This window comes from Oxyura jamaicensis, chromosome 8 (assembly GCF_011077185.1).
Source record: "Oxyura jamaicensis isolate SHBP4307 breed ruddy duck chromosome 8, BPBGC_Ojam_1.0, whole genome shotgun sequence".
Lineage (NCBI taxonomy): Eukaryota > Metazoa > Chordata > Aves > Anseriformes > Anatidae > Oxyura > Oxyura jamaicensis.
The window spans coordinates 25,961,530-26,031,873 of NC_048900.1; the positions used below are offsets into that span (position 1 = coordinate 25,961,530).

Here is a 70,344-nt window from a genome sequence, read left to right on the forward strand (position 1 = left end):
ATTTGGCTAGCATAATTTTCCTATGTGTATCTGGTTATATAGTGTTTTCTTGATTCAGAAAGAAATGAAATTGATTGTAATTTGAATTATGAAGGTGGTTTAAAACATGAAAAAATGCCCTGAAAGCTTTTATCCACCACCTGTCTGAGGTGTCTGCTATGGGGCTTCTGCCGTAACAGTTGCATTGTATGACATGGCCCAGGCAGCACTGGTGTTAATGGAACGCGTATAAATCAGTTGGCACCACGAGAATTTAAAATAAACATGACAGCTCTTCTTTCCAACACTGTTCTTTTCTAATAACAGGAGAACTTGGTAAGGATCTTAACTAAAACGCCACTGCTATGTGCTGACAAAACGAATGGGATGCTGGCACCGGTCCAGATGGTGAAGATGTTGCTTCATGAAATTCCGCAACCAGAAAGACTGTAGATGATTTTCCATACCCTTGTTTTGTTCTCACATGCTTCAGGCAAACAGTGAGCAGAACTCTTTTAAGCAGAAAAATATTAATGGCAACAAGGTGTAAATCTACTTAACTAACAATTTACTTGTGTGCCACTTACAGAAAGGTCTCTTCACATTGCTGGGCAGCTTCAGCAGTTCCTGCTAAGGTGGAATAATTCTGGAAGCAACTTCAGAACTCTTGTATTTCACCAGTGGCATTTGTCAACCTTTTGTTAAGGCTGAAGATAATGACTCTGCTTTACCTTTGCAGACCTTTACATAGGAAACTTGTACATGTGTGATCTGATAAGGCTACTTCATGCACAGGATTAAGGTTTCAGCAATAGTGCAGTTGTGGTTTGCTTCAAGGCCATCGTGTTACAAAGTGGTGCCCGTTCCTGATACGGTAAGCTGCGTTTTGCAAATATATATTGATAACCTCTAATGTATTTGCTACATTTCTCTATTAATTCACTCTTGCTTGAAGGCTGCAGTCCAGGAAAGTTGGAAGCTGTAGAGCTAAATTTTGTGGCATCTGAGTGCTGGAGAGCCTCTAAGAACAGGGAGAAGGCAGCTTCAACTTCCAGTTGGGCAATAGAGGGGAAAAAAGTGATGGGAGAGATGACATGCCTGAGATATTTGGCATAGACTAGCTGGTGGCCACGTGTATGTGCACATTCAGGCCTTGCTTGCTGATGTTTCATGTGTTCTCAAGCACTGATACCAAACAGGTTCAGCTGAGTGGAGTAATAGCAGTGTTTTGCACTGCTCAAGATGGACTGGGATTAAACACCATGCTTCTGTGGTAATCCTGCTTGCTCTGTCTGATTACTTTGAAGAGCGTCGCTGTGTGGAGGTTTTACATTATTCTATTGATGTTTAGATGTAGCATGTTTGTGGGCATCTGAGGCCAGTTTCTTTCCTGTACACAAAGTACCAACAGAAAACTGCAGTATAATTTGAAAAGTAGGCTTTTAGCTGCATGGTGAGTCCATGACTGCCTTATAGTCTCTTTCTGTTCAGTCTTCTGTGAGCTGTTCTAAGAGTTTTTTTTCTGAATTCAGAGAAACAGGACCTTCTATATTTTTATCAGGCCCCGTAGATGAGACTTCCACAATGACAGTTGAACTAGAATGGCTACTGCATTCATCTTTGCTTTCTTAAGCTTTTGCTGCCACAGCAGACTTAATTTTATGTTTCAACAGAGATGCTGAATGATGGAACTGAAGGAAGGAAGGTAATGTGCAGAGATAATAAAACCCGAGGTCAGAAAAGGCCAATCAAAAGTGGTTGGGAATTCCCTAAAATAAACTTCTCCAATTTTTCACTTCAGCTGCTAGGTAATGTAATATTAACCAAGGAAGGTGAATTGCAGCATTTACATAATACAAGAGAAAGACCAGAGAGCTGCTGATGGCGAGAGAACCCCTGCTGATCTACTAGTTTAGATTCATATACCTTGTGCTGTGGAGACTTAAACTTGCCACGAGACAAATTAAATGGATAGCTGCAGGTATAAATACATGGATGGTTGTTATAGCCATTCACAAACTTGCGGAAATGCTGGGTTGCTTTCAGGGTCTCATCTTAAAGGCCAGTGGTTCTAGTCCTGAGGAAAGCACAGCTTGTGAGTCCTCTACAAAGAGAACTTGAACCCTTATTTTCTGGGAAGGAAGCTAGAATCAGATGTTTAGATTTTAAATGCCTCTCTGTACTGTTAAGAACAAACCTTAGAAATAGTTTTTATACCTTTTCAGTTGCAGTAAACACCAGATTACTGTTTGTAACTCAGCATTCCTCAGAGCTGGCTGGCTGAAAAGAATACATCAAAAGTTACATTGATCAGGCTGTGCAAATATGCTGCCTCCAAAAACAGCAGCTCTGCTCCCCACCCTAGCCCACACACATTATTCTGCAGTCATCAACTCAGCCACAAAAGGGGAACTGAGCAGCATGCATGAGAATTAGGTTAGAAGCTAGATCCGTGAATTCAACCTATAAATCAGAGGCTCCTAGGGGCAGTCTATCCTGACATTAATACTCAGTTAACGAGCTGAGACCCTGTACTGCTTTAGCGCCAGCTTGTTTCACATTCAGAACAAGGAAAGGGAAGATACATGTTCTTAAAGAAGATCAGATGTACAAAGTTAAATCTTTATTTGAGAAGAGCAAATGATCCAGTGGCGTATTCAAAAATGCAGTCCATGGCAAGGAGCCAACTATGCAGAGTGCAGTCATCAAAAATAATCCCAAGAAATTAGCAGGTCCCTCTTCATGCCTACTTGCCTACTTTTTTATTTTTTATTTAAAAAAAAAAGGGGGGGGGGGAGGTAGGAAGGGAGAAGCTAGGAAGCATTATTTGCCAATAAACCGAGGTGGTCGTTTCTCCTTGAAGGCAGCCATCCCTTCCTGACGGTCTCTTGTGGGAATATTCTGCGTTTAAAAAAAAAGTTATTTGACAAATTTAGTATCATTAAGTACCAATTAATTTGGTGGTAGGGGTCTCAGACCCTTTGCAGATTGCAAGATGTACCACTGAAAGAAAAGTAGTTAGGTAAATAAAGAGACTGGGTTGTAGTAAAAATCTCAAGCATAGTGACCAAGACAGTGACCAGAAATCAAGAGAATTACACAGCAAAAGTTTTCCATTCATTTAGTAGTCCTGAGGCACAGCAGTTAAATGGTTAACTGAGAAAGGTACCTGCTCTCAAAACCTGTCAGAAAGAATGACTATGGGAGGAATCTCATTTTAAGATGAAGACTGTTAGTAAAACTCACACTGTAATTAATGTATTGCTGAAACTGCAGGATTATACAGTAACTTCCCACTGAAGGGTATTTTATTTCAGGATGGACTTTGGTCTCAGGCAGGCTGAGAGAGGCGGCTGTGCATGAACAGTTAACACTATAATACATCTGGAACTGCACTTGAGCTATGTTCTCAAAACTTCAGATTTAGCTGTTTAGCTGTCTTCCTTTATAGAGGAAAAAATACAATAATAGGATGCTGGAAATATCTGTCTTTAGAAAATGTGCAGTAATTACTCTTTTTGGGAACATAGTCTGAAGGTAACCTACCTGGGCATAACACATCCCTTCAATGGCCATCCCTGATGCAATATCAACCTGCAGACAAGAGGGAAGGAAAGAGATACACCTTCAAAACAAACATTCATTTTGAGTGACTGGCATGAAACTTCACTGCTGTAAAACTGGAGTGCTACAATCTGTAGAACAAAATCCTGTGTTAGTTTTTGTCTTTAAAGCAAATCTTTAAAAAACTCTGAAAAGGGTCTAAATGCCTTGTTTAAAAAAGGATTACAGTTCATCTGTTCTAAACGTTTTTACTGTAGTAATTTCAAAGAGCTGCTTATCTGCCTCCTTTACCTCAATATTAATATATATATATATATATTTACCTCTATTCCTCTGTTTATTGCCAGTTTTCCCATTTTCACAGCAATTGGAGCCTTTAATAAAAACAAAAACAAAAAAAAAAACAACACAACAAACTTTAAAATAATTGAAGCCACATTGGTTCACAATACAGCAGTCTAGTAGTAGCACTACCCTACCTCCAATTGAGTTTTTAATCTATATCAATTTGCAGTTAGTTAAGTACTTCTAAAATACATTTTTGCATTATCTACAGTTAATAGATGTACACAGTGCAAGCTGTCAATGCCTCCTGCAGGTCTGGGAGGTAAAGCTGTCCTATGGGTTAAGCAACTGGATGCTAAGTTCCTACAGATGCTGCATTCACAAGGAAGGACAGGATTAGACTTTTTCAGGTACCAAAACTTTAATATTTCACAAAATGGAAGTTCAGTTGTTTGTTCTTTCTTAAGGGAAGCAGAAATTACTTCTTTGCATTGACAACACGAATAATACACTGACCTGAGGAAGGATTTCTTTAGCCAATGTCAATGCTCTCTGGTAAGCTGCATCTCCCTCCTCATTCTGGGGCACTGCGTGATTTACTAATCCCATTGATAAGGCTTCTTGTCCATCAATTTGTCTACCCGTGAAAATGAGTTCCTTTGCAAGACCCACTCCCACACATCTGGGCAGGCGCTGGGTTCCACCTTATGAAAAGAGCAAAAACACCGTTTTCAATTTCTAGAAATGCCCAAAGAAGCAACAGAATTTTGTCTCTTTATGTAAAAATGAGTCTAAAAAATAAAGGGATCATCATGTATTTCTTTTTAACAACTACTTGCTGAATATGTCAACATACTCATCTCTGGGGTCACTAGATGTTGTTTAAACTCAAAACCAAAACAGAACGCACTTCAGGTACACTAATGGTGAAATATTGGCTGTACAGCTGAGTAAGTAAGAGATTGAATATGTAACAAAGGTACCTGCTCCTGGAAGAAGCCCTCTTGTGGTCTCAATAAGGCCCATTTTAGCTGATGAAGCTATTAATAACAACAAAAAAGAAAGTATGGAGTTACTTTTTTCCAGGTTGCAAGAAATTGCTTAATCAATGTCCATCTCAAGTCAGATGAGGGATGTATAATAAGGCTGCTTACCCCTAATGGAGCATTTTTATATAGAGAAATGAACCTTGGGCCCACAGTAGATGAAATGTAACAGATGGAAGAATGGAAATAGAAGAAGCAAGGCTTTTGCTCCAAGCTGATTTAAATAGGAAAAGTTAGATCTAATCAGAGTGCAGATCCAATACTACATAAGAACTATTGAATCCCATTAATAGTTTTCTGGAGGAATTGTAATATTGTCAAAAAATAGGATTTTTTATGCAAGGCAATTACTTCCCCAATAGAAACCAAACGTCACCATATCTGGCCAAATGCCTACTCATTTCCTGAACTGTGTAAGTTCCTCTCTCAGCCTACTGGCTTCTAGTAAGTCAGCTATCACAAGGATATGCTCTCTTTAAAATACAGTCACCGATTCCATGAAGAACCCTATGTTAAGCAACACACAAACCTGCTACTCGAAGGTCACAAGCTAACGCCATTTCTAGTCCACCACCCAACGCGTAGCCATCTATTGCAGCAATTGTGGGTACAGGCAGGGCAGCTAGAGAAGACAATACAGATTATGAAGTTTTGTTCCCATAATTCTGTTGCGCTCACTTCTGGAAATTTTAGATGTCTAAATTCTAAAGCACTTAGTAGTTCTCCATTCTGACTGTCCTGCTCTACTGACCGGTATCTCAGTCAGATTTGACTTTCTCTAGTGAGACCCAAAAAAAAGAGTGGTGGGAAATAGCAGGTATAAAAAACCCTGACATTCAGCAAATACATTCAGAGGTCCAAGTCTCTTGTTCTTGGGTCAGCACCATGTCAGGAGCACTTTTGAGTATATATTAAAAGCAGGACAGCCAACATCACTCATTTGCTCTAGTGTTGTTTCCCAAGGATTGCATTAAATTTTATAGAGAATGCTTTGTTAAAAGCAGGTCATTATATGTATGTCTGGGCACTGCTCTTCATCTTACAGAAGTCAGTACTGAAATGTAATCTTGTCCTTGGAGCGGCGGCAGTATAGTTGGTATTTAGTTCTAATCATATCTTTGTATCAGGCCTAAGCTGGAGCCACCTGGGGAGACAGTCAGAGACATATTTTCCAATTATAATTTACCTATTTCATCCATGAGATTTCTCAGCCTTTTAACAAAATGTCCAACTTCTGCATCATCCATCTGTGCACGCTCCTTTAAGTCCGCACCTAAATTGCATGAGACAAAAAGGTAAAGAATTGAGGAACAGGGAAAGAGACGTCTCAACCGTACTCCCTTCTGCCACGCCTCAGGACAGACCATTTCAGAAGTCTTGAAATGCAGTATTCTGGTTAAGTAAAGTCATGGGAAGCTCTGGAATGTAGACATTTGGGTTGGAGCAATGGCTAGAGTATGCCCTGTGAAAAGATTTCAGAGGAACACCAATCTAATCCATAAAACTGGAAACCAAGGACTCCAAAACCAGAGGCACCTGGGCTTGAAGATGGTTATAAACGGAAAACAAAGGGTACCACAGAGAGGAAGGGGTGTAAGCCACAGAGCTTGTGTGGCTCACTGTCACACATCTTCATCACTAAAGCAGAGAGACAGGCAAAAGAGAGAACAGGTTATTTGCTACTCAAAAGCCAACCTGTTTCACTTTTAGCACGTATTTCCAACTGGTTTTCTGCACAATCTGATCAGCACACAACCCTAGCAGTCATCGATTTTTTTAATAGTAGTTTGCAGAGCCTGTTACCTACCAGCACAAAATACACCCTTCACTTCGCTCTTGAACACCACCACACGAACTTTCTCATCAAAGCGGAGCTGTTCCAGAGCACTAAAAAGCTACAGGAGTACAAACAGAAGAAAACTTTAAGCATACAGATGCATATACCAAAACTATAGCAAGCTCCTAATCTATGCCTTTTTAATTCCCCCCCACTCCCCCTCCCCCCCTTTTTATTCCTCTGCAGGTGCCAGGAATTTCCTGGAAATCACATATGTGGAACCAGCAGGATCCTTCCATTACAGCCTCAGAACAACAGGTATCCACATCTCTTTTTCACTGCCAGTCCAAGATGAACCCTTGCTGTTCCTTAAAACCTCCTGCCTGACAAGGAACAAGCCAGACTCTCGCTGGAAAGTATCAACCTTGAGCAGTGTCAAAGCTCTGCTATGGTCTGACAATGAGTACGATTTTCTTGTAATTACTCAAGTGATTATATTAACTTGAATCTGAGTTAGCTGCCTTAAATAATGGCAGTATGTGTCTGCTCCCCCCTCTGAAGCTACTGCAATATGGACATATGACAATCTGCTTCTTCCAAATGCAGTCTCCGCTGACTTTCAGCAAGAGATTAAGCCTTTGTTTCTGATTTCCCACAATTATTCTTATCACATTTAGTTATCGATCATGATCCCAAACACATTTACAGGCCAGGGCCATACTCACTTCATTTACAAATACTTTTCCCAATGAATTTCTCGCATGGGGTCGGTTCATTAGGATTTCAGCAATACCTTAGTAACAGGAGACAATTTCAGTTATACTTCATTTAATATGCTGACACAGTAATTCAACTGGGAACAATATCTGCAAATGCTACATCTTATCTTCCTTGAAAATGCACGTAAGTATAGTCTGAAGCCATCCATTATTTTAAAAGTAAAGGTGCCACGAAATCCAGGAAAATTAGTGACAAGAAACTGCCTATGAAATCCAGTGTTGCAGGATGACTACAAAACTGAGTAGCATTACAGATAATACAAATAAGCAGATGTTTAAGAACTGAACCTAACATCCATGAACATGTCTTAGAAACACTGCAGGAATGGGGAAAAAAATCTGTGTTAGGTTTCTGGTTTAAGTGCTACTTATCTCAGGTTTTAATGCACAGTGTTACTGTGTTTAATTATATCCCTTAATGAAAAAAAAGAAAACACCTTTAATTGCTGTTTGCACGTGGGTAGCACAAACTCGCAGTTCATGCTCCAGAACTGCTTGGGAATTGCAGCCCCATTTCGCTGACAGCTAACGAGCCCCTCAGCGGGCAGGACTTTACCCAAAGCTGCCAGGTCCAGGCGGCAACACGCGACCACATCTACCTCTGCCCCCTGCACTTGTACTCTGTAAATTGGGATCTGGGCGCTCCGGGGCGGGTTTCCAGGGCTGCGACCATTTTGTGAAGGCGGCCGCCTCCTTCCTCACCTCACGGCCGCTGCCGCCCGCCGACTGCGCGGGTCACGGCCACCCCCCGGGGCACGGGGGGACCCCGGAGGGGACCCCGCTGCCGGCCGGGCGGCGGCCGCTGGCCCAGCCCCGTTTCCCCCCGCACTCACCGCCGCCCTCCCCGCCGACCAGCACCTCCGCGCCCCGCCGCGGGGCGGCTGCGGGGGACCCTCCGCGAGCCCAGCTCAGCAGCAGCCGCCCCCCAGCCCGCCCCGGCCCCAGCCGTAACATGGCGCCGCTCGGCCCCGACCGGAGGCGGGGACGGGGACGGGGCAGTGAGGGGACGAGCCCTCGGCGCTGCACCGTGAGGAGGAAGGGGTGGGAAAGGGGCGGTGGCGGTGTCACGCCTCTTCGCTAGGCTCAGCTGCGGCTGCTGCCAGGGGATCTGTGAGGGAAGCCGGGGCCTGTCCTGCCGCCGGGATGCAGCGCCGGGTGTTCGTGGTCGGCGTTGGCATGACCAAGGTACGGCGCTGCCCGCCCGGCACCGGCCCCAGCACCGGCACCGCACCGCGGGGCCTGGCTCGGCGGCGGCTCCTTCCCGCCTCAAGTTCCCCCCCGGAGAGTGTCTGAGAGGAGCCCGGAGCGGTTCCCGTGGCGCCCTTCAAAGCCGAGCAGCTGCTTGAGGGGCTTTCCTAAAACCTAGCTCGGCGGGTGGAGCTGGACCGCTGGTATTTGCCGCGGTAGTCAGCCAAATTGACAGCTTTGAGAGCTTTGTTTCGTTGCTGTGTGGGTAGGAGTGATAGCGTGGAAGAGGAGGGTAAAACTTGTCAGACTATATTACCCCTGAAGCATTTTATTATGAAGGCTTTTAGGATTGTAGCCTTTCTCTAGTGATGTGCTAAGAGTGATGTGCTAAAAATGAGCATACCTCACAAAACAACGTGGTTCCTGCCTGTGCAGCTGTCAGGCACCAGGCCGTGCCCTTCATTTTTGGAAAGTTGTCAGTGCTCTGTTTTACCTCTTTGTTAGCTCCAGTAACATCATTAAAACAGGTCTCGTACAGACTTTACAACTCACTGACTGACTTTTCTCACGCCTTTCGGCATGAAGGTTCTCAGCCTGAGTTAAGGAAAGGCGACACGGCAGAAAGTACGCCTAAGTGTTGCCAAGGGCTGGGGAGGTAAGTGTAAGGAGACAGCGTATTTTTATATAATGACTGAACCTCAAATTATTCATAGAGCTGTAAGTAGAGATTTTTTTTTTTTTTTTTTTTTTTTTTTTTTTGAGCAGTGACACTTTTGTAAATGGCATAGAAAAGAAAACAAATGTGTTGGTGGACTCCAGCCGTGAGGGGCAAAGTCCGATGTTCCAATTCGTAGCGAAGTGGAATAAGCCTTTGAAGGGAAGCTTATGAGGAATTAAGTTCAGTGTAAAGAACAAGTCTTGTGAATAGGAGTAGAGCAAAATAAAGTAGAATGGAAGTATTTATCAACGCTTTTGAGAAGATAAAGTCATGGATTGTAATGCTTCAGTGAAGATGGCAGTTGTCCTCTGTCCCATCCACAGGCTTTGGCCAGCATTATTGTCCATTGACGTACAAGTCTGAATCTTCTTTAAGACTGAGCAAAAATGGTCTTCTGCTTCCATAAACTTGGACTATGATACTTTTTTTAAGTCATGGCAGGGTCCTGGCAGTCACACCTGGGGATTGTGCAGATTTTGTGGATGCACTTTTGGGTCAGTTAAGTTGTTTGCATTTTTTTTTTAACTGTTTTTTCACAAACCTATTCCTGAGTTACCTATATAGCTTTTAAACATACCAACTTGAGCAAAGGATGTATTAAATTTCATTGTGATTTGTTCTGTGTTTATTTTTTTTTTCTTGTCAGTTTGCAAAGCCTAGTGAGAAGAGCCTTGACTACCCTGACTTGGCTAAGGAGGCAGGTAATTTAATAAGAATAAAAAAAACACAACACATTCAGTTTGACTGCTGGCACATATTTTAAGTCTTAAAGTTAATCTTCTTATTATACATATGAAGAAACAACTGTTTAGTAAGTAGATACATATAAAAAGCAAATCTAAAACTGGTAAGAAGGAACACTTCCACAAAATCTGTAACTGACCTCTTAAAATCACTGTCTTTCAGTACTAAAGTTAAAAGGCTAGCTTAAGATTGAATTGGACACTTAGATCATTTCACATCTGTCTATACTACTGAAACATATTTTTGTTGGGACCAGATAAATACGGAATAGATTAGATAGCACTTGCTGGTGAAGGAGCTTGCTTGAAACTCAAAATGCTGTAAGACTGTCCTTAAGAGAGTTAAGATGCAGGACTTTTTTAACCATTCACATGATACATTAAGGCATTTTTACACCTCTGGTGTTTATGCAGATGCATGAATTGTGCATACTAGTCAAAACAAGCAAGCCTAGTTTGTGATAGCTGCTTTTTTTTCAACTCTTTTTTTTTTCCTTCCCTTCTAACTTTTTTTTTTCCTTCCCTTCCCAACTTCTAAACTTTTTTAGGCCAGAGGGCTTTAGCTGATGCTGGGATTCCCTATTCAGCAGTGAAGCAAGCATGTGTGGGTTATGTTTATGGTGAGTAACGTATTTTGGTTGGGATACGGCTTCTGTAAGACTTACAGACATATGGATAAATGTTATCTACATCTGTGTCAATAAAGTATGGGGGATCCCATCAATTTCAGATAATAATATTTAATCATGTCAATTTGTAGAACTGTCTGAAACTTTTTTTTTCTTTTCTAATTATCATTATTTTTAATAAGCATAGATCTATGTCTGTTTATTTGTGGAGTTCACAGTTCTAGTTGCTGGTCATAAGAATTCCAAAAAAACTGTCTTGCAAATATGTTTTATACAAGTAGCACTTTCAGCAAGGTCAGGTGGTATATTTATTCAACTGATGAAAAAATTACTTATTGTACTGTTTATGGCAATAGACTTGAAAATTGTAATATAGCTTTATTCTTCTTTGAGTGTTGAGTCTGTACACTAGAGTGGATATGCTTGTTTATCCAGTGCTCTTGAGTTTAAGAGTTATTTTGGGGATCAGCTGTGTATTGTGTCATAGTACTTTCAGCCCAAGAGCATAGAAGACGATGGGGCTTAACTCTAAGTGATATAGATAAATTCTGCTCTGTGAGATTCATAACTGTTTTAACTGCATGGATACTTTTAAAACATAACCATGAGTTAATGTAACATGTTAGCCTGTTGAGAGTATATACATGAGTATGTCTACAAATTAATGCCTCCCAGCTGATGTAGACAAAACTGGGGTGTCCACATACCTATACAGGAGAGAGTTTTCCATTTATTTTCTTCCTGTTTCTCTATTAATGGCTATACTACGGTAACTGAAGTAGTGTTAATTAGTTGTGACACCTGCAGAAGCTTCCAAGTCATGCCTCTGCGACCCTTCTGTCCAGTCCCATCACTTTGAATTGATTCACAACCGTTTTTTGCAGAAGCAGGACAAACTTCTGTTTTTATGGTCTGATGATTTTCATCTTGTTTCTAAGGCTCTTGCACTGTGCATACTTAACGGCTCAAGATGATGGTTCAAAATTTCAAGTTTACAGTTTAACCAATAGCATTGTATACATATAGTGGGATTTCTTTTAGCTAATGAAGCTTGAGTATGTACCTTATTTTATGTTATGTCTCTGTGTAAAGGTGACTCGACCTGTGGACAACGGGCCATCTACCATGCTTTGGGTTTAACTGGCATTCCTATCATTAATGTTCACAATAACTGTGCTACTGGATCTACTGCTTTGTTCATGGCCAGACAACTGGTAGAGGGAGGTGAGTTATTCTGCTCTAGAAATTCATACTTTTTACTTGTACAAATAAAAGTTGTTCCTTCTTTTTCTGCAGTTCTTTTGTTGATTTTAATACTTTCTTGCACTTAATTCCTTATGCTTCTATAACAAAAACTGCAGTAACATGTGGAATGATTATTCTAGTATTCGTGACAGAGGTGTAAGTGCTTGATCATGTAAGGTAACTGTTCTCGAACTGTTCAAAAATAACCCCAAACCCTCTAGTGATCTCTTAATCTTCAGTATCAATGTTTTAGTATCAATGCCATTCCCACTCCAACTTAACTTGGTTGTAAAAATTAAGAAGAGAGGAAGAACAGCTGGTAGATGTTTATGGATATTTATTGTAACAAGATAACTGATAGTACACATTGTCATTTATATTTAAGTTGTGTTTCAAATAGCCAAAACTTTTATTTTAAGGTTTGGCAGACTGTGTTCTGGCACTTGGCTTTGAGAAAATGTCAAAAGGATCCATTCCTGCAGGTGTAAGTGTCTGAAAACTTTATACATTTCACTGCATTAGTAGATGGAAAAAAACTCTTAATTCTCTGACATCCTTATAAATAACAGCCTCTTTAACATGTTTCCCTACATAATTATGAGAAACCTATTTTTTTTTTTTTTTAAATCACAGAAACTTGTAATGAATTTTATGACTGTGATTACAGCTCAGATATGGAAATTTTGTATGTTTTAGAACTAATTTTATGTAGTCTGTCAGGCTTTTAGTACTTTACAAAGATATTTTAAGTTGGGGTTAATAGGAAATAATTAAAATACCAGGTAGGATACTGAAGCGTTGAGCATTTGATGCATCTTTCTCAAAATGACAGAACAAATTAAAGAAAGAATTCAAGACTTTTGGCTTACTCAGTTGACTAGTTAACATGCTTTCTCTAAAACTTGGAGCTTTAGTAAACCTTTCTTTTTGACTCTTACTTGTTTTTATTGGAGAAGTATGGGGCTTGTGTTTTGCCTTATGGCAAGTCCTTATCTCATTTAAGTACAGAACCGTGAAATCCAATAATCTATGCAGAGGTTTGGGTGAGAAATGGTAAATTAAACAACTAATTGAAATGAGTCAGAGTTAATCTTAATATGCTTTACAGTAGTGCATCTAAGCTTTGACTGAAAATGAAGTATTAATTTTATAACTTGGGATTATATTAACTATAGAGTTTTAAGTTGAGGTGAAAAATACCCAAAGTGCTCTTTTGAAAGTAGTGATAAAAATCAGATAATGGTGGTCCTTGCCACAAATCAGCGTCATTATGACAATGCTAATTGTTTTCTGCTTGTTTACTCTCACAGTTGAGATATCATGAAAGCTTCAAAACGTGTTGCTGAAGCGCAACACATAGACTAGTGGAATTGTTAAAATATCAAGAAACCCTCTATTTTGCTTGAAATCCATGGCGCTTTTGTGGCGATGTTGTAAACATGAGGAAATTATGACTTGCTTTTTAACTATTTTTCTTTTTAGTTTACGGACAGAACTAATCCATTGGACAAACATTTGGAAATCATGATAGATAAATATGGCTTAGCAAGTGCTCCAGTAGCACCTCAGATGTTTGCAAATGCTGGCAAAGAACATATGGAGAAATACGGTATTGTCAAAATATGTTTTGCCATTATCATCTTTTAATGAAGTGATTTAAAATATATACACTACAATTTCTTTTTTTTAAAAAAATAAAAAAATAAAAAAGCATTCAGTGTTCTCTCTTTTATATGAGCGCTACAACTGCATAGTTGTGTTGGGTGTAGGGTTGTCTACAGAAAAGTAGGTGAGGGATAGGCTATCAATACAATTGGGAAATAAAATTAAGCCTGTGATAGAGTGCTAGTTACTTTAATTGTATTGCTTGTGCTTCTTGAAGGTCTGTGCAATGTGATTGCATAACTTTCTGCATTCTGTCCTTTTGTCTTAGGATGGGTAGGTAGGCTTGTGACTGAATTTTGTTACAAAAACTTTTGAGTGTTTGATTAAATATTATAGGATTAGGCTGTTGTCACTGTCATTTCTTACACTCTCACCAGATAAGGGAATTGCCTCCCAGGTAGCATGTCCAGTCCATGTTTTATTTATATGTATGTTTAGGCTAGTTTATGGAAAAAAAAAAAATTAAGAGTCCAATATTTCACCACAGATGTTTTGTTCTGCTATGAAACAAGTGTTCAAGTTCCAGCAATATAGTAATACCTCACATAAAACGTGCTTATTTTCTCTGTTATGTTACTGAGTGTTCAATGTCCAAGTAGAATGTTGTTAACTAAAACTTAATCAGTATTAGTAGTTTTTATCTAGTTCTTACACCTATGTTGAGTTCTAAAGACAGTTTCAATACAATGAGTCTCTTGTAAAAATGCTTGTGAAGGTCAAATTCTTATGACACTAATACAATATATAAAAAGTTATGATAGCACTGAGTGTGTAAACCAGGTATTTCAACACAGCTTTCTTTCTCCTTCCAGGGACAAATCCAGAATACTTCGCAAAAATTGCATGGAAGAATCATAGTCATTCAACCAACAACCCGTGAGTAAAGTACTCCACCTCAGTATAATATCTTGCTGCTATGAAATTCATGTAAAATTGGATATTATTTTAGAAATACCTAGCAGAGTATATTCTTTATTATGGAACAGGAACTATACCTAGAATAAATTCTTTATCCTATATCTTGTAGTTAGTAAAAACAGCTATACAGTTGCCTGATGATATATTAATAAGGGTTATACTGAAACTAAAAATAGCTTTTTTTTTTTTTTGTAGGTATTCCCAGTTCCAAGAGGAGTATACATTAGATGAAGTTCTGCATTCTCGCAAAATTTTTGATTACTTGACTGTCTTACAGTGTTGGTAAGGAGATGACTTAGCATTGTGAAATAAATCTTGATACTCTGACAAATGTGGTAGCACACCTATTTAAATAAGTCTGTTTACTTCTAAATTAAAAGTTACAGATAATTTTAAATGTTTTCTACTTTTTAGATGTCATAGTGTTCAAATGTTGTATAAGTATTACTGAAGTAGCATTAAAAATTGAACATTTCCTGCAAACACTCCTGAAATTCATAGTTTCAGTGGCATCAGCCAAAATGTTTTATTTTCTTTGTTTTCAAATGTACTTCTATGGAAGATTGACATTAATAATTTAGAATGACATTATTTTCCTTTCAATTAGTCCAACAACAAATGGTGCTGCAGCTGCAATTCTGGCTAATGAGGAGTTTGTAAAAGAGCATAATTTACAGTCTCAAGCTGTGGAAATTCTAGCCCAGGTGATGGCTACTGATTATCCAAGCACATTTGAAGAGAAAAGTTGTTTGAAGATGGTAGGTTTACAGTCCTGTATTCTGTGATGTTCGGAATTTCCTTTTTAGTACCTGGGAGTCCTGACGATCCTATAGATATTTCCATGTTAGTAAGCAAACAAGTTATAATTAATGTAAAAAGACTCATTCGGGCAGGTGGAGTGAACAAACAGTACAGTTATGGAATATCAGTAAGAAATCTATAAGTATTTAAAATCTAGTTTTCAACAAATTATTTAGAGGCTACCTATTAACAGTTTGAACAGAAAAAAATGTAGTTTGTCTCATGTGAACCTATTTTACTTATGTCTGTGCTGTATTGGAGCTGAAATACTATGTCAGGTATGGTCATGATTACTTAAGCAGAATGAACAGAAAGACTTGAACTGCAAAATTTAAATCCCACTGCAAACTGACCAAAATAATTGGATTAAAGTCAAACCATTAGAATACCCACTAGAGACAAAGTCATGCAAAGGAGCAATTTGGCTAGTAAGCAAGGTTGAGAAAATAAAGGAACTGCCGTAGAAAAGTTTCTGCATGCCAACATCTGGTTTAGAATGTGTTATTTCTTTTTATATAGTTCATACTATATGGAAATTAAAGGCTATGACATAAGATTCATTAAAGTACATTAGAATGCCACCTGTGACAGGTTATTTTCACTTACAGGATAAATAGAGGCACATTAAAAATGAAGCATAGAAATGAAATCAATTACTTCTTTAATGATATTTTAACTTGTGATTTCTTCTTCTTGTAGGTTGGTTATGATATGACTAAAAGAGCTGCAGAAAAATGTTTTGAAAAAGCAGGCCTACAACCTGCTGATGTTGATGTGATTGAACTCCATGACTGTTTCTCAGTTAATGAGCTCATTACCTATGAAGCTCTTGGACTCTGTCCAGAAGGTAATAGCATCAGTGAAGATCATTGTTTTAATAAAATTGATAGTGTTAAAAATATCTTTTTAGCCTTTTCCTATAATTAGAACTTTGAGTTGTACGCTAGACATCTTATATATTGGAATATCTTATTGCTCACCTCCTAAGAGGAAAAAGCAAGCTAGCAATGTAGTAATGTAAAGAAGACCAATAAAGTGTAGAGTTCATTTCACAAGTTACTGTGACTTCTAGAGAAGTACACAAGGCAGATAGAAGTGTTGGGCAGCTATATAAAATCATATGGCTAGCTTGTGCAGGAGTGGCTCTCCTAAGCAAGAAGGACAAGGAGATTAAGAACTCTAATCTTTCTCAAAATTACAACCTTTTTCAGGGATATGTTCTTATTTACCCTGAGATTTCCACCCATCTTTTTGTTTCCTTTTGAGGAAGATAAAAATAAATAAGAATTACCTATAGAGGGCCTAAACAAGTTATCTGACTTTGTATCTCTTAAAAATCTTGAAACATCTTTGTCTTTGAAAATACAGAGAGTTGTTGGCAGAGGTTCTAAAATGAACTATGTAACAATGCTCGTCTGTCTAAATTAGTGTAATGGAAATTAATTTTATGCATGTAAGTCAAACTAATAAAGTTTTCAGTTTAAGAGGTTTTAGTCTGATTTCAAATAATGCATTGAACTGCTACTTCAGTATTTAATCTGTCCAAATGCCAAATTATTCATGTGTTGCACAGATAATCATCTGATGCAGTCTTTCTTCAATTTGTTTCTAAGCAATTTGAGAAAATATCATAAACTGTCACTAGATGGTGTGTTGCATTAAGTCTGAGCATTCTCAATGAAACAACTTTATAGGTTTTCAGGAAAGTTTATTTTATTTGTTTGTAGGTCTTCTAATGCTTTACCTTAAATGCTTACTCTTTCCTGCCTTCTTTGCTGTATTTTTATGGTATCTTCAGTAATATGGAAAATTATTGACATTATTAAATATATTTTAAGCATTTTAGCTTAATTCCTTTAATCAAAGATGCAGTATAATTCTAATGGTTCTCCTCTATTTGACTAATGAGTATTGTGTATGGTAAATTGGTAACTATTTAATTGTGCAGTTCTCTCCAACTTTCAGTCTGTCTGACCTCAAAGTGTGTGAAACTTACCTTGGAAGGACAGACTAATTAGACTTAGAGATTAATGGAGTGGTATAAATTACCATGTGGATTTAGATGTGCAAGACTAACCTGACATTCTCATTTAATGGCAGAAGTATGGTGTAAATACAGGAAATGCAGCAGTATATTTTTATTTGTTTTTTAGACTTTGACATTAGTCAAGTAGGTTGAAGAAGCTGGTACAAGAATAAAAGACCAGGGAACTAGTTAAGGGGAGAACTGTCTGCTGAAGGACTGGGAACTAATAGGCTGGATGCTAAGTAATTCTAAGTGTTAGTCATATGAGTGATTATTTTATTTGGTGATTATTTTATTTGGTATTTTAATGTTTTAATGCAGCCCAAGATACAGTTAGCTTTCATTGTGGCAAGGGCACATTGTTGGGTCATCTTCAGCATTGTGCCCAGCAGGACACTTGTGTGACAAAGTTGTCAGTTCTCTCCCTGCTTCTGCCTGGCTGTGTTGTTCCTCCAGCAGATACTAGGGTAGTTGAGGTCCCCTAAGAGGCTCAGAGCCTGGAAACATAAGGTTGCTCCTGTTAGTCTGTAGCAGGCCTCATTTTCTTGTTCTTCCTGCTCAGGCAACCTATGTCAGACACACACACTGTCACATTTATATATGTTAAGATACGTTAAGCTGAAGTAGAGGAAGAAAGAACAAAGAGCTAAAGTTAGTAAATCAAAATACAAACTTGCTATAAAATTAATTTAATTTGAAAACTATCCCTACTTTTTTTTTTTTTTTTTTTTCCTTAACCAAAACCTAAGAAACAAAAAGTACTTAGAGTAGAGCTTCTAGGACAGCATTCCATTGACCACTTCAAATTTGCACTTTATCTGCATATGATGTAGTTGCCCTTGGTATTAATGGGGTTGGACATTGCCCAATAAATTACTGCTAGACCCACGGTCTAGCTTAGTTTATTTCTGAGGGCCATGAACAATTAGGTGTCATGCTTGCTTATCAGAGAATTCAAGAGGCAGGTTGGCGGGAAGTGGCTTAATCCAAATATGGGTGATTTTGCAAATTAAAATCTAGCACTTACTGTTTTGTGAAGTGTGATGGTACCCAGATGAATCTTTGTAAGCATGAGCTCTCCAGTGTTGATAATCCTGCAAGTAATCTCTATTGCAGATAAATCAAAAATATATTAACAGCAGTTGCAAATTACAATTAGCCTTTCTTTTACAAAAAAACATAATGTTCATTGTAGTTTCATTAATAAAGCAATTAATAGCTTCATTGTGTTGATTCTGACAGTAAAACAGTTGGACTGCTAATTAAAAAAGCCATCAGATACTAGCCATTTTGCTTCTTTTCCATATTACTGTGGAATCCACATTCTTTCTCCAGTAGTGTCAACAAGTCTCATTAACATTTGGCAAATTTCAGTCTACCCTTTGTAAAATCTGTGGTATCTGTATTTCTTATTGACTGGCAGAAAGCATTTGTAGCATCTTTGCTTAGTGCCAGTAGAACTGAAAAACAATTTATATAAAATATGAACATTTTTCCTTTATAAATACTGTTTATTTTCTTTTATAAATACTGTTCTCTAGGAAAAGCATGTGAACTGATTGACAGAGGAGACAATACTTATGGAGGAAAATGGGTTGTTAATCCTAGTGGTGGCTTGATTTCAAAGGGACATCCACTTGGTGCTACAGGTAATGCAAAAATACTTCATTTAGTCATGCCATTAAGATATGAGATACTGTTCTTGTCTGGACAGATGTTTCCTGCTTGTATTTTATATGAAAGAAATGAGGATTTCAGGAGATCAGGAGGAGCTCTAGAGCTGATTCTCATTTCTGACTAATGCAAGTATTAGGGCAAGTTGACCATGCAGAGTTGCTCAAACCAAAAGGCTTGGAGTGTGAATTAGATCATTAATACTTGCTTAATTTGATAGAGCTGTTTTTCTGTTGATATTAAAACAACCCACAAAACAGTTTTTTTTTCTCTCTAAATAATTGCTTAATGGTACAACTTCTGATGATTGTAGTTTTAATAACTATTTTCATATGTAGTCATCCTTTAGAATTCAGATTTTGGAGATAGTTATCACATTTGAATAGCTTGTACCATTGTTAGCTGTAATAAAGCTATTTCTGTGAAGTCTTGGATGTCAAAATATTTATCTGATGTTATTACAACAGAAGTTCACTGTTAGTCGCTGTTTCCCAGCAACATAAGTTTTCGTGTTTTTTTGCTATGTATAATTTTTTAAGCTATCTGTGCTTGCTTCTATGAAATGCCTCTTGAATAACATGTTTGGATTTGTGAGGATAATTCACCTTCTTTGCTTGCAAATGATTACATGGCAGAAAGCTGGAGAAGGAACTTTGAAAAACAACAAACCTTAGCCTAAATAGCTGTAATATCTAGATAATCCCCAGTTAATTTGGGGGGGAGAATTAGGAAATGTTGGAAGAAGAACATATCCATGTTCTCATTTAACTGGAATCTGTAACTAGATATAAGAATTTCATTCCTAGGTATGTGTTAATTTTTTGTCATTTGTACAGTGATAAATGTAGAGGCAATTACTGGTATTTGTGCTTCTCTCTATTTCAATGGACTTTGTCAATGGATTGAGGGGGAAAGCCTTTAAAATGCAGAAAATTACATGTCTACAGGCAGTCAGCTTAATTTCACTATAAATCAATCTTGAGGATAGCTATATGCTAATCAGAGGTCATTATAAGTCATCTTAATTTTCCAAACCACTCCAGGGCAGGATGTCCCATGGTACACGTTCTCTCCTTGAAGCTGAGAGTGTGTGTATGGAACCCGCTAACTCTCATAAATGACTGGAATTATAAAACTTCTTACTCATCCCTTCCATAATGTTTAACTTGGCAACATGTAAAATTCAGTGCATAAAATGCAGGTTCTGCCTGTCTTGCCCAAAGGACTGTGTAGGTGCCTATGGAAAGGGACAGGGTTCTGTGGATGGTAAGGGGGAAGAAACGTGAAGTGGATGAGAATTGCAGAAATGGCTGATGGAATGGTAGGGGGAGGCAACAGGTAAATGTAACCTTGAAATGAAGACTAGTGAAAAGGAATTCATCTTTGTTTTCAGCCTCCCAAAATAATCTTTCTAGTTAGCTGAGCTGTGAAGACTTCATATTCTTAAATCATACTGCATGTATTCATTTAATATTTTATTAGGGAAGGAAGTTCATGGAGCATACCTGTTGGTGTTACTTCCTTACATTACTGAGCTTGGCGCAGCAGTAATCTTAATCACAATTATGTATTCTAGGACTCTTCTGTTGTAGTATAGTGCTAACTTGTTATGGGCATTTGTAATAGTAGGCATCCATAGTGCAGGAGAAAAATGTTTTCAGAAGATCTTGTCACATTTTTTTGTTAGAGTTAGCACATGAATTTAAATTTCTCCGAGATGCATGCCACGATGGTGAGGCGAGCTCAATGCGTGCTTCTGAGGTACTTGGAGTAGATGTTAGAGCATTGCTGTAAGGATGTGGTAGCAGATGTGTCTGCCTTGAGATAGGTATGGTTGTCACACGTTTATGTCTTGGGGATTCAAAAGCCAGTGCTGAGTCGTGCTTGATAATTATTTGTAAGACAGCTCGCACTGACAGCCCAGAAGATACTCTCCTGTGATGATGGAGGTCAGGTAGAGGAGTGAGAGCCGTGTAGCCTTAGCGTTACACTGGAGCCCACCCAGCTGCATTACTCGTGTGTGTGCGTGCGTGTAAACAGCACTTTTCTCCACAGCCCCGCCGGAGCCGCACCGAGGCGGGCAGCGCTCCCCTCAGGGGCCGCTCCCCGCCGGGAAGATGGCGGCGGGGCGGCGACGCGCTCTGTGCTCCATCTTTCAGGCCTGGCGCAGTGCGCCGAACTCTGCTGGCAGCTGCGCGGCCTGGCCGGCGGGAGGCAGGTGCCGGGGGCGAAGGTGGCGCTGCAGCACAACCTGGGCCTGGGCGGCGCGGCGGTGGTCACGCTGTACGGCATGGGCTTCCCCCCGGCCCGCAGGTGAGACCCGGCCCCGGCCTCCTGCGCCGCCCCGGGGGAGGGGGGACGAGCGAGACCCGGCCGAGCTGAGGGGGCCGGGGCTGGCCTCGGAACCGAGGCCTCTGTGGGGGTGTCGCCTTTCTGTCCCGAGGTCTCCAAACGTTCGCGTTTCCACCCCAGATTTGTTTAAGGGTCGTCGTTGCTCTCCCCGCAAGGAAGAGCTGTGAAGGAAAGCTGGTCCTTCACAGGAAGAGCTGGACTTGGTGGGGACCCGCAGCTGTAGGCGGAGGTTGTGAGTTAGAGCCTGACAAACAATGAGCAGGGTGAGCTCCGTGGCAAAAAGAGCAAAATGCCCCATTTCTGGCCTGCGTGATTTCCTCTGCTTTAATTTAAGGACAAATCTAATGTTTGGAGGAAAAAATAAAAAGCGAAAATAACCCCCATACCACACTTCTAAGAATGAAACAGGATTTGAGGGAATTAATTGAATCTAGGGCCTTGTCAAAAAAAAGAAAAAAAGTGCAGCATCTGTCGGAATAGAGAGATCCAGTGCTTTCACTGCTAAAATTATTATGGGTCTGACTTCATGACGAATTGGGTCTCCCCCGTAGGTGTTACACAGGGTATTCTAAGTACCTGTTAAACTCAGGCATGTTATTCATCTAGTTCTGGCAAAAGAATTTTTATTTGCAGTTGTAGCCTGCTTCAGAGTGAGAGGGGAACGCTGCTATGAAGCCCCCTCAGACTCTGCTGTAATTGTAAGCTAAGATGGACAGGAATTGAGAAAATACAAAATTTTATAAGTATACCAGCATCTCAGAAGAGACTTTTTTAGCAGTTTCCTGTGCATTTTCACTTTGTGCCTTGTTTAGAAAAATGGAGCTACTATTTGTGGATGTTTTTTGGGGGGTTTTAAAGCTTAATACCAGTATTTTACGCTTTTTCTAAAAAACTCTGAGTGGTAAAATGTGTTGTGGTGGGCCTCCAGAAAGAAATATTCCCATCCCAACCCATGTTTTAAAATATCTGTTTTAGTTGGACAGTTCCTGGGGTGTGACAATAGTCTGTAATGAGAGTAGCAATTGAACTTTGAGAGGCTGCATCAAGTAGCTTTTTGTAGTGTAGTGTCAGTAGCTCTAATCCTGTCACTTCCTTAGTCTGCAAGAGGATAGGCCATGTGAGAAAATGTATGTGATGGGGAAAACTCGGGTCTGCTCATGGGGTCTTTTCAACCATGCTCACAAAATGTGAGTGGGTGTTGTTATATGGCTTTAAGTCGGAAGGGAGATTTGTCGTTAATACACTTATCCATTGCATTGGGCTTTATCATTTTTTTTTTTTTTTTTAAAAAAAAAAAACTTGTAATTTTACAGAACAGGGAATCTGTTGCTATATGTACACCATTAACCTTGAGATACTGAAAGTAGTAGTGCCTTCTTGTCAGTCAGGAAAAGCTTTGCTTGTATAGATGATGCTTCTCTTGAAGAAATGGTGTTACTTACTACAGGTGACTTGACCTTTATCAGTACTGAGAATTTTCTTAACTATTTCTTCAGTGTAGAGAAATCTTAACGTCTCTTACATTACAAGGCTTAGAAATCTTCAGTTCTCCCAAAGGCTTTGTATGCGGGAAATACCTGGCACAGGGAGTTGCACTAACGTACAAAAGACTTTGGAATGAAACAGTGCAGGTGATCTGTTCATACCCCACTTATGTAACTGAATGTTGGGCATTGCGTAAGGAAGGGAAAGGTGGTGGCATTTTATGGTTATGAAGGTATTTCATACATTTTTTTTCTACACCAGTGCTCATGGACCTAATCATTAGATTGAGATCTGGCCTGTAATTAGTGGCTCTAGCTGAAGTTGCCAAGAATTTATATCACGGTAAATGATAGCAGAACTTGATTCATTTTGGATCAGTTCTTAAAACAAATCTGCTTTTTTGTTGATACCTTACAGTTTTACATCCTGTTACTTCAACCTTAGTTTATTAGCAAAATTGTGCATGTGTCCTCAAATCACACAGTCCTTACTATTGCTGACCTAGCAAACACAGGGATACATCACTCTTAGTAGTACACAGATAAGTTCTAGCAACATTTTATAAGCGATTCTGTCACTTTAACTTTTTTTTTCAGTAAGACTTTGAAATAATTGGACCAAAAGTAGTTACTAAGTAAGATGTCAGAAAGGAGGACCACTTCAGGAAATATGACAGCTAAACTTCTGGACACATTTCCTAAAGGACTTTGTTTTGTCAAAAAAATAGTTCTTGAGATGGTGCATATGCTGTTTCTGTCTTCACACACAGTGATTGAAGTGATTGTAACACAGACTGTCTAGCCCATCAGAGAGTAAGCTTCGCTTAGATAAGATGTAGTTGTTCTGTATTGCTGAACTGTTGTAGTGGGGCTGTTCTCAGTGGTGTTAGGCCTATTCACAATAATTTGAAGGTGTTGAAAATATGATTAAAGATACATAAATTATTATTATTATTTTGCATTTCAGCACTGGTCGTGTTGCAGCTGTGCCTCTCAGTGCAGCTGTTGATGGATTTAAGTCACATTTGGTCTTCAAAGAGATTGAAAAGAAGCTCGAAGAGGTATTTGACTACTACTTTTACCTGTAATACCTTTTTAACTTATGACAGAACACGTGCAAACCCTGAAGGAAATACAGTAGCATAAGTCACTTTCTTAGTACTACTTGTTGAAACAAATAGTACAACTTCAACCTTCACTGTCAGAAATCTTTATTTTCTGTACCATGGTTATAAAGGATTTCTTTCAGACATCTCCTAACTATATAAGAGTATTTCAGTAAAGGCAAGTTTAGGTCACATGCGAGGAGCTTGCTAACTAACACAAGTTTGGTGTCTGTTGCTTGCTTTGTAAGTGTAATTAAAAGAAGAAATTGTATTTTGTGAGACCTACAGCAAGACAAGACTGTTACGACAGTTGTTTGTTCGTTTAACAGATTTTAATAGAGATAGATAATCATAAAGTTTTTTTCTTTTTTCTTAAAGGTTGTTCAAATAAAGCCTAGTAGAGGAAAACAAATATTTTTGTTAGTAGAAAGAGTAAAGATTTTTTTTTTTAAGTATTCTGTTTCTATTTTAAAATTCCTCTGAAGAAAATGAATAATGTGCACATTACATGGTCATTACAGGAAGGAGAGCAATTTGTCAAGAAAATTGGTGGTGTCTTTGCCTTCAAAATAAAAGATGGTCCTGGTGGGAAAGAAGCAACTTGGGTAGTAGATGTGAAAAATGGAAAAGGCTCTGTGGCAGTTAATTCAGGTCAGTGCTATTTTATTATATCACTGCGGAAAACACATGAAATGAATGTGAAGATTATCAGTTCATGCTCTGCGAAAGCTGTAGTGACCTTGAATAAAACTGGGGTTCGAGCTACCTTAATTTTAAAGTTTTCTCATTTCCAATACTTTTAATCCATGACCTTTAAGATAAAGATTTAAATCTGTTCCACTGTGAATTCTGTTTGGTTAGTTGTGTATTTTCTTAGAGGCTCCAGACAGATACGTCACATGACTCCTGCAAGAACTAGAATACAAAACCAAAACTTTTTTTCTTTCTCATAAAATTTGGGCCAGAGTTCTGATTTGTACCTGTTTTTTCAGGTGCTTTGTTGGAGACTCTGGTAGGTGTTAGGCTGGTCTATCTAGTCCAGTTACTTCTCTTCGGCAGGTAGTTAAGCAATAAAATGACAGATTTCAATACTGCACTGGCTGACAGAAACTTCCAAGTTCCATTTTAAAAAAGGCAGACATAAATAAAACACAAGGACTGGTGGGTTTCCATTAAAGGTATTGGAAACAAACGATTTGAACACTTGCCATGAAAGTGTCTTGTTTAATACCTGCATGCTGTTAATAAAATGCCTGCATCCTATTAATGTCCTGTAAATAAAAAGACAAAGACAGTCTGTCCTCAGAATCTTACGTATCCATGAACCTTCATCATAAAGCTTATAGAGCTTTTAATTAAAAATGTGAAAGGAGATTTTATTTAAATTCATTTATTTAAGGTATTACAGAAAGAAGAGTACTGTTCTCTGTTGTTCATACCACAGTTTTTCAAAGACTTGACTTTAGTAATGTGGTGACTGTAGGAAAAGCTGGGTGCAGATTTTAGCCCATTGTAACATGTTTTAATACTTACATCTGAGCTTCTAAAAATACCTTTTCAAGCTCATTTCTGTTAAGAAGACGCCAGAAGCTTCTGGATTTGAATTATTTCAGATGAGATTTTCTAGAATGCACATTCCCACTGAAGGATGGGGCAGAAAATGCATGAAATGTCAGTGATAAATATCTTGACTGTGTGTCACAGGGGAAAACACATTTATTCTGAGAAGTTCTTAATACTAGAAAATTTAAGCTTGATAAAACTTAAGATGACTGTGAACACCTGTAATTAGCATTATCTGATTACAAGAATTTTATTTTCTATTTGTAATCAATAACCTTGCCTAGCAGCTTTCAGAAAGGTCCATCTTTGTTCAGTGTTGGGATGGTCTGTGCTACAAGGTGCCACAGGTGCCTGTTGGTTCCTATGATGATCTCTTGCTGATAATTTTTAATGGCCCTTACTTGTAGGTACTTGAGATACCATAGTGCTGAACTGTAGTATCAACGGATTCTTCAGGGAGTTGTAGCTCGTGTTACTGTTCTATTTTTAAGTTTGAATCTTCATAGTCAACTCTGTCTTACAGATAAGAAGGCGGATTGTACAATTACAATGGCTGACGCTGATCTGTTAGCTCTGATGACTGGCAAAATGAATCCTCAGACAGTAAGTATAGTAAAGATGAAAGGATAATAGTATTGATATTTTGGGGGCTTTTTTGAGCATAATTAAGTTTAAATTGTTTTAAATAAATCCACTCTTCTAAAACTGCCATGGCTGATCTGAAAAAGGGAAAATTCTTGACTCTGAATAAATCGGTCTTTGCTTTTCTCAATAAATCTGACTTCAGCAGTTTGTACTTTTCTGAACAAGTATTGTCTCAGACATCCTTTGCATAATCCAGAAGCAGATACAACAGTGCTTGGTTTGTAGAGAAAGGGGGAAGCTACTATTTGCAGTGGGACTTCGGAAAGAAGGAATGTCAGCTCTCTGTTGGGACCACTTTCTGATAATGCAAGAAACATGCCATTATCAAATTTATTCTCTTTAGGTATCACAAATATAAACTCTCTGAGGTTATTATTTGACCTTTCAGTGTCAGAAGATAGAATTGTACAATAATGTGAGGTGTCCGCTAGAACTGTTAGAATTCTAATACTGCAGGCCAAGACCTCCACATATATAATAACCTATAACTTTGGGGAGGGGTATGTTTGGGGTAGTGTGTTGTATTGCATTTCATACAATTTTTCTTTCTTTTATTTTCTAGGCTTTCTTTCAAGGTAAATTGAAGGTTTCTGGTAACATGGGCATGGCGATGAAACTTCAGAACCTACAACTTCAGCCAGGCAAAGCTAAACTTTGAGCTTGCTAAAGTAAACAGTCAGTAATTGATACTCTTGACAACAGATTAGAATGAAACTAAACATTGACAATATGGCAAAGGCTGGGCTTGATTGGACCTCTCTCACCTAAATTCTTTGGTTAGAGACCTTAATTCTCTTAATCAATTCCGTCAGTTTGTATATGGCAAAGGTTTTTAGGCTAAGCTTGAGGCACTAACTCTTTCAAATGGTATATGGGGGCTATCATGGAAACAACATTTTTGTTTTAATCTTTTTTAAAAAAATAAAACTTAGAGTTGAATGAGGCTGCTTATTGTTGCCCAGATTAGTTGGGAAGAGAGCGAGGAAGGTTACAGACAGTTTGACAAATCAATTAAAGTTGCATTTTTAAAAGACTAATAGCAGGTCACGCAAATGCTTTCAGACTCACATTCTAACAAATTTGCTGCTGCTTAAATTAAAATGGTCTTATAAAGGGGATCTCCAACATTTTTTTTAGAATAGGCTTTATGAATTTGCTATAAAATACTTTTCTTATTATGACTTTGGAATTAAAACAAAACTACCCCAAATTAGGTAGCAACTAGAATGTTGCTTTGAGATTCGTAGCATTTGATTATACTTAGCCCTGAGTAAAGATATGGTTTGCTAGGAGAGCAGAGAGGGAATGTAACCAATATTTACCTGTTTTCTCCTGAGAAAATCTGGTGTTGATCATTATGAATTTCTTATCAGTAATGTAAAAGCTTTAACTTTTGTTTTGGGAAAATGTATTCTGGTTGGAAGTTTAATAGAAAATTAAATATACTTTTCCTGTTCTCCTGTGTATCTCTTCCTTGGATTTATAAACAGATTTCATGTTCATATATTGAGCATTTGGTGCAGATCATCGCTAAGGGTTCCCATAGTTATGTTTCTTTTTCTTCCTCAGCTACTCTCTGTAGATACTTCCTAAACGGTAAACTGTCCATTATGTACACCTCACATACCTGGGTCAGGACTGAGGAGCTTTTACTTCCCTCATAATAAAAATGAGATGACTCGAGCCAGTCTGCTTTTCTGGTGTGGATGGTTAACAGTCAGATTACTGAACAGTAAGAATGGCTGTACCGAATCAGACCAAAATCCATCTAGCCCATTATATTTTCTGCCTGTTGACACCTTGGAAAGAATATTAAGATGGCCTAAACGTCTCTTTACACAGAATACACTGCTCACTGCCAGGGATTTTTTTTCAGTTCACAGATCTGAGCCAGAAGTGCTGTGTCAGTATGTAAAGTCCTTGGTTGGATGGCTCTTTCATTGATTCATCCAGTCTCTTAAAATCCTTGACAGCTTCTTAGCATATGTCAAGGATTTCCATAGCTTGCCTACAGCTTATCCCAAGTCAAATTTATTTATTTGCCTTTCACATTGTGGTTTTTACAGCTCTAAGTGGTGGTTTTTTTTGTTGTTGTTTTCCTGGAAAAAACAGTGTACAACTTGATTACACTCCTCGTTTTTAGTTTTGCCCTACCCCTTTCAGGCTTCACAGCTTAAAGAAGGTAAGAGTCTATTTAACTGTGCCTCGTGGAGAAGGCCTTGTAAACTTTTGGCCACCCATGTATCCTTTCCATACATCACATTCTAATTGTCTCATGTTAAAAAGCTTTCAAGATGCAAGAGTAATGATGCTGTTTTTCCTTTTATGTTTCTTCCCTACTTGTCATTTGTTTTTCTGACCACTACTAGTTTTTGAGCTGACTTTTTCATAGATCCTTTATAACTAAGGTCTCATTTTCTTCATTGCTTACTTCTTCACTGTGAAGCTGGGACTTTTTTTTTTTTTTTCTCATTCCATGTGCGTTGCTTTATTTATCCTGAAATTCAACTTTTTTTTTTTTCCCCTTTTTTTTTTTTCTGTCAGTGTTCAGACTTGCCTGGAGCTCTTGTACTTGTTCCTTGTCTTTAACATATGAATGAATCAGTTTGTATCACCTCACTACTCATCTCCTTTTCCAGGGCAATTAGCTTGGTATTGAATAGGACAGACGGATCCTTTCTCCACAGAAAACTTTTTAAAGTCGGATCATATGAATCAAGTTTCTTGTTGAACACTTACTTATTTACTTACCTAAAGGATTGTAGTAGGCAGGAGGAGTCAAGCCTCAGACAAACTCTCCACAACATAACATTTGTTCAAGTGACCACTGCTGTTCCTAAACTTTATCCATTTAGCATGTAGGCTAAAATGAAGAGGCATTACAGGATTGCAGCGCTATTGCCATACTGAAAACAATTTGTTCCTCTGCCCAGAGCTGAATATACAGCCTTTCATCAGCAAGCTTTGCCTTCCTTTTGACACTGTTATGCAAGCTAAGAACCAACTTTTACAATTGTGAACACGTTTCTCTTGTGTTTAATTGATAAAGCTATCTCAACTATTCTATTTAAGAAACTGCTTCACCATGCAAAACACTGAAGTGAATATCATGGTAAAAAAAAAAAAGTATTATTTTATTCAAAATAAGTTGCCTTTTAAGTGTTTCTTATTTTATATTGCATATTTTTTATGATTCTTGGTGAATCATCTTTCATCTCTTTGAGCTGATCAAAGCTAGTAATTACCTGATGCTGTGGTTTATGAAGCTATACAGACAAACAATTTTACAGAAGGATTTCTGTGAGTTCCTGATGGTCTAGCTCCCTTTGTAATGGGATGAGAACAAATTCACCTGCAAGTTGTGGTAGCTTTTTTAGGGATAGGGGGAAGTCAGTGCAGAAATAACTTTGGAGTTTATTTGCTACCAAGAGAAAGAACATCCAAGTCTGAGATCCCAACCTTCAGAGAAATCTCTAGGTTTGTACAGGCTCAGGATCTTCAGGTTTGATTGCTTGCAGATACAATGTTGTTATAACAAAAGGTGCATAAATTAGCTTTACATGTTTAGTTCACTTATCAATATTAGCTAGATAGACTAATGCAGAGGTGAGCACAACATACTTTCTCTGTTTGGGAGTAAGATTCTGTATTTCTCCTTTTGTAATGCTTGAAAGAGCAAGGGGACAGAGGTCTATATTTACCTGATTAACTAGTTAATGTCTTATTTAGACACATCTCATATTATTCCTTCACATTCAACACCTTCTTTTTATAACTTGTAGAGAGTGTTTTCCACAGAATCATCAAATGGCTTGGGTTGGAAGGGAACTTAAAGATCACCCAGTTTCAAGCCCATGCCATGGGCAGGGACACCACCCACTAGGTCAGGTTGCCCAAGATCTTGTCCAGCCTGACCTTGAGTACCTCCAGGGACAGGGCATCCACAACCTCTCTGGGCAGCCCTCTGAGTGAAGAATTTCCTCCTAACATCTAATCTAAATCTCACCTCTTTTAGTTTAAAACCATTCTCCATTGTCTTGTCATTATCTGACTGAGCAAAAAGTTGATCTGCATCTTTTTTATAAGCCCCTGTTAAGTATTGAAAAGCTGCAATAAGGTCACCCCGGAGCCTTCCCTTCTCCAGCTCTCTCAGCCTTTCTTCAGAGTAGAGGTTATTTTCAGTATGCTGCAATGTGTTTTCTAATTGTCTTTGTGTGTGTTTCTTTTCTAAAAATCTCATATCCTTTATTTATATTCTACAGTCTTAGAATCTGATTACTTTGAATAATTTTTTTTCAAGTGAATGGAAATTGTTTGCCCTGTTTGTAATGATGAGGAAGTAGGTGCAGCCCTGTGATACAGAGCAACTTTTGACATTTCTTTAAACTGTTACTTTACTTACTTGTTGTCTAACTAAGGCATTACCTAAGTTGGTACCAGTATAGAAATCCCTTTATGAAAGTTTTTTCTAGCTCCGTAATGTTCTCTTGACCAAGCAGCTTAAGCACCTCTTCTCCAGCTAAAATACTCTGTAAGGTTAGATCAACCTTTCTTACAAAATGTATGTGCTACTGCAATTCTGTTACGTTAACTTGATTCCTTGAGGGCAGGATTAGAAAGGTACCTAAGAGGTTACAAGTCACTGAACACAGCAAAGGCCTGGTGTAAAGAAAACAAACAAAATAGCCCTCTAGTCAGAGGGTTCAGTGCTCTCAGGTTCCCAGTTCACATAAGGGGAAATCTCAGCTTTAGACATTAAAGCTCTGGAGGGTTGTTAACCCTTCATGGACTCTGGTGAATACCCTTTGGGTTAGGACTTTGGTGAATACTCTCCAGTGTATACCTGCTTGTTTCTTTTTTTTTATTATTATTAACCAAGAGCGATTGATGTGTTAATGATGAAATAACCAGGGGTGGTGTCAGGCTGACAGGTATATCTCATCTTTACGTTCTTGAGTAAAAGTCATGGAATTCTTTTGGTTATCAATTTTTCTAGTAACGAAAGTAAAACAGATGCTTCATTGTTACAAGAGAATCAAATGGATTTGTTAGAGTTGGAGCCAGAGAACAGAGCAATGCTGACTCAGCAGATCTGGCTTGCAGGAATGAGAGTGAATGCTTTGCTTTTGGAATACAGATTTTATTTTTAAACATCTACTGTTGCTTTGTCTAGTCAGAAATGGGTACAATGGCATAAATGAATCTATGCATGTTGTAACATATGTGTTTTTAAAAATGATTGCTGCTTGTTTTATAATGAATTTTAGTCGTTACAAGAGTAGCTGGTGTTCAGAAATGGCACCTTTCCTTAAGAAAGCTCTGCTATGTTAAGCAATCTCAGTTCCCACGTCGCTCAGGCTAACAAATAGGTTTTTCTTACAGATCTGGGAGATTTTCAGGAGAGCTATCTGTGGATAAATGAGGGCATATCTCTGGGCTCATTAGGTGGTCTAAAGAGGAAAAGAAGTTTCTGCAGCTATACATTATTGGATGGGGCTTACATTATCATGGAGGTGTGTGACAGTACAATTGTTCATACCTGTGCTGCTTTTAAAAGGTGAATGGAGAACCTGGCAGGTGGCTCTTTGTGGCTTTATTTGCACAAAGAAAGTCCTCCCTAGTAAGAGGTGACCTGTGGTCCCTTTGGCAAGCAGCAGAGAGGTCAGTTTGCTCGAGTGAGGAGGCTGTGAATAGCTGAGAATGGTTTGTGGCAGCTGGGTTAAGGGGCTACTCTTTGGGAGACGGATCATTTTGGGATGCAGGAGGACGGGGAAAAGGAGCTTGATCACGTCTTCCCTCTCGCAACAAAAAATTTCAAATAATCACAAGGCTGGATTTGTCCGTTCCCCTTACGCCCAATTTATCTGAGGTCAGTTTAAACTGTTACCTCCTTGGAAAAGGAACTACATCTCTTCCTGTTTTAAAGAGCGCTGAGCTGAATGTCAGCTCTCGTTAAACAGAAAAGAATAAGAAGGCAATTAGCCTGGTGGATAAAAGGCAGGAAAAAGTCACAGCTATGAAAAATCAACACTCAAGGAAGCAAACCACATGTGGAGAGCAAATGCTGGGGGGGTGGGGGGGGGAGTGAAGACGAGACACTAACCCACAACTGGAACAAATTCCCTTATTACTTAAATAAACAGCAGCATAATTTGTTGGAGTGACAGTGTGAGCTGTTCTGTACTGTGTATCTGTAAGAAGAATTCATTGCTAGGATAAAAGCAGATGGCTTTATAAGGCCCTGGCTGGGTTCTCTGTGAAATGCTAGTTATTTACTGTAGATAGAGGAACGGAAATATCCTAATAATGCTGCAGCAAGCTAAGAGGAAAAAGTATAGTATAAAGCAAGTACAAAATAGGCTGTGTCTGTGTCCCATATTTCAGGTAGATTAAAAGCAGTCATGGATTTTATTTATTTATTTATTTATCTTTAATTTTGAACAGTACACGTCCTCTGGGAGAACAGACATCTTAAAATTCATTTGGATCAACACACAGATGCCAATAGGCTCATGGCCAGGCTCTGTTGTGCATACTTAGGTTTGAAAAATACTTCCCTTCCTGCCTTGGAGACAAAAACACCTTTTACTCTCAGTATTTTGGTTATTCATTTTTTAAAGCGAATGACAGCAAGTTACTTAAAAGATTTTTAATAGGCTTTATTCTCTCCTTTCAAATAAAAGCATAGTATCAGCATATAGCAGTGGACCCTTGAGGATTGTCAGTGTTTCTGCAGTCTGTTTTTTCAAAATCTGATAAGTAAAGGTGAAAATAAAGAATGTTTTATTACATACTAAGATGCAACTAAAACCTCCTGAATGCCTTATGCCTCACTCTATGCTTATCATAAGTGAGCTGATGCAAAGCTGCCTGCCAAACCAGCATTCTTGCATCTCCCCAAATATGTTTCAATAGATGTGTTTATACCTTTTGTTCTCTTCCTTATTGCTTGACTGGGATGGGCTTTATTTGAGTTTAGCATATCCCATCTAAATTTAGCCTGCAATCTCTTTAGGACAGTGACAGTAGTTGCAGAGTCAGAGCTGAGCAGGTCTTATGGATTTGAGCTCCCTCTGTGCTTCCTGATCGTCCGTGGTTCCAAGAGGCAGATGCAGCTTTGGTGCAACTTCAGTAAGTCATAATTCTCAGTTACTACTCCTGGACAGTAATAATTATGTACCATGTACAGCAGCTTGTCCCTGGACATGTCCTGATGCAGAGGTCTATGAGAGAGACCTTATTTGAAAAATAAGAGTTCAGGTTAGCAAGGTCTGTCTTTCACCACCACTGTTTTTTTGTGTGCTTGGTTTGGTTTAGTGTTTTTTCTGCTGGAGCCAGAGCAGAAGGTAGGTCTTGCCCAGTGCCCTGGATGCTAGGCCCACTGCAAAGGCCCTGTGAGCTGCTGTGGTACAGGCAGCTGTGATAGCTGCCAGTTGTTCACCGAAGTACCCCAGCAGTTTGTCGGAGGGCTTGTTTTTTTTGCTATCTGTGTAATCTAAAGAAGTGATTGTACCAAAATTTAAACTGAATTTTCAGGTCCAGGTTTTGAACCTGAATGCCTCTTTGTTTAGACTGCAGCTACCACAGTCACTTGTCAGCAGGGAACAGCAAGGGTACCCAGGGTGGTTTGACTGGGAATGTTTCATGCAATTAATCCTGAGCTGGGAGTCCTGCAATGCAATGTCTTTCCTCTGAAAGCACCTGAGTGCTGTAGTAACAGAAACAGTGGTTGCCTGAGACCTTACATCATGCTAGGGCAGACTCCTTGGCTTGATGGTGGGTAAGAACACCTCTGGGTAGGTTTGAATACAGCTCTGGTTTTCCTATTTAGGTAATTTGCAGCATAGTGTAAGGGTATAACCTTCACACATGGGATGTCTGATTTCTTGTACCAGCTCTATGGTGCTGGATAATCGTGAGTTGGCCATGACACTTCTCTTTGCCTCTGTCACCCCATCACTGAAGGAGACATAATGCCCCTCTTTTTGTAATGTCCTGCAGTACCTCTAGATGCAATGGGGTAGCTAAGTACTATACATCCACAACAAAAACAGAAAGAAATGCACCTTTGGAGGAGTGAATCCTTCTCTCTACCTCTCCTTCTTGGGCTGCTCTGGCATCAATAGTGAGCTGGGTAATCACCCGACTCTCCTCTGTTTGCAGACTGGGGTAAGATAGGTGGTTTCCCAACATAAACATGCTTTTTTTCTCCTTCCTGAAAACATGGTGTTAATTTTGCTCTGTGGCTTCAGGGTGCTGTAATAAAGAAAGGGTAGCAGGCAAATACATTCTGGATCTCTGAATCAGTAAGAATAAGCAGCCAGCTTTGCTTTGTTTTTATTTTTGTTTCAGTAGAAACACGCTTCCCACAATAACTTTTGAAACTTACACGTGGCACAGACGGGGGATCAGTTCCAGTTGATAGGAGCCTGGAAGAAGAGAGGGAGGAAATAACTTAATTGCTTTAGACTTTAGTTCAGCTGGAGTCAAGAAGAAAGAATCGTGTGGGGATTTTTTTTGGGGGGTAAGGGGAGGAATACAGCAAGAAGGTCGTGTTCTTGGTGAGGAGAGCTCCTCTGCAGATTTTGTGAAGGTACTGTACAGCATGCTGCAGGGCATTCACAAAACAGGTGGCTTTATATTAAAAAAAAAAAAATACAATGCAAAAGCTAACTCTGCTGCCAGTGATAAACAGCTGTGTTGCTTTCTTGGAAGTATTGCTGCACTTAGAGCATGCTGTGTTATAAACAGCATGTTCCTCTCTTTTTTACCAAGAGGGAAAAAATAGGAAATGTGAGACTAAATGGGCTAAATGTGACGGGAGAGGTTTGAGGGGGTGGGGGATAGCTTTTTGGTGTTTAGTGCTGTAATATGGGGCTTACAAATTATAGAAGAGATTGGGTAGATGGGGTGTTAATGTCAAACGTGACTTTGCCCCTAAGGTGTTTGTCATTTCACAGCCTATCTATCCCAGGTCCCTGAAGATCAGCTAATGTGTTAAAAAAAAGGAGGGAGTTAAAGGGGAAAAAGATGAAATACAGGAAAAACTGCTGATCTCTCTGTTCCTGGCTAATCTGAAACAGGCCCCCAGGGAATGGGAGGACATTCTCACCTGGAATTCAGATTTTGTGTTGAATGCAACTAAAATGCAAGATCTAGTATCAGATAGTGCAGCTCCAGTGTCCTGCAATGAAATGCTGAAGCACACACACTGCCTCTGTGTCTGTCAGTTCCAGCATGCTTGCTTTTGGCATCTCTCAAAGATCTTGCAAACTGTGTTGACAAAAAGCAATGGGAGATTGCTTCTTGCCCAGGTCTTTATATTTGGACTATAGCTGCTTCCTCTTTCCTACTCACATTTTCCCATATGGTGACTTTGGAAAATTCCTCTCTGATTTCGTTGGAAAGTGCAGGAAACTCGTTGGTAGAGGGTTGCCTATTACTCCCTCTAATTCTGCTGCTCACATCTGGAAAGGATCTGGCTTGGAAAGGGGAGACTTGCTCTGAGCTCAGCACATGTAACTGACATGGCATGAGCTGAGGGAGCCTGTGGGGGCAAGAGAAATGTTCTTCATTCATCTGATCTCTGACAGCAAAGGTGAGTTTCTCAGCACTTTATTTTTTTTAAAAAAGCTGGATTGTCAGACATCCAGCAGCCTGCCTTTCAGCTATAGCTTTCAGAAAAGATACCAGATGTAAGCTACAAATTTACTTAACCTGTTGATATTGAAGGAGAGGATGTTTTTTCAAGTGTGCATGTGTCCATGAAATGTGTGTGGAGAACAACAGATGCAGAGATGAGATATTTTGAACATGAGCCTGCTGTTCTTTGAGGTAGTTGGAATTGCTGAAAAGCTACAGTAACTCCTGAAACTTCAGTTTGCTTCTGGAGACTGTGCCTTTTGTAGCACCCTGCCTGTGGGGCTGTGTTGCAGCAAAGTGCAAAAATCCGTGGTGCCTCTGTCTGAACTCAGAAAGATGCAACCACAGAGACCCCTGAACTTGCTTTCAGTGTAACTTCAGTCTCTGAGTGGAAGAGTCTGATCCAAAACCCTCTGACAGCGAGGGAAGAGTGCTCTTTATACTGGGTTTTGAGCTACCTCTTTAATAAGATTTCTTAGTAATTTTTTGGATCAGGCCCATGGGAATGAATTTAAAAGGAGTGAGTTACTTCAGGCTTTCTTTGAACTAAAAGAAAATCAAACTCATGTCTGGTTTTACTGCCTGCTCTCCAGATGCAAGCAGATGTTTCTGTATCTGAAGAGTCTCCCTGTGGCACCAGAGCAGCATGCCCGTCAAAGGCATTGTAGCAGTCATATCTATTGATGACAATAGGGTGAGACTGTCTAGGAAATTTTAGTGTACAATGGATGAAGTATTTCATGGTAATTCTTTAACATTGTTTCTGCTATAGATGTGGAAAAATCAGCATGTTGCAAATATATAGAGCCTAACACCAGTTGTGATGGTAACTGCTATCAAAACGGTGTTGGCATTGTTACAGCAGGGCTGCTTTTGACCTGTATTCATTTTTTTTTCTTCAGTTTTGTTTGTAAATATCTGTAACAGTAAGCTGATATATAGGAAATATAACTTTGCTAGAGATCTGATATATTATACTTCCTGAGATTATTTTTTCTAAGATTTCTGAAATATTTTCTGAGGTTAGGTCACAAAATACTAAGGATTTTACTAATCCCTTGTTGGCATGCTCATATGGCCAATTTTCATCTCACTGTTAATATCTAGCTATATTGCCATATAAGGAACACCATCTGATCTCTGGAATGCTTTATAAAGGAGATTAATTTCGTTATATTCAGCTTTTACAGATATGGAAGCTGTGGAATAGTGGAGCAGGGGGAAGAGGGATCAAGCAAACAATGTTAAATTCTTAAAATCACCCAGCAAGTTGATAGCAAAGACCAGGACCAAACCAAACTCATCCATATCTCAGGGCAGTGCTCTGTCCTGTAGTGCCACCCTTCTCCCATTTCTTCAAGTGTAAGTCAATGTTTAAAGAAATTATTTAACATTGTCATGACTGTGACTCAGAGCAGGATCTCTCCAATGCTTCCCAAGCACCTAAAGTCGGTGAGATCCCCCAAGTTCAGCTGGTGCAAAGCAGCAAATCCCAGGGATGCAAACAGACCTGTGCCGCTCTGATAGGTGCCAGCCGGGCTCTGGGAGGTTCTCGTTTCTCATGCTAGGGAACCTGGAGTGGCAGGGGTGGATGGAGTATTTATTTTACAAGGTCAAGAATCCATTGTGCTTGTTGACCTTATAAGATGAGCCTAAATAAGAATTTCTCATCACTGATGAATACAAAGGATAGTAGAAAGGGGAAAAAAGCCATCCCCAGCTGTTACTGCAAATTGTTGTGTATAAATCTGAACAGGGCAACAAATGAGATGGGGGGGCTGGATGAGGGCCAGCTAGCTGATCTGGTAGATACCCAACTGCTGTTTGCATTATTTTAACCTGCTGCCAGAAAGATAAAAGCTGAGCGTTAGCCAGGCCTCTAAGGGTCGGATCAGCACTGTCCAAAATCAATAGGAAGCCTGTTGTGTGTTCAGTAGCGGGGACGTTTTGTTACCCTGTTAGCCGATGCTCCAGAGCAGCCCCTGAGAGGCGTCCTGACGGCTGAGCCAGTTTTCCAGCACACCTCCTTTACATCGATTCTCGCTTCCCTATGCAGAGCTGCCTGGGCCGGCGTGACCAGCAGCTACACACGAATAACATTGCATAACCTCCTCTATAAACCTCCGGGATCATCTGGCGTTTCTCAATATAAAAAAACGCAACAAATAACGTGGGCGGGCAGGGGGGCGGCAGCTGGGGACCCACGGGGGGAGCTTCGGGAGGACCGGACCCCCCGGGGAAGGCTTCATGGCGCTGACCCCGAGCTCTCTCGGCTTCCAGGGGCGATGCCGGCCGGCGGCCGGGCGCTGCTGGCGCTGGGGCTCCTGGCTCTGGGCTGCGCCGCCGCCATCGCCGCCGATTTCCCCGAGGGCTCCCCCGAGCGGCGGCGCCGACCCCCGGCCCCGGCCCCTGGCTGCCCCCGGGACTGCGGCTGCACACAGGAGGGCGTCGTGGACTGCGGCGGCATCGACCTGAAGGAGTTCCCGCTGCTGCTGCCCGAGCTCACCAACCACCTCTCGCTGCAGGTACGGGCCCGGCTCCTCAGCGTCCGGCTCCTGGGCCGGGGCCAAAGCACCCTCCTTCCCCCTCAGGATCCCCGCTCCCCGGCACCACACAGCTCGAGAGCGGTGACCTAGAGCTCAACGCAGCCCTTTGGAAAGGCTTGGGCTGTTGCCCAGAATCTAGGGGGACATTTCACCCTAATTCTCCACACATCAAAGGAGGAAAAAAGATGGTATTTTTTCCCTCTTTATTCTCTCCCCAGCTCCAAGATAAGAGTTTTTGTCCAAAGCTATATATATATATATACACATATATATATTTTTTTCTGGCTAAGGCCTTCAATTCTGAGCTGTCTTTGAAAAGTATGGGCTAAACTGCTTCATTAATAAATTCTTTGGCAGCTCTACATATTAAAGTATTGTGAGCACAGCACACTGGTCCTGACAACAGAGCCAACCAGTGGCTCCCAGTGTCCCATCTCCTTCAAGCCCCCTCCCTGCAGTGTGTGCACGCAACAAGGAGCGCTTGAAGCATGGCTGAAACCATCCATCACAGGCCTAGAAGCAGCACCAGAGGGTTGTATGGCCTCAACGCAGGGTGACAGTCAGTGCTATGCTTGCTGAGCTGAGTGCTATGAGGAGATTTTGGGTTCCTTTTACCCAGGAAGCTGTAACATCACAACCGCAGTCATTGGTTGCTCTGTGGAGACTTCATGTCTTTTCAAGACAATGGCATGAAATAGGAGACTCAAACTTCAGGTAGGAACCTGTCCTAGGCTGTCCACAACACGCTTTGCTGTTAGGGTCCTAGATCCCCATGACACCTCAGGACGTGAGCAGGGCTTGTGTGTGGCAGCGCTATGGCCGTTCCTCCAAGCTGTGGTCATGGTTCCAGACTTCTCCACAGTGCTTCTTTGGCTCTTAAGCAATTGCTTGTTGTTTACTGCTCCTGTTTGCCAATTCTGATCAATGGTTAAAATGCAGTTTTTGTTCAAAGCTTTCCATCCAAGTGCTGTGCGGTTAGAAAAAACATAATGTAAGCTGGCACCTTCCTCAGCAGATCTGTTCCAGGCATGTGCTAGCCATGGCTCCCACCTCTACTGCCAAAAGCAGAGAAGCTACTTTGAAGCAGCAGCTGTCACTTTCTGTGTATTAGCTTGGCTTTCAGCTCAGTGGGTCCTTGACTTTTTTAGTCCCCTAGATGCTAAAATGCTAGGATCACTCATTAATGGTCTAAATGCTAGTAAGCTTGTTAATGAAAATCTCATGGCAGTCGCTTCCAACAGTAAAGCCAGTGAAAGTGAACTCAGTTTGACTCTCCCTGCTCATGACAAGTTTGCAGTGGGACAAAACTTCTTCATTTTAAAAGCAACACTTAAGTAACAGAATAAACCTGAAACTCTACAGTGCCAACCTTGTAGCAAATGCTTTGCTGCAGCCACACGTTTGGCTGTGGCAGATGGATTATAAACCTTGCCAGGCATGATTGCACTCTGTGTGCTACCAGTCCATAAGCTCGATATTTATGGAGATGAACACAGAACTTGTTTCAGGCCTTCAAATGCTGTTGGGTTTGGATGTCTTGGTTTTGAGATCCAAGTTTGGCTCATTGTGGAGAGAAGGCTGTTGACAGTGATTTGATATGGTGGGTTCATTTCCAAGTTTTACTGGAGTTCCTAGTCTGTGTTTTATTGGGATCCTTCTTGGATTACTTTGCTGATGATTAATCCTCTCCGTTTTCTTAGAATAACCAGATAGAAGAAATCTTTCCAGAAGAGCTTGCTCGTCTTCACAGACTAGAAACTCTCAATTTGCAAAACAACAGGCTGACTTCAAAAGGTAAGCTGGAAGAGCCGTGAAGTGCACAGAGACAGGGCCTCAGCAGCACCAGCTTGTGCAGTGGGCCCAGTGGCAGCTGATAAGGAAGCCATGAGGAGTGATGGACTCACTTGACTGGAGTGTTTGGCTGTAAGCATCACTCCTTTAGCCATCACACAGATAGTGGAGGCACTTTATCATCTGAAACATAATACTCAGTGTATAAGAATGCAGCCTTACTGAACCAGTGGAGGAGACCTGGCAGCAGCACTATGTACTGTGGCGTGAGATCTCCTCATCCAGGAAACTCCCTCCAGTCCCTCAGGCACATCAATGCAATGCACTTGAGAACCAGAAATGTCTACATGCCGAATGATTTCCTCCTGACTGACCTCGTTTCTTAATTCACTTGTTTAGTTCAGTCAGTCAATGCAGTTTAGTCCAGTTCGGTCCTCGGTGAATTAAATATAAATACATGTAACATATATTGCAAATATTGCAACTTCTCCTCTTCTAAAAGCATTTTCATTTTTGTAGGCAGGCTTTGTTTGCTAAGTTTATTAGAGAAATGTGACAACTGGGTCGTGAAGAAAGTAGAAGAAATTGGAGTAAATAATAAGGCAGTAGGATATGCAATACAAAGGATGCAGTTGTTCTTAACTTGTGTGTTCAGTTGCTCTGAATTTTCTTACTATCCTTGTTGCAATGATAACAAACAACCTTTGTTGAGAATGTGCGCACATTAGGCATGGGACCCAAAACATAACACTCTTACATAACACAAGGAGGACTGCTTAATAGATTCAGACCTTGATATTATTACCTTTTGGGTGTGATGTTTCTTTCACAAGCCTCAGTGCAGCTCTAAGTTTCACATAAGTTTTGACATGTGAAATAGCTTCACCTTTGACTTTCAGTTTTCTAAGTGCCAGGTCAAAGTGTTATTTGCATCCTTTCCATGGTGACTGCAGTAGTGCTTGTGTGATCAGCTAGATGTGGGGTGATTCAGCTGAAAATTAAAAATTATTGGAGGATGATTAGCTCTGAGCTGGATCAACTCTAAGCTGGTTACTGCATGGTTGTATGGGATTGTGGGGAAGCAGCACAAGAGAAGAGTTACAACATGCAGCTACTGGTGTTACTTTGGCAAACTCATGGTCATAGATCAGATTGATCTGATCATTAAATGACCTCAGATTATGTCCTGCCAAGAAAAGTTATCTGCAGATTCATGAAAAAATTACCAAAGGAACTTCTCAGATAGCATGGCTGCTGCAAGCACTGATAATCAGCTGTACAGCAAGTCTACAGCAGCTCTGTACATGACCTCTGTCAGCGGAGTGGGCCACAACTGTGCATGCTTATAATTTTTAACAGTCTGCCATTGTTTTTAACAGTCTGTGTTGGCTTGATTTGCTTTGGTTTTTATAAAAAAGCAACAATAGGTCTGAATCAGATTGTATCAGTGCCAATGAACGATATCTAAATCTTCTGTTAAAATATTCTTTGAGAGAGAGAAAAACACCCTCTGGTATTTTCAGTCAGAGAGGCAATAGGGTGCCAGTGTTACTAATCAGAGCTATTCCTGTTCCTAAGGGCTTCCAGAGGAAGCATTTGAGCATCTGGAGAACCTGAACTACCTATACCTGGCAAACAATAAGGTAAGAGGCTCACAAGGCTTTCAGAATTCTTTTCTAATTGGGTTCTGAAACTAAGCAACTTTTCAATTCTTTTTAAAATAGATATCCTATGGATGTAAAATAGTCCAAAAGTGATATTCTAATGAAGGTTCATTTAAGGTCAAGACAACTAGTTAGAGTCCAAAAAACTTAGAGGCTACACACGCTGGTATATTTTGAATGCTTATTTCTTTGTGCAGTTGGTGAAAGCTTTCTCTTGTGTGTATAGGGAGATATGGAGAACCTCTGCACCTATAAATTACCCCTGTATGCAAATAAGCTGTGGGGGAATGGTGTAAAATGCTGCATATCTCAATCGGATGAGACTGGGTTGAAATACCGGTGAATAAACGCATCCTAATACCTGTGTATGAGCTGTCAAGATCTGCAAAATGCCATCCAGTTTTCTCAGACCCCCATTCTCAGTAGGTTTATTGGTGGGGGGGGGGATACCCACACACAGTGAAGCTGAGCAGGTAATGAACTTACTCTTTTCGCTGCAGTGGTAGGAGTTGAATTTCTTTTTTAATGGAAGAGATCCCACCTGGAGGATCCAAGATGATTGCTGTGACAGAAGCACATTTCCCTTCCTGCTAAAGCAAGGAAATGAAATGTCTTCTCATATACCCTCATAATACCACCATACCCACCCTTAATTGTGGTTCCCATTATGGATTTTTCTCTGGTGTTCTCCCACAAATATTTGCAAAGAACTGGGATGCCACAGAAAAAAGTTAAAAATTAGGCAGAGCTTCTTTTATCTACAAATACCCTTCCCTTTCTTCCTTTTCTCTCTCTCTACATACCTATATGTGTGTCCATATATATTTTTTTTATTATCCTCTTATAATCTGTGATCCTTTGATGTTTCATTTATATACATGTGGCCACACTGAGGTTTCAGTCATGCCAAGACATTTCCAGAATCACTCCATGGATTTCTGTGTGGAGTGATTTGAAAATAGAACCCATTCTTTAGTACAGTAACATTGTGTTCTTTTCTCTCTTTCAAGCACCATTTCCATATAACAATCTTGGCAGTTAGTAACTCCATAAAAAGGAACAAGCCAGACTGTGACTAATATTCCAGAACTTCGCACTCCAGTATTCCCTGTGTGACAAAACAAAGTGTTTGGTTTTTCTGGCTTTACTGCAGAGAGAAAAGGATCCCAAAAGAAAATGCAAACATCAGCGAATGTCAGAGCTAGTTATGGTGAGAAGTTGTGGACCCACAAAAATAACACATTTCTTTACAAATCACAAGCCAGGACAAACCAGATTGGCTTCAAACTGCATCCACTCTGCAGTGGGAAATGATGCAGATCAAGTAACTGTGGTGTCTGGAGGAGAGCAGGGATTTGCTGGTAGTTTGCTCCTTGTTTTATGGAATATCTTTTATGCTTTATCTTCACTTGTGATCCCACCAAATATTATCTTTCATTAAATGAGCTTAGTTGGCTGGAGAAACAAAATATCATAATAGACTAAAATCCTGCAATGGCTTATGAGTAAAAAGTACTTTAAGTAAAGAATGGTTGCTGTAGTTTCCTTTAGAATTTTTAATCACACTTATGATATGTATTATTTACATAGTAGCCACAGTAAGCCTTGTTAATAACTGAAGTCTCTCCCATCAAACTGTAGACCATATCCTGAGCTGCCATTATTATTTGTTGTAAAATGGTGATTTTGGTGACAGAAGTTTATACATTTCCAAATATTCCCAAAGTGATATGGGATTCACCTGGATCCAGTGCTTCTGTTTATACCAAAGCCTGTGATAAGCAAGAAAATTTGTTTCAAACTGATAATAACTTTTGTACCATCCTTCCAAGTTCATTGGTTAATTGTTAATAGTGGAGAAACATTATCTGCCATATGGGAAGTAAAGCTGCAAGAAAATTGCAGCTGCAGAAATGAAGATTGCTGCTTATTAGGCAATACACTAGATGAAGCTGTTCAGTCACCTTGGATTTTGCTAAATTACAACAATCCAGCAGTAATCCTTCATGCAGTCAACCAGTGGAGATCAATTAGCCTCATGACTAAGTGCTGAAATGCCAAAGCAAAGTCCTGAGCAAGTGAAAACTCTTTTTGGATGAAACTATTTCCTGTGGTTCTGATGTTTTTAATTTCACGTATCTTAGATATTCACTTTGTTTTGTATGAAAGTTATGACCCAATAGACTGTTTTAGGAGAAAAGCTTTTATGTGCCACTGTGTATGAAAATGATTAAGTTTATTTCCTGTGTCTGTTATCTCAGTATTATGTTGTGGTAGACACTTAGTTCTGTCAGATCTTCCTAGTCAGAGCTGAGTGTCCTTGTGCACTTCCATGAGATCATATCTCCCAGGTCAGGAGGTGAGAGACTACCAACAAAGTCAAGGGCAGTGCTGTGGCAACTGTGGTAATACACAAAACGCCTCTTATTTCCACTGCTTAGGTACTATCTGTACATACAGATAGGAGGGACTGAGAGATCTTTCCGCTTGTGTTTGTGATCATTAAATACTTAAGACAGTTGAAGGATTACACAGGTGAAGATAAGAAATAGTATATAATGTACTTTCAGCTTTTTAAAAAATACAACTGTATCTTGAGTCCATTAAGTTTCAAGTTCATGGATATAGTACATCAATGCACACTTGACAAACTAGCACAGAGGTTTACTTTAGGTAAATGCATTATTCATCTTCCAGATAGTTCTGTTCTTACAGTATTATTAACAACCGATTGCTCTTTCACGTAACAGTGCTTTGAGGAAGAAGCTTTACAAATTCAAATAATTTCAAGCTAGAAGGTACATTTCTACCATTGCCCAGAGTTTTCAGTCCTGATCTCAAAGCTTTAGAGGACGAGAAATTCAGTGTCTCCACTGGTGAAAATAACAATAGGCCAAGAGCAGACAGGACCAAATCCTACTTCTTGTTGACTAAAAAGTTTTGGAGACAGGACCCTTCTGTATTTGGTTTCTGATGCATCACTTCATCAGAACAAAGTATCACCATACAATAGGTCTTTGCTTGGAAGTTCCATTTGATATCCCATAATTGAACTTGGAAACATCCCTGCCCTTTGGGAACCTGGGTCCTTTGTTGAAGAGATCATTGTAAATGGACGCAGTACTGGAACAAACACGTGAAGTGACACTTCCTCTCGCAACCAACATACTTTCATTTGGGAGTAAACAGTAGGCCAGTGTGAGGTGGGTTGGATTTTTTTGGCACAGCAGACTGAGGAATTATGAACAATAATAAGCAATGCATTTGCTTTCAGAATAACAACTTCTTGACTTCTTCCACCAAAAAGAGGCAGAATTCTTCCAACCAAAACAAATATTCACATATCTTGGAGCAAAAGCCTGTCTCCTTCCTGGAGAGATTAGTGAGTGAGGACAATTTGTTTTTGTTCATACAATCTTCATTCTGTTTCATTTACTGTTGCCTGTTCAGAGAAAATAAATTTGCAAGTGTTTTGTTGATGGCCTTATACTTGGTCAAAACATTTGTTGCATTTAACTGGAATTACCCCGTATATTTCTTTTTCAGCTAACAGTGGCTCCAAAATTCCTCCCGAATACCTTGATCAGTGCAGATTTTGCAGCCAATTATCTCACCAAGATATATGGACTCACATTTGGACAGAAACCAAACTTGAGGTAAGGGATCGTGAAGTGAAACAAGAATAGTGTGCTGCTGCTGCTTGGAGGTAGCTGGTGAGTTAAAGAAACTATCTGGCTAAACCATTTTATTGCCTGCTCATACTTTTTTGAAAGAAGCTGACTACTTGTTAATTTCAGCATGAAGGATCAAATAACCTCTCCAACAAATATGTTCCAAGGGTTTTTGCTAGCTGCCAGGCACTTTTGCATAGATAAAAATTAATTTGTCTCCATTTTGGTTATGCTTCAGTTACAATTTAAAAGGAACAGCTTCACTTTCTCAAAATGGGAATTAATGGCTAGAAATTGCCAGATTTTTATAACCAATTCATTAAAAAGAATAGAGTCACATTGAGTGTACAGTACTCAATACAGTTGAGCATAACACAACTATGCTGAAGTTAAGCTTAGTTACCTTCCTCTGGTGTCAGAGGTCTCTCTGCTAGTTTCAGGTTGTGATTTTCTCAGCTGAATCCAGTGCAACACGTAAGTCCATCTCAAATTCAGCTGCATGTAGACACACCTTCTGTGAGATAGTCTTTTCCAAAGGCCTTTTGGGTAACCTCTATATGGACACCACAGTATCTAAATCCTGCAGAGACATCTCAGGCTCTTTTGGTAGCAATTTATGCATCCAAGTTTGGAAGCACTTAATAATAGCTGACCCAGTTGAGCTCCAAGAGCCCAGTCATGTGATGAACTGAGGAACTCTCAGTTCCCTCGGAAACTACTCTGTACTTACTAGGCCTTTATTCTCATAGGCTCTTGGTAAAAGCTGAAAAGGCAGAATCAGGCATTGATTCCTGGCAATATCTCGTCATAAAAGAAGTAAGATTTATATGTGTTCTTCCTAATTTGAGTTACATAAGCTGCCATGTTCCAATTTCATATTAAAATACTTGCACTTCTTCTGAAGTGAATTTTACAAACTCTCCCACAACAGCATTCATTTTAATCAGAGTAATAACTCATTGATTTCTGAAATTGCTGATATCAAATCCTATTTCAGTTGTTTCAGTTGGTTTATTTGCTCCCAGTGGAGTTCATGGTCTCACACTGATTATTTGGAAAACAGCATTTTCTGAAAGGCAAATATTTGTAAAAGTACAGCTGACCATGAAGGGTGAGCTCTATTTTCATGTGGCTCTGGACCTCCTGGAGTGTGTGATCACACTATTGTGTTTCCATTCTGAGCCTTTCCTTCCTTTCAGAAAGATGTTGCCAAGTTCTCTGGAACTGGTAGGGAGTCCAAGCCCACTTTTAACTGCGCTCTTTTTTTTGCAGCTTTAACCTGTCTCCACGATTTTAGCTGCCTCCTGCATCTCAGGGTACACACAGGGAATGAAGGGGTAATAGTGATCAGTAAATACTGTAATTTTTTCTGTTAAAAAGAAGTGAAATTATTTCATTTAGCAGTTAAACCACTAATAACTTCATAGTTACTTCCTAACTTCATAACAACTCCAGTTGCTTTATACAGAATTACAACCTGTGCAAGGAAGATTGATTTTTTTTTTTATATCTGATTGGAGAAACTCTTCAGTGAATATTAAAGATTAAAAGCAAGACGGGCAAAGGGAAAATAAGAAACCCTCTTTGAAAGGGTCATTAAAAACTGAAACTCTTTTAGATATACGTTTTAACCCTTGTGAGTAAGGCCACACCACTAATGTGTTTTGTCCCTATTAGCCAAGTACAAAGCTAGGTCCAAATGACAAAACTGAAATTTAGATTTCAAAGCATTGTGCAATCGCAGATTTGCATTCTGTTACCTGTTAAGAAGGTGAGGCTACTTGTGAAATTCCAGGTTTGGAATTTAAATAGACCTACATTTTGGAGAATATTTGGACTAAGCATACATGCCTTTCTAAATTAAAGGGCATGATTTGAAAACAATTCTAATTATCTCAAGGAAAGAAGAATAGATAAAAATAAAATTTGTAAACAGCTTTCTCTTGGTAAAACAAACATAAGTCTAAGTAGCTGTTTAACTTCGTCCTTTTTTCTCCTTCTGGCAGATCTGTGTATCTTCATAACAACAAACTTTCAGATGCTGGGTTACCTGATAGCATGTTCAATGGCTCTGATAATGTGGAGATACTCATCATGTCCAGCAATTTCCTGAAATATGTTCCAAAGAATCTCCCTCCAGCCTTATACAAATTGCATTTAAAGGTAATGACACCAAGCTTCCATATTCCTTTACAGTTGTGACAAAAGCACTACATTTGTATGGGATTCAAACTGCACAGCCAAGTGATTTCAGTTCACTTTGAAACATTCCTAGGCCTGTTTTAAGTCTCGTAGCTATCTCCTTACTTTTTTTTGTAAGTAATAGCATGTTTTTGCAAAACACAAAAATGCTCACAGGGGATAAAATTGCTTTTCAGTGTTTTCAGGAGAATGAAAGGCAAATGCCCATGTGGTAGCACTGTTGGACCCTGCTTGAGTATAATCATACTTATGCTTGTTAGTACAAGAAGGTAGATAGATAATTCTGTGTGGCCATTCACTAATTGGCCTCCTGGTTAAGTTTGCCACTGATGATGGTGTTTTTCCTGACAGCTGCTTACCCACTAGATGTTGGCTTTGCTCACTAATTCCTCACATAGACTGCTGTTCCCTATCATCAGTGATTTTTGTTTGCTACTGAACTGGCAATTCAGTCAACACAGAGAAAGTCTGGATCGGTGATTCTTCACTGCTACAACTTCTCCAGCAACAGCGTAACAGCAGAAGTTGTGGTATTATCTACTCTCCAGCATTTTTAATTCCATGTCATCTGATTTCGATAAAAGCACTTCATAATGTTTGTGCTAAAGTTCTTAGCTTTGTTAGCAATGGGAGAGCTGCAGTGGTGGGGAATCCTGGTTCCGTTTGTTTCTCGTGTTGACAGCTCCTTGGACGTGTGTAGACTGAAGTCTGTTATCAGCCCTTGGTCTTATGCAGTTCTGTGTTGCCTCCCAGCTTTCTTTTCCCTTGAAGATTTAACTGCTAAATCCCATTAAAGTCTTCTAGAAAATGGGCTTCTGTAGCTTGAAGAAGGCAAAGGGTCTGATCCTTTAAATTTCTGGAATTTCTCTGCCAAGTGTGAAGTTACTAAACCCCTGGGTTTTATTGGCATTTATAAGTAACTGTTATCTCCCAAGAGAAGGCTCAACTTTGAAGACTCTTTGAACTTTTATCCTTCCTTGCTATTGCCAACAGTGTTAAGGGCAGAGAAGCAGCAGAGAGAAATAAGCATTTTGTTTTCAAGTGCTTGTCAATAGTAACATTTAAATTGATATTTTGATTGGGAAAAAAAATAAAAAAAGAATGTGACAGTGAGAAATGGGAAACAGCAAATAGTGGGCCCAAACTGATGAAAAGTACTGTAGGTGTGACAGGTCTTTCTTTTTCTTTCGCTATTCATTGAGATACCCAGCAGAATCAGTCTGTGGTGGTATCCACTTTACAGTAGTTGGGACATGTATTTCATGTAGCCTGCCAATCACATTATTGTGAATTCCTTAACGATAGGAAGTTTAACATTCAGTGTCAGAGTTTTATATATCCTTTTATAATTCCTACAGTTCCTGTATGGAATCCCTAAATGGAATTTAGTATTATCTTTGTTCATATCTGCCTTCTGGCTACTCCAAAGCCACACTAAGGCAATAATTATTTTGGAAGGAGTAATTATTTTGGAATCTACATTGCAGAAACTGTGCCTTTTCAAATGTCGAATACTAAAAGAATGTCTGGTTCACAGCTTCCAACCAACCAAGTTGCCTAAATTACATTGTTGATTTTCTCATAGGTGCAGGGACTACGAATGCAAAATAAAATCCTCCTGGGGTGCCAAATTCTAGCTCAACCTAAAAATGCCATGGGAAATCAACAGAAAGAAATTGTAATATTTTAAGCTATTATTTGTATTTATTTCTTTGGCATGAAGTATAACATCCCCTGAAACAATTCATGCCTGCCTGGTATTGAATTTATTTGCCTGGTATTAGCTGAGCAGAACCTGAATGTCTTATGTTGTTTCATGCTAAATAATGTGCTATGTGCTTCTGGTGACTCTAGAACAACAAGTTAGAGAAGATTCCCAAAGGAGCCTTCAGTGAACTTACAGGTCTGCGGGAGCTGTATTTACAGAATAATTACTTAACTAATGAAGGAATGGACAATGAAACTTTCTGGTGAGAATCACATCTGTAGGTTGAACCTGTGTTTGTGAATGTCTGCCTCCTCTGGTATAGTAGTCCATCTACTTAAAAGTACATTAATTAAAAACTGCACTACATTATGCATTTCTCTGCTAGCTCTAGATGAAAAGGTGTAGATTTAGATGCTGCCATTGAAAAGCAAAGGTTGTGCTGAGTGGTGTGAATTCACACTCCAGAGTACTTGTATACAAAAGATAGAACACTGCACATCAGACTGCACCGCTCCTGATGGCCACAGACCCAATCATGCGAGATAACTTCCCTCTGAGAACAGGCAACCTAGAATGATGGTGCAGGCTGGTCTCTGTTCTTCCAAACAAGTCAGAAGTGAGGCTGCTCAAAACTTCTCAGTTTCAAGGGCAATCCACTGGAGTTAAGGCCAGACATTCATCTTCGCTAAGCCACATTTTTGTTTCTGTGACCTGAAGGCAGCAGCCACAGATACACAGTTGTGAATTCATCTGGCACAGCTGTACCCAGTGCAGAGAGACTGCTGGACTAACAGGGGATGTAATGGTGCTGGTCAATAGCCAGATGGCTGCAAAAGCTTTTCTAGAAACTGGTGCAACTGAAAAAGCCTTTGGCTGTCCTAAATTTAGCCTGGGACTTAGCGCTTCAATATGTTAACCTTTGTCTCTGCTTGCACTGAGTGCTGCCCTTGTTCTACCTGAAAATCCAGGCCTGCCTATAAGTTGGTGTGAGTTCTGTAAACTTTTCTGATCTCTGGCAATGAAAAATTTCTTTCCTTTTCCACATCCCACTCCCAGAAACCTCCTGTAGTATTTTAGTTTAGCTCTGTTTTGTCACCCTCCAGGTAATGTTGGACATACCATTTCTGTTAAGATTTCGATGAACAGAGTACTGTGGCTACAGCTGAGGCACCAGACACAGTCAGCAGAGGGGGTGGACATTACTCTGCTCTTGTGGTATTAACTGTACAGCACAGCATAATCCTATTGGAGATGTACCCAACTGGGGAGGCATTACAACTTGCAACAGTGAAGTGCTACACCCAGAAAGTATATTTATTCATTCAGAACATGCTTGGATAGCTCTGAACAACAGTGTAGTAACCAGTGAGTAATGTCTGCAATGCATTAGTTCTTGTATTTCCTGAAAACTTTCTACTCATCTGCAGTGGGTTATGTAGTGCCATGCAGATTAGTCTCTTCGCAGGAGCTCCTCAGTCCTGGCATATAATACCACTGATCCACATCCAGTTGGTGTAAGTGGCTGGTGTGAGGATTTATTTTAGCTTCAACTGAGTCCATGGAATCCAGATTCAGTAGCTTACACAAAGCAGATCTAGCCCTGACTCACTTCCATAATGCTGGAGGGTCAGGAGAAGTTCAGTATCTTAGTCTAGGACACTGAAATAGCATTTCTACTTTCCGTAAGAGTAATATTTCATCATCTCAAAAGCAGGCTTGCTTTTCAGTTTAAATATACAATTTCAGAGACAAAAATACTCTGACTACATTTCAGTGAAATTGAGAGCTAAATTCTGTTTTAATGGTGATCCCATCGCAACTTTTTTGCAACGAACTGAAATTGTTCACATTGCTATTTGTACTGGCAAAAGAGAGAACATTAGACTGCAAAACTGATCTCAGGTCTCATCCAGGTGGCAGGGTTAGGGTGTTTGTGGACTTTAGCAGGTTCTCTTGCTAGTGTGGCCAGGGAGCAATGGCAGTGCCTAGTCTTTAATGGCAGTGTGGGAGCTCCCTGTTTTGCTGTCTGCATCAGTCATTTTGTGAGACAAAAAAGGGCAATAACAGGAACTCTGCCAGGGAGAAAGACTCTAAAGCAAGATTGTAAAGACTGTAAAATCCTAGGGGAACTTGATTATCATTTCACCTTGCAGAATCTAAACACAGAGTGTTTTCTTTCCTGCTTTCCCAAGGAAACTGTCTAGTCTTGAATACCTGGATTTGTCCAGCAATAACCTCTCACAAATCCCAAGTGGTTTACCTCGAAACATCGTCCTCCTTCACCTGGAGAAGAATGCAATTAAGGTGATTGGCAGAGATGTCTTGACCCAAATTAAGAACCTTGAGTACCTTCTGCTCCACAATAACAAATTAAAAGCCCGAGGTATTCACCCATTAGCCTTCCAGGGCTTAAAGAAACTGCACACTGTCCACCTGTACAACAACATGCTGGAAAGGATTCCCAGCGGTCTGCCCCGACGAGTGAAAACACTTATGATCCTTCATAACCAGATCTCTGAGATTAACAGGAATGACTTCGCTACCACTTACTTCCTTGAAGAGCTGAACCTGAGCTACAATAAGCTCAAAAGCCCCCAGATCCATCGGGAGGCCTTCCGTAAATTGAGGCAACTAAAGTCCTTGGATCTTTCTGGAAATCATCTCAACACAGTGCCGTTTGGCTTCCCAAAGAACTTGCAGATTCTGAAACTGAAGGAAAATGAGATAAGCATCATCCCAAAAGGGACTTTGTCTGGGATGACAAAACTGCGGGAACTGTATTTGAGCAACAATAAACTGAAAGTCAATTCCATTTATTCAAGAGCGTGGAGAGAACTCAGCAGTCTCCAGGTAGAAACATCACCTTCTCTAATTGCGTTAGTAATTCTGATGTCCTCATCTGTCTGCCTAAGCCAATTTATGTAGCACCAGTACTAGCTTTTTGTTTGGTGCTCGTGTTTTGGGCTTGCATTGTAAGTGCTGCATGCTCTGTTTCTATTAGTATAATGGTGCGCTGTTGTGCCAGAGGTGAGTACCTCCCACTGCTGACCAAAGTGGTGGTCCGCTAATTCAGGCAAGTGTGAAGACGTTTTTGTTTCTGAACCCTAATGGTGTCCTGTATTTTCAGCTAAATCTTCACAAATGTTGTCATTAAAATTGAAACTATGTGTTTCAACTAGCTCGTATCCCTAAAGATCTAAAATCAGCACTGAAGAGAGCGCAGGAGGAAGGAATGCATAAACAAAAACACTCTTAATTCTCAAAGCCCCCACATCAGCTTATAGGCAGACAGGCCAAGCTGCAGGATTTAGCAGCTCAGCTGGCTAAGGCACCTGGATAGCAGTTAGGAGGTCTGGATTCAATCAGCAGTCTTGTCATTTGCTTAATTGTTGCAGAAAGTTAAACACAAACCATAAGGCAGGCAGGAACAATCACATTTGTGCTGTGCAAAATGACCTTTCAAAATTGTTACACTGGCTGAAGGATTTGTCTGCATTTCCTTTTAGGCAGCAGCCCGTGTCCTGCAGTAAGAGACATTACCTATGTCATATGGCAGCCATTAGGGTGCACATGGTTAGGTCACTGTACAAGCAAACTTTGTACATCTGAGAGCAGAGCATGGATAAAGAATGTGGAGTATATGTCCTAACGGTCCCCAGTGTGTTTTTAGACAATCCAGGCATTTATCTGTGTGAACATTTCTCTTTCTGTTGTCTCTGGAAATCAATGAGCATGATTTTCAGGTAATGTAAATCAGCAATGCAGGAACAGTATCTGCAATGCTGTTGGTTTGCATCAGCCATAGATTTGGTTGGTGACTTTAGTGATACATTTTGCATTTGTTTGGTGCCTCGGTGATGTGTGTGTGCATGCGTGTATGCAAATATATCTGAGATGGAATGTAGTTTGGAAGGAAGCTGCTGATGAGGATTACAGACACTGGAAATGTTTCACTGCTGTAGCTTGATGAAATGTAGCCATTGTCACCTGCCTTTTTTTTTTTTAATCCCCCAAACAAAAATTGGTCATGACACCATTAGGCAGCTATAGCTACTGGTTGGAATTACAAAATTTCAAGTTTGACTTTCTTGGTAGGCCTGATTCATTGCAATTTCATGTTACTTTTATGCTGTGGTCACTCCCCTGTAGTCAGTGTCAAGGCAGAGTAATGCATTACTGAATCAAACACGGGCGTACATACCCCACAGTATGTGCTGTTCATTTTAAACAAGGTTAAGGTAGTAGCACACCCTTAATATTCTGATAGACTAATGGTCATTTTCAGTTGTGGCTTTTTCTTGAACAGTCTTACTACTTGTTAGATATTTCCACGGTGGTATATATGAATCTGATTTCTTAACATTGAGGGCTTAACTCTGAAATCGGTTAATGAGTTAGTGTGCTGGAGATTGGACAGATAACAATCGTGTAAGATCCTGATTGTGCAAGTACTCAGCATACAGTGCAGTCCCCACTGTTTCCATGGAAATCACTGAAGACTATCTATTTGCAATTGCAAAGCTAAGCATTTGCATAATTTTTTGCCAGACTGGGATTATGTGGAGAATAAAAACAACGAAATCATGACAATCATCTGCAGAACTGTAATTCTGAAAAATGTGAAACTAGTATGTTGGCTTGGTGCTATGAAAATGTTATAATACAGGATAACAAAACACTGATTTTGATCCATTTCCATGCTTAAACTCATCTAAGAAAGTATCACGGACTTTAGTCCTGAATGTCTTTGTTCACTGATCTATGTGAGAATATTTTCTGGTGTTATGTGCAAATTTATCTAATGTAACCTTAGCTAGTGAAGCATTTACAATAACAGCTTCCAAAGAATATTCCAAATAATATTCTCAAGCATATCTAAAACCCAGTCTGTTTTAATTCACTGTAAGTAGTCATGGGCTAAAGCCTGGGGACAGACATAAAGAAGCGTTCAACTGTGTAACAAAACAACAGGGTATGGCGTGTGAAATCATGACGTTAAATAGTAATGTAAGAGAGCAGAATTGTCACAGCCACGCTTACCTTGAGAGAATTAGTAGATTAAATCAGTTTATGCTACAGTTAATATCACTTCAGTTTTCCACCATGAAATCAAACTCAATCTTTGTGCATGGCTGACAATTTACAATTTCCACTCTACACACAGCATTTGTTGTTTTCTGACCTCACCATAAGGTAAAGGTGCTGAAGCAAACTCACCGAAGTACTGTCTGAAAAATAAAGCTTGCTTCCAGGTGAATTTCAAACCCAAATCCTGGATAAGCTTTGTGTAAACATCTTATTTCTGTGCTGCCACCATATTAAGTTTTTAGTAAATGCACATACGCATGCATTATATCCTTATGTATGTATGTATATATGCAGTAGATAAGATAAAATTTTAAAGGAGAGGGGTACGTGTGTATACAGCCAACCTTTAAAGGCTCATTTGTTGTTAAGGTCACTTAACAGTGAAGTGCTGCTAATATTTATGTTCAATTATTTATTTAACCCCTTGTTGTCTCTTCCATGCAGTCACTAGACATGGCTGGCAACCAGCTGCTTTCTATCCCATCAGGCCTGCCGGAATCTCTAGAATATCTGTACCTTCAGAACAACAAGATCACAACCATTTCAGAGAATGCTTTTGAATCCACACCCAAAATAAAGGGAATTTACCTCAGGTAGGGTCAAGTTTCTACTTCAGCATGCAAGGGTTTTCTTCTTTATCCACTTTAAAATTGCTTAGTTTTTAGAAAGTATTTAAAATCTTAACTTTCTAAATAAGCATCTTTGTTTTGTAACAATGTGATGAAGCTCTGTTCGTCTGCTCAGAAAAGACATGGATACACATAATACGCCTTTTCTCTTTAGAGACATTGTCTGTGCCTTATTAGAATGGATTAGGCACCATAGACATTCTGGGAAATTAATGTTTAACAACACTATGTTGTATTCCAATATTTAGCTGTGAACTAAAAGTTTACAGTCCAGTTATAGGACTTCAGCATTGCCTTTGTCTGTTAGCTCTGGATTTTGGGACCGTACAAAAAAAAAAAATCTGTCATGGGGCTTCTATGACTAATCTTGACGTGCCCATTTCTTTGCTAGTTCTGTTAGAAACAGATGACAACGTAATCTACTATCACAAATGTGGCAGTTATGTAACTAAGTTTGGAAAACTTTTATTTTTATTTTTTTTCCTACTCTGTCATTTGGATGAGGACCTTGTTTATTAAATTGTGTTTTACAGGTGGCACATACTGACCTTTTTTACACATAATGTAAAATCACAATGAAGTAGCTGATTTAAGCAGAGTTACTAAGGATTTATACCACAAGAAGTGAAGCCCAAGTCTGGCATAGTAATATATTCAATTTTAATGTAACAAAACATCATTGAAAATATTGCTTAGAAGTAAAATACAAAACCCTACAGGATGAGTGATTAAGCTGATCCCATGTTCAAAAAGCCTAGAGTGCCTGCTGCCCAACATTAAATATGGCCTTGTTTTGTCTGTATGCAACAATACTGCCCTACAGTTCTGAATCATACCTTTTTGGATGAATGACTCCATACCAAGCAAATAAAATTAAAAAGTCTGGTGTAAATTAGAGCAGTCTGTCTATTCAGCTGCTCATATTTATGAGAATTTCTGAATGCTTGGATGCAAACCAGAAACCACATACCACATTCTATATTCCTATATAAAGAGAAAAAAGAAATTTACAGAACAGTTTTGCTGACATATTTAGGAGGCAACTCCACCCATGTTAAGCTGTATTTCTTAATGGGAGGCAATTAATCCATGTAATAGTGTGAAACTTTAATATACATCTGGAATATTAGAATGCAATTTTAAGCATGTTCAAGAGTAAGGAACGAAGCAGGAAATGTGAGGGGTTCTGAAACTTCATATTAGTTTATTTACATTCTTGGAAACCAAAATAACATGAAAAATTATTGTATGTTGCCATGTTTCTAAAGGGATACTTTGTGCCAGTATTTCATGTGTTGTGGGAGAAGAATTAAACTGTCAAGGCATGACATGGAATCTCATGGAAAAGCAAGTTGCACTTTGAAATGTTGGCAATGGAGCAGATGCCTTTCCTCTCTGGGAAGGAGAAAGCAGAATGCCAAGAGAAAGAATTTGTGGGGGAGGAATTTCAATTTTATGATTTTTTTCCTTGCAGAATACCTTTATAGAGGAGGGAACAGGGGCTGGGTAGAGAAAAGTAGGAGTTTTTTTTTGAGAGTGTGACCAGTGAACTAGAAATCAGTAGAGATACTTAATGTTTCCTAGTATTTTCCTGCAGGGTCCTTTGCAATGATATGCAGTGCTGTCAGCAAGCTTTGTTCAGTCACTTTGTTTGCCTGCTTGCTAATCTGTACCTGCTTTCCCTTTCTTTTTATGGCCAGAGGAGTCAGTAACAAGGTACAACCTAGTGTGCAACCTAGTGTGTCCAGTGTGTGTGTGTGTGTGTGTGGGGGGGGGGAACAAAAAGTTAGGGGTCTGGAGGGGGGAACATTGAGCTTCAACTTTTTATTGTCAGCCAGGACCTTTGTACACTGTTCAGACACTTGAAAGATAATCATCTTTCCATATTCCTCATTTCAAAATTCAGTTCTACATGAGGAGAAAGCAATGCCAGCAGTTTTGGCGGTTCTGTTTTCTTTACAAGGACTGGCATCTCTGAAGTGCTGTTGTGGGTCAGAGTAAAGTCAGATTAACTCTGCAGAAAGATTTTCTTGTAGTTTCCTTTCATTTCTGTGTTGGATATAAAAATGGGCTTATTTTAACAGTAAAGTCTTTTTGTTTGTTTGTTTAAAGGTTTAACAAGATTGCAGTTGGAGCACTGAAGGAGAATCTCTTCCAAAGCCTAAAGTACTTACAAGTACTGGATATTGAAGGCAACCTTGAATTCAGCAACACTTCAAAGAATAAGGATGACTCAGAAGAGGAAATGGAAGATGAGGAAGAGGAAGAAAACTGAGATAAAATATGAACTCACAGAAGTACATCATGTTGGAGGTAACAACTGAAGTTTAGTTAAATCAGAGAGTGCAGTTCTTACGCATCTCAGTAAATATTTCCTCTCTGTAAATAACTCCAATTACAAGTATGATTGAAACATAACAAGTAGATGTCTGAGCCCTAGATTCAAAGACTTTTGCTAAAACATGACCAGGAATTGCAGAATTAAAAAAGACTGAAAATACTTTTTTTTTTTTTTTTTTTTTTTTTTTAATCGAAACAGTCAGTATATGCCTTTACTTTATCAGAGGCAGTGGACTTTTCATTGTGCCTCTGGCTTAGAGACACAGCAGATACAGTAGATAAATATGGAGGTCATTATTTACCAGGTCTGTTTTTTTAATTATTATTATTTTTAAGAAAGGTATTTCATGATATTTTAAGTAACTAGTTCAAAAGGAAAACGAAGGAAACGAAGTTTACTGATGCAGAAGACCATGTGAGCTGAAAGTGGATTGAAAAAAAGTAGACAAATTAAAGGGAGGTAGTCCCAGCAGTGCCTTGTAAACATGGCATTAAGATGCAAGCTCTGTCTCAGGCAATCTCTAAATCACTGACCACTGAAGTAGGTTGGAAGATAATACGGTAATTGGAATATGTCTTATGGAAAGAATATTCACTTCAGGTCACTTTTGGAAATGTTATGAAGGACTGGACTGATTCTTGGTCCAGGTTAGCCATGCTTAAGTTCTTAGAACAACCTATGCTTTTGCTACCGAGAAGTCTTGACAAGGGTTCATTGCTCATTTCACCAAGATTCACTGAATAGCCTCTTGTCAGTTACAAGTCATGATTGCTGCTGACTTGAATTCCAGACTGGTGATACTAAAATCTCAGCATTCTATAACCAATCTGACCAGCCACTTGAACCTCTTTTCTTTTTAAATGCAGAGGAAAAGATGAAGAGAAAATTATATTTTTAAAGTATGTATTTTTTTTTTCCATAAGAACATGGATCTACTTTATGCATATATTAAGCCTTTTATATTCAAAAGGGATGAACAAGGTTCAAGACACTGCCCTCTACTTTTGGAGAGCTAAACTCCAAGACTTTGAAAGAAATGTTTAGTTTTGTCCCAAGTCACATTTTGTCATGGGAAATGGCACAAGGAATTGCTAGGAATAGTGCTAATTCACTGAAAAGATGAAGGGGGTTGGAAGGGACAGAAGTTACTTGGAAAGTTAAACATTAGACCTCCAGGCTAGGCTGTGTCAAATCTTTATGGGAAAAGGAATAATTATGTTTAAAAACTTAGAGTATATATAACTTCTTTAATCAGCACATTGCTGGTTTGGTTTGTGCAACTTGACAGCAGGCACTAAATTTAGCCTATTCTGTATTCTGTTATGTAACTTATTTTGTTTTTCTGATGTTTTGCAGGAAAGCATATGGAAAATTACATATATGTCTATGTGTATATATCTATATAGATATATAGAGAACACTTAGCAAAACATGCAGTGAATTATGCAGAAACTGTTACGGCACTGGGCCAGGCTTATGGAAGACAATGTGTTACAGTGCCTTATTCAGGGAGAGACCCTGAATGCCTTTCCAAAGCTTCCAAATCATCTTATACAAGACCCAGGATCATAAGGGATTGCTCTGGAACTCACAAAAGCTGGCTTTTGTTTCTTCTGTTTTTCTTCCTTCACTGTTTCCATCTGTAATAACAATATGGGACTGTTTTGAACACATGCCTTCAAATGCTGTTTTTGTCACTGCATTTTAAGTGAACCATGTATATGCTTCTTTTCTTTTCTGCCACCCCAAAGAAACTGTTGTTGATCAGGCAAGAGGAGTATGCGCAGTAGTTTCATGTGTGGAGCAGTATATGAGGCATTTGGGTCATCAAGCAGCAGTAATATGTCTGGATTAAACTATTCCTCTGTTAGAACAATGTGTATATTTGGAAGAGAAAAACAAATTAAGGCTGGATCCCAAAATATTTTATCTCTACTGCCAAAGCCTGCAGTATATGCCTGTTTTAGAAAGGTTTTATAATAAAACAATTGCTCTTGTGAATATATATAAAAAACTATGTCTACCTTCCAGAGGTTTGGTATAGTTTGTGTCTTGCTGTTATTTGTCCACGTGGCAGTTGTGTGAATGTCTTGGAAGGTATGTCCAGAAGACTGACAAGTGGTATGCAGTATGATATATGTGGTAGAATTTTTCATATATTGTGTATCATTTACATTAAGAGCCAGAAGTAAGACTAATGAAGCAAAAGAGATAAGTGAGTGTGGGGGTGTCTTAAGAAGAAACTGTTAAGCGTCAACAGAAATTTCTTTGTTTAGTTCAAGTCTTGAGACAGTACTTGCTGTCATACTCTCTTAAAGCCTCACCTGTTTTATGATGTTGAGTATTCTTAGCTCCTGTTCAAATTACAGAAAATGAAGAAACCAAGGAAAAGAAGATTTACAGAGGTACCTGGATGGCAAGGTTCCTAATTAATTATAACGTCCGTCATCTGAGGTAGCTAATCTGTTTGAGGAAATGGTCTTTTCTTTTGAGGATTTTCTGATTTAACATGTGTTGTTTTGCATACTATATTCCAGGATTTACTTGGAAACATAGTTGGCCTGATTCTTTACCAGCTGTTTTTCCTGCTGGAGAAGATCTAGTTCCACTCTCCCTTTGGGTTCTTGTAGCACAACAGTAATTTTGAGCTGATACTTTCTAATTTAGATGATTCAAGATGGTCAGGAATCATAGAAGGAAAGATTGCTTCCTGAAAAACAACAACAATTTGGCCCTAAACAATTACAAAACAAACAAACAAACAAAAAAAAAACAAAACAAAACAAAAAAAACTTTTTGAATATTAGCTATACAGCTGAGCAAAAAAATAGCTTTCAAAGTAACTTTTGGGACAGATTTTTATGTGAAATATTTGCAGAATATATATTCAATTAGTGAGGTATCTCTAGTAACGAACCCCAGTGACCAGTTTTACTAGTCTTTGGTGAAATAGACCTATTTATTATACACCTGAACAAGCTGAGAATTTGCACATTTGTACAGTTTTATGTGTAAGTGTTTGTTTATCTTCAGTGCCTTACACTGTGATTCTGTGAGAAGTACGGTGCCCCCAAGCTCCTTCAAATTCCTTGAGAGTCTGGTGGGGAGAATGAAATGGTGAAAGCACCTTTAAGCACCTTTATGCACTTTTTTAGAATCAGGTCCAAAATTTCAAGATGAAGAAAGTTTAATACTGTTAAAGCTCTTAAGTGAGAGTCAGCCTCTGCCAAAAGAGACCCTCTGACAGTCAAAGGGGCTCATACTGTAGACTAGTACTGTTAAGAAACCCTTTTCTAATTTTTTTTTGTTGTTGTTTTGTGTTTTAATACCTGCACACTGAACCGTCCTTTGGAGTGGACAATTTTTCCCAGCAACACCAACAAAAAAGCCCACCCACCCCTAGTCTGGTAAAGCCAAACCAAGCTGGTATTTGTTTCATTCTTTCAAAGGGATAAGAGGCTCTACGAGAGGTGATAAGGAAGAGTCAAGTCCACAGGACCATGCCCACATACTTGTTGTGTCTGTGGGTGGAACCTGTAATCCCAAAATCCAAGCCAGAACAGGATGCAGGAACAAAGTCTTGCTTTCTTATGGCCTTCACTGAAAATGAGGAGAGCTGGGAAGTTGGCATCTCCCTAGGCTGCAAAATTGGGCCAGAAAAGGACAACATAACCACTGTTTTACTGTGACTTTCTTCCTGTGAATTGCTTGGATTTAGGAAGGAGAGGAATAGCAAGTATTTAATGCTGACATAGATGTTATAGAATGTGAAATGTTGAAGTATAAAACATTCAGTTGGCAACTTTATTCCTAAGTATGCATTTGGACATGCTTGGTATTCATGTGTGGTCTGTATGTAAACTGAGATCTGGGTTTATTTGCTGTTTTTCTTTTAAAGGGCATGTTTCCTCATTACAGAGGGTACTGCACAAAATGGGGAAAATGCTATTTTTCTGAGACTGGATATGAATTTTCCCAGCAAGAAGAGTGCAAATGCAGCACATAAGCTATAAAGAACTCAGCGTGTGCCAAGAATAGCCCTTGGATAATGAGCTTTTATTTCAGATGGTGGGCACATAGCCCAGCTTTGCCTGCAAAGTGGACAGGGCACTGCAGCCATTCTCCCCCTTTCCTTCAGTCCCCGTTTCTTCAGCCTCCTCACCTCTGTGGCTGTCCCCTTCTGAAGACTGGGGTGTCCAATGCCTGCTCCCCCCTCTGCAGCCCTCCTCTCGCTCCTACCTTGCACAGTTCCCCTCAGGGTAACCCTAAGCTCTTGTTACGGGGGCGGTTCTTGGAAAAAAAAAAGGCCAAGGCTAATTGTATCATCTCCAGAGGTTTTGTCTCCCCCTTTTCCCTTCTTGGGTGCTGGGAGGGGCCACAGGGCCCACACTGAGGTGCAGGGGCTCAGAGTGGATGCAGGGAGCCCATTTCCCTCAGCCCTCAGCATTCACAGCAGTGAAGGGCTCCTGCCCCCAAAGACAAAAAGGACCCCAAAGGGGCTGTCGCCATGCTGGGTGCTGTGAGGAGTGGAGAGGCCCCACCCCTGCTGGCTCCGCGTTGGTGAAGGAGGTGGCGCAGCGCTGAGGTGAGTTGTGAGGGGAACCAGCGGCCATTTTGGGAAAATGTTTGATTAAACTATTGCCTGTTTGAACATGGATGTGGTGGGGCAGGATGGACGCAGTGAGGCACTCCTCAGAGGAGCAGTGGCAGCCCATAATAAGCCACCACCTGCTGGTCGCTGGCAGTGACACAGCGTTGCTGCAGGGCTGCTTCCCCTGAGGGTCACCAAGCACCCTCCTGCCTCCAGGTCAGCCAGCCATGGTGGGGTGATGATCTTCTGGATCTTCTGTGGAAAACAAAGCTGCTTTGGGGACTTGGAGATTATTTTCCTTAGCTCCCTCCCATAAATATTGCTGGATTGTCCATTGAAAGGGCAGCTGGGGAAAGGATCCTCCAACTCCTGCAGGTGTTTAAGTCGGGCTGGCAGCCCTGCTCATGAGGCGCCTGTGGTACAAACCCCTCTACTACTTCTGCTTTGCAAGAGGGATAGAGGGAATTTTTCCAGAAAAGGATGAGGATCTGGAGTAGCAGAAGTTATGTGTGTGTAGGAGGGAAGATACGGACTTAAATTAACAAAATGGGTGAGAACAGTGAGTGTCCTCCCTGAGACCCGGCTGCCTTTTCTCCTGCCCCTCAGTGGTCCATGCAGAGGGGGTTGGCAGGAGGGGTCTGCAAACAGCTGCCCTTCCTCATGCTTCTGAGCTCTTCCTTTGTGCCATAACTGCAGCTGAGCTGCAGCTGAGCTGTCTTGAATTTACAGTTTGCCTGCAGCTATCCCTGGCTGCGTGGACTGAACAGCAGTGAATGGAGCTAGGCTGGAAGTTGTATTTCACTGTCAGCTAGGTCATACTCTACTTCCTCAGAGGTGGCAGAAAGAAATGTTATGGGTAGCTCATTAAACTGCCTTCACACTCCATTGCTTCTGGTGTCAGCCTTGCTAGATAAAGACAAAGAAGAGCATACTTTGTCTGCACTTCTGTGAAGAGAGAAAATCTGCTCTTCTTTATATGCATTTGGTGGCTTGAGCCAGTTTGCGGTGTCTGACTGAAGTTTCACGATTGTTGTCTTTTGACAGTGGTTCCTGATGGTGAACAAGAGTTTAGTTCGCGATCTGTTTGTCACTGTGTTGACCCAGCCCACTAATTCTGCTTACAACAAAATAATAAATAATAAATAATGAAGACAGATTTTTCAAATAATATTTTTGATGGATGCAGTCTCTTGGAAAACTTCTGTGTCCAATATCCTATTAACTGATTTCACTCTGTTATTAGTAAATCTTTCTCACTGGGTTTGGGAATAGTTATCCTAAAAACTTAAACATATTTAGAATTTTATATAATATGAATTAAGCCTCATTTATTCACGACATTTCCTTCTCTAATGAGTTTAATCTATGGAGATCATTGTAATTGCTTTTTATTATGTTGCTAATGTAAAAACAGTGAGTAAATTCCCTAAAGAACTCCATTTCCTTTAGTGAGGAAAGTATTGGTGTGCCCTGTAGCTCTGATTCATACTGCTATTGTAAAGTCAGCCAGCTGTGAGATGTATGTGGAGGCAGTGGATGATAAATGTGTTCTAATAATGCAGTATACAGTGTTTCCATAAAAAATCTTCAGTAGTATCCAAGGACATTAAACAGTCCATCAATAAAGTTCGTCTTTAAATGGTTTTGAATCAGACTAAGGCTGTTTTAATACACAGTTGTACAGGCTATCTCAAGTTTTCCCCATGGTAGTTCCAGAATCTGTTTTTAGCATATGATCATCATATTGTTAAGAATGTTGGTTCTGATAAAAATTCAGATTTACAGTATTTTCGGCTCTAATGGTGGGCGAGAAATGAGCGAGTCTCATGGCGAGTCTCATTTTTTTTTTTTTTTTACTTAGGATATAATTGCGTGTTTGTTGACAGTCATCAAAGTAATTAGCTTTAATAAATTTTACTTTTGGTATATATTTTCTGCAGGATTAAAACGAACTTTGATTACATATACAGCACTCTAGATCTTTTTCCTTCTTTGTGGTGGACCTCTGTTGGGGCTGTTTAACTCAAATGCAGCAGCAGGATAACACCCAAAGCCCTTTACTGGCATGCTGAAGACAACAGAGTTGCTATACCCTGATGAACCCTCATCATCCACAGCTTCAAAGATGTGGCATTGGAAGCTTGCTTCGCTTGTTCCTACTCTCTCTGTGAAACAGATATGAACAAGTAAAGCGAGTTTGCCAATGCCAGACCAAGTAGGAACAACCAAAGTGAGTCCTCCAGGTTGTTCCCACCTGCTTTAAATAGAGGGGAGGAACAATACATCTGGGATGCAGGTAATCTGTGATAGATTTTGTGAAATTTCCTCTCGGGAGCTGCAGATTATTTGCACAAAAGTATAGTACAGAGCCATACTTTAGTCCTGTGTACCGAACCAGTGAGAAAACATTTGAGAATGTGCAGTCACAGTAGAAAGTTTCTCTGTCAAAGGAGAGCTTTGAGACTTCCTTTCTGGATTTTCTGCTACAGCTAAGTTCAACCACAGTGCTGGACTTGATACCCTCCTGTCCATTCTGACTCCTCTTTCCCCAGATGCTTGGTTAGGAAGGATTTAATGTCAGAGAAATGCTTTCTTCAATTAGGAGAGAGAGAGAGAGAGAAGACTGGATGATATATTCTAAATAAAGAACATACAGTTCTTTACTGAGTAAACTATCAATAAAATATAGACTGCCCAAGTCTCGGCATACTGAGTTTGTTTTCCATAAAACTAATGAAAGATAAAAGAACTATTTAAAGTATTCAAATGGAAAAGAAGATGGAAGATTAGAGTTGAAAATACACTGTTTAACTTCATTCTGTATAATTTCCACATGTTTTTAATAGCCCAGTGGTAAAATCCAATAAAACCACTAGAAGCAATGAAATCATAATGAAACATCTTAAGGTCAGTCTTGTTTTTCTTTTGGTTTTACCATCTAGCCCATACAGTATTTGTAGCAGATGTAATGTGAGATATCTGTGAACATAAAACACTTCTTGTTTTGCTTCCCCTATTTTTCCATCTTATTAAAATACCCTTCTTTGGGGAAAAAAAGTACAACAACTAGAGATATTATATCCTTAGCAGGAAAGTTCAAAAACAATAATTAAGTACAGTAAGTTTCATGTGGTGTGTCAAATTCTGGCTTTCAGCTAGTGTTGTGTGCAGACGCATACAACATATGTTTAATTTCTAAATGAAATGCAGATACCTCTGTGATGAAAGATGACTGCTTTTAAAGAAACAGATGCAGAATTTAGAGGAGAAAAGCTGCTATGGTGGAACCTGAAAAGCAAAATTGAGACCTATCCTGAGCACATCTGTAGTTCCCAGTGGCATGGGAAGTCCAGGGTTTTGTAATGACTTTTAACTGAAAAGACTTTTAACTTCAGCAGCAATACTTGCTTGTTCTTGTGCTGGACTGAATGCTCGATGCCAGTTTGGAAGGAAGTACAGAATGCCCTACTACAAAAAGTCTTTGTGGGAATACAAATAACTTTTCATGTTATCACACATATGAGAAGAAAAAAAGTTATTCCATTCACTGTATAATCTGTTGCAGTAGCTTTCAGTGAGTGAGAAGTAGCAAAGAATTAGTTGTGACAGGGTGCCCAGTGAGTCCCAGCTGTTTGTGGATACCTGTAAATCTGTCTGCTTTGACTGTAGTGGCTGTCCACAAGCAGAAGCTTTGTGAGAAGAAGGGTGGCTTGCTCCATCCCGGTATCTCCAGCTGTTGGTACCCTCTCACCTTGGAGCCAGCAAAGAGAAGAGGTTTGATACTATTGCAGGGGAATAAATAATTAAACACTCTTCCTCTTCACCTAGCAATACTCACCATCTTGTCTTCCTGAAGGCTTCTTTATTCCTTCCCTAAAATACCCTCCTCAGTAACAGACTGCTCTGTTTTCACTTTGACAGCCTGTAAAATATCTGAAATACCCTATGACACAAATCTGCCAAAAGTGTCAGCTGTGCCAAATCCATTCCCATGCATCATCTTCTAGGGTATGGAGATGCAACTGTTGATGATTTATAAATGATGGAATCTGAGGTTTTGCCACTTACAACAGGAACCTGGTAATTCCTGTGAATGTTCTGGGTAGTGATTCTGTGTTTCCAGAGAGAGAGAAGTGGCTAGTCCAAGGTAATCAGGTGAGTCCCCTTTAAAGAGTCATGCAATTGTCTCAGTTGTCAACTGATTTATCCTCGCTGTGCAACACGCCGTTGAATTAAAAAACCTGCTTTTTCTTGGTTTATAGATGGGAAGCAAACCCTGCATTCTTGTGGTCATTTGACCATGGATCACATGAGGAGTCTGAGGCAGTGAATAATGAACTGAAGTACAGCAATGACCACCCTTCCTGGTCTGTTTCTCTCTTCCATTTGGGGTTATGTGGGACAAACTCTCATAAATTCCAGAAGTGTCATTTGGTGTGCTCCCAAGTATTTAGCAGGGGATGTAATTTTGAGCATATGCTGCCTCTTTATTGCTTCTTTAGTTGTATATGAAATCATAGGCTAAATTGGGCAATCTGATACCTGCACTTCATTTGCAACTCAGCCCTTAGCAAATGGATGCATTAAATTCACCTGTTCTCTGGCCTCTTTTTCGAGTGCTGCAGTCAGATAATTTCCAGCCATTATTACTACAGAAAGATGCACTCCTGCACTGCAAGATAGGTATCAGTAGCATCCCCTTGGAAAAAGCATCGCTTTGTGTCCTCAGCTGGAAGGCTGTGATCTCAGCCAGCATACTGCCTGGAGGGGAAAACCAGCAATTTCTCCTTGCCACTGTGGCCGTACTGAAAGATAGCTGTCCTGGCGTCAAAATGCACGTGGGCTTTCTGTGGAGACACAGCCACGGGAGTGCTTAGCATTGTGCAAGATCAAAAGCAGCCTGGGTTTTCCACATAGGTTACACATTCTGCTTGCACAGAGCAACCACCTTCTGTTGGTAGTTACCTCATTTTTATGGAAAGCGCAAGAAAGACTGAGGTCATTTTCAAGGCTATCCATCTGGCTTGAAGACTTAGCTTTCTGTCTGCTCTGAAAATACGACAAATCACTTCTGCTGTTGTTGAAGAGGGACTAAAATCAATGTTAATGTTTGTTGTATTGAAAGAGAGAGTTCATCAAATGGTGATGCTAGAGCTACTGTGTTCTCTAAGCACTTTAGAATTACTAGCGTAGCATGGAGAGAGTCTATACGATTTAATGTTTCAGCTGATTATTTAGATCATCTTATTTGTATGTTGGGATGCAGGTGACACAAATAAGCTTAGCTGCAATTAAGACTAGGTGCGAATGAATAACTGCATTCATTTCATAAGCAGCTATATTTGGGTTGGCAGCCAGAAGCTCCTGGGAGTTAGTGGGATGCAGAAGTGCCCTGCTTGTGGCTCCTTCTCCCCGTTCTAATTTTTGCACAAGGATTCGTTACAGCAATTCAACACTTCACAACTTCCTTGGCATTAGCAAAATCCTCAAGGGCCTGTTTTAAGATATCTTTAACGATGTTTTATGCCGCAACAGTCTGCAGCAGCTTCTTTCTTCTTCGTAGTGTCTCTGGAGCAATGCAGTTGCAAATGAACTAGCATAAAACTGGTGTCTCTGATACGTATGTGTTAATTTGGGTAATTTCTCAAATTATTTCTTCTATAACTATATACAACGCATCATCCTTCTGAATTGTTTTTATCTTCTTCCAACACACTGCCCTAGGATGTAGTGAGTATACTTTAAATGGCTAAGTTCCCTTTCCTCTCGGGATGGGGAGGCAACTTCAAATAGGACTGAACGTTGCCAGTTAAGAAATATGTTCTTCCCACGTATACTTGAATGTATTCCATGCAAACTGTTGTAATTAGTGATTGATTGATTTTTCTATAAATGTTTTGAGTCTGCAGGGGTCACATGCTTGCTTAAATGCTCTGACAGTATGAGAAACATATTTACCAACACAAAGCTTGCACTCCAACTTAGCAGTCAACAGCTTCATTATTTTTGTTGTACAGAAGTGTGATTATAGCTGGAAAATGTGAACAGATCCATACGTGCAAATATGTTACGGAACCTAGTGCTAGCCTAAATGCACCACGTGTTAAGATGTTTGACAACAAGCACGACGAGATGCAGAAAAAAGCTAAGATGGGGGAAGGCTTATAGAAAAACCTCAGTGTTTGGCTCTCAACAGTTAACAGTGGTGTCTTATGTTTGTAATACAGAATGGCTATGGTAGCAGTCAGAAGCTTCAGTCAAGGGCACACTACACTGAACTACCTATGTTTACCAGAACAAAGCCCTAGAGTGCCATAGTCCTCTAGTTAGCAGCATTTGTTGCCACAAGTGATAAAGGTCAGGCGAGAAGCTGGCCCACAGCCTTCCTCCCAGCGGGTTCACATTGCTGCTGCTGCTTTGGTGTAATGCCCCAGAGAGCATCAACAGAAAATAAACCTGCCCCAAAAGGAGCATGTAAAAGCAAAATGCAAGCAACCAAGCTGTGGCTCCAAACTATAGGAGAGAGTGTCTCACCAAAATAATGGTGAGTTAAGATTGGTATAATTTTTAGAGTGAACTAGAGGCAAATATTGGTATAAAACACAAATTAAAAAAAAATATAAAATATGTAATGTACAAAAATAATGCATTTCAAATTTGCAAAGCAAAACTGGACAGTCTAGGAATAGGATTTGAATGCAGGTTAATTTTAAACTAGCCTGTTGATTCTACAAACACATGAGGGATCCCATTCCCTACTTGCCAAATAGAGTGTAAAGGGCAAAATTGCAGCTTTCATTATTGCGTAGGAACTGTGTAGCACAACCAGCTCCTTCTGGTCTTTGATGATTTATCCCATCCAAAGTTCACCTTGTGGAAGTCGCATAGCTTCTCAGCACCGGCGTTGGCTTAGATCTCTTGAGACATCGCTAAGCTGAAGAGTGTCAGACTGGGTTAGATGGCTCAGGCAAGCAGGCAAAAGGGTTTGCACTTTGTAGTTAGCCAAAAGCTATATGTGGCTGGAGAAGAAGGTGTGAAGGTGCTAGGGATGGCAGCGCTTTCTGCTTGGCACATTGAGTACCTTGGCATGGTGCGTGGGCAGACTCCTCCAAAACCTCCTAGTTCGGAGCTAGTTATTTTAACTCTTGCATCTGCGCAGCCTCTTTCTTCATCGTTTGTGTCTATTCAAAGTGACTGTAAAGTGCTAGATGACTGGCAGGATTTTACTATCACTTCACATAGCTGTAAATGACTGTGTGAAGGTGAAACTTCACGTTACGTTCTCTGCTGACAAAGTCAGTGTGCAGAGATCCTGCCCTGTCCACATGAGCTCACAGAGCTTCATCCCTGGGTGCTTGTTCTTGTCCCTATGTCACCCTTTCACTTGTGTTGACACAACTGTTTGTTAGGACTGTGCTAAAAACATATGTGAACTGGTTTGAATTAAAACTACTCCTCATCTGATTATTTGTTTGGTCTGTACAGCTGGGAGAGGAGGGGAGGCAACACAGGGAGGAACAGACAGCTGGGGGCTGCCCGTGCTGCTGAGATGTAAGTGTCAGATGCTGTTCGTTGCCTAGGGCTTCTGCCCCTTCAGAGAGCCATGGAGCAGCCTCAGCCCTCCAAAATCGTACAGTTTAATGGCACTCTGTAGAGCAAGTACGTTATATGACATGTGGAATTAGACAAGAGACCCCTTGCAAAGTGTCCACACAACAAAAACAATTCTATCAGTGCATTTAAGATATCTACAGATCTTCCCCTATGTGATAAGAAACTGCTGACTTGTGGCATAAACCGTTACGAAATGGAGAAAAGAAAAGCCAGTCATAAGGTCAGGCCTCTATTGCATGGAAGCAGAATCACTTGGACTTGGACCTGGACTTCTGGAATTACAGACAAATAAAATGTATTTGTTCATTCTGGCTTTGCCATTGGAAATTTAAGCTACCTATGCTACAGCCTTCTGAGGCAACTAATGACAGCATAATAAAAGAATGGTCTGAACAGGAACCCGTAAAGAAGAGGTGAATATGCACATTGCAGGAAAACTGTTAACCATGTGCATGAATCACTTCTGCTTCTGGCAAGTGTAGAAGTTGTCCTTTTTTTTTTTTTTTTTCCTGTGGACGGGAACAACATATTAGAATACCAGGCACATGTTATCTGAAACTGATACGTCACAAGTAGCTAAATATAATATGTCAACTGTCTGTATTGGCATGAACCAGTACGTAATCCCTGGATTGAATCCCAACTTTTGAAAAGGCCTCCTCACTTCCAC

At 39.8% G+C, this 70,344-nt stretch overlaps 3 protein-coding genes across 9 annotated transcripts; 2 read left to right on the forward strand and 1 right to left on the reverse strand.

The window, feature by feature from the left end:
* Positions 1-2,580: 2,580 nt before the first annotated feature.
* ECHDC2 (enoyl-CoA hydratase domain containing 2) lies at positions 2,581-8,427 on the reverse strand. 2 transcript variants are annotated; one of them, XM_035333832.1, is made up of 10 exons: positions 8,264-8,424; positions 7,377-7,444; positions 6,682-6,769; positions 6,061-6,147; positions 5,404-5,496; positions 4,812-4,868; positions 4,345-4,532; positions 3,867-3,917; positions 3,526-3,573; positions 2,581-2,880 (listed from the first exon to the last, which is right to left on the reverse strand). In XM_035333832.1, the coding sequence occupies exons 1-10, from the start codon at positions 8,382-8,384 to the stop codon at positions 2,803-2,805; spliced, it is 879 nt and encodes a 292-aa protein (XP_035189723.1). In that variant the 5' UTR covers positions 8,385-8,424; the 3' UTR covers positions 2,581-2,802. The 2 variants fall into 2 exon arrangements, with proteins under 2 accessions (XP_035189723.1, XP_035189724.1); XM_035333833.1 differs by lacking the exon at positions 4,812-4,868 and having other exon boundaries at positions 8,264-8,427.
* Positions 8,428-8,464: 37 nt separating this feature from the next.
* SCP2 (sterol carrier protein 2) lies at positions 8,465-27,644 on the forward strand. Of its 2 annotated transcripts, none has more exons than XM_035333830.1 (16): positions 8,465-8,615; positions 9,983-10,037; positions 10,628-10,699; positions 11,801-11,932; positions 12,373-12,437; positions 13,436-13,562; positions 14,431-14,494; positions 14,732-14,818; positions 15,144-15,294; positions 16,037-16,184; positions 18,905-19,012; positions 21,197-21,350; positions 23,841-23,934; positions 24,501-24,630; positions 26,066-26,145; positions 26,750-27,644. In XM_035333830.1, the coding sequence occupies exons 1-16, from the start codon at positions 8,574-8,576 to the stop codon at positions 26,843-26,845; spliced, it is 1,605 nt and encodes a 534-aa protein (XP_035189721.1). In that variant the 5' UTR covers positions 8,465-8,573; the 3' UTR covers positions 26,846-27,644. The 2 variants fall into 2 exon arrangements, with proteins under 2 accessions (XP_035189721.1, XP_035189720.1); XM_035333829.1 differs by lacking the exon at positions 8,465-8,615 and adding an exon at positions 9,756-9,830.
* Positions 27,645-33,756: 6,112 nt separating this feature from the next.
* On the forward strand, positions 33,757-59,512 carry PODN (podocan). 5 transcript variants are annotated; one of them, XM_035333411.1, is made up of 13 exons: positions 33,757-34,780; positions 35,596-35,785; positions 37,011-37,191; positions 38,110-38,354; positions 40,076-40,169; positions 41,745-41,809; positions 45,377-45,486; positions 47,508-47,664; positions 49,558-49,673; positions 51,604-52,261; positions 54,944-55,092; positions 57,241-57,441; positions 58,826-59,512. In XM_035333411.1, exons 4-12 carry the CDS (start codon positions 38,115-38,117, stop codon positions 57,401-57,403), a joined length of 1,752 nt encoding a protein of 583 aa, XP_035189302.1. In that variant the 5' UTR covers positions 33,757-34,780; positions 35,596-35,785; positions 37,011-37,191; positions 38,110-38,114; the 3' UTR covers positions 57,404-57,441; positions 58,826-59,512. The 5 variants fall into 5 exon arrangements, with proteins under 5 accessions (XP_035189302.1, XP_035189300.1, XP_035189303.1 ...); XM_035333409.1 differs by lacking the exon at positions 37,011-37,191 and having other exon boundaries at positions 33,758-34,780; positions 35,663-35,785; XM_035333407.1 differs by lacking the exon at positions 37,011-37,191 and having other exon boundaries at positions 33,759-34,780.
* The last annotated feature ends 10,832 nt before the right edge of the window (positions 59,513-70,344 follow it).

Coding starts and splice junctions, on each gene's coding strand:
- ECHDC2 (XM_035333832.1), bottom strand. CDS start 8,384: ATGTTACGGCTGGGGCCGGGGCGGGCTGGGGGGCGGCTGCTGCTGAGC. Junction 3,918..4,344: donor CTAAAGAAATCCTTCCTCAG/GTCAGTGTATTA, acceptor TTTTTATTAAAG/GCTCCAATTGCTGTGAAAAT. Junction 2,881..3,525: donor AAGGGATGTGTTATGCCCAG/GTAGGTTACCTT, acceptor TTTTAAACGCAG/AATATTCCCACAAGAGACCG.
- SCP2 (XM_035333829.1), top strand. CDS start 9,771: ATGGCAGGGTCCTGGCAGTCACACCTGGGGATTGTGCAGATTTTGTGG. Junction 14,495..14,731: donor AGTCATTCAACCAACAACCC/GTGAGTAAAGTA, acceptor TTTTTTTTGTAG/GTATTCCCAGTTCCAAGAGG. Junction 14,819..15,143: donor TTGACTGTCTTACAGTGTTG/GTAAGGAGATGA, acceptor CCTTTCAATTAG/TCCAACAACAAATGGTGCTG.
- PODN (XM_035333409.1), top strand. CDS start 35,752: ATGTTCTTCATTCATCTGATCTCTGACAGCAAAG. Junction 38,355..40,075: donor CCAACCACCTCTCGCTGCAG/GTACGGGCCCGG, acceptor CCGTTTTCTTAG/AATAACCAGATAGAAGAAAT. Junction 49,674..51,603: donor ATGGACAATGAAACTTTCTG/GTGAGAATCACA, acceptor TGCTTTCCCAAG/GAAACTGTCTAGTCTTGAAT.